Here is a 72,089-nt window from a genome sequence, read left to right on the forward strand (position 1 = left end):
AGGATCTAGCCAATGAAAATGTAGGTCAATCAACAGAAGAATTTAAGAGATTTGGAGTTACACCAAGAGTAAGAGTATGTGAAGCCACTCTAGACACTCTTCTTGTGGAGAAAAAAGGCATGCATGTGCTTGATTGGCCTTTTACTGATGTTGTACCATCCTCCATCCAGATCTGGTTGTTTCATTCCTGTCTTTGGCATGTGGGCCTTGGGAGGGCTCCAGTGCTGGTTGCTGTAGCATTAATTGAAGGTGGAGTGAAGTATGAAGATGTAGCACCATCTCTAAGACAAAAGCAGTGTGGGGTTTTGAACAAAGCATCATCTGAAAATGCAGCTGTGCTTCAAAGACTCCAGTGGGTATAGAAAAACTGCTGCATTGTAAGTGGTGGTACCTGATGCTATTGCTTTGGAAGTGGAACTTGAGATGGGACATAATTGGGTGTAGATATTAGCCAACATGTTGGTGTGCTTTATGGATCTAATGGAACTTCCATAGGAGTACTGGAAAGCAGTAGTGAAACTAGTGAAAGGCCACAGGATGGACAGAATTACAGCATGTATGTTTTAGTGATGATCAACCTACTTATATACTAAGCAAAAAGTATTTGCTGTTTGGCAATTAAAATGTGTTATGCTTTGGATATGAGTTGTCCCCCAAAGCTCATGGGAGACAATGCAGGAATGCAAATGAAGTGGTCAGATTCTAGTGCTGCGACCTAACAGTTGACCTAAAAGACCCTGATGGCTTTGAGAGGGTTATTTGAGAGGACTAAGGTACTGGGTGGTAACTGCCAGCAGGTGATGTGAGTCAGCAGGAAGGAGGTCCATGGGAGCACGCCCTTATGGGTTATATTTTGTCCCCAGGAGCTTGCTCTGTCTCTCTGTATTCCGGCTGCCATGAGACAGAATAGCTTTCCTCTGTCATGGGCTTTGGCCATGAAATTCTGCCTTTGCTCAGGCCAAGAACACACAGAATAGGGGTATAGGGAGAGCTGACCAGAGTTGGCACTGCTTAAACAGCTCTGAATTCAGCTGTGGGCCATCACAGAGCTATGCTCTGGATAGGTTCATGGTTTGCTATGGGAAAATTCCCCCACTCAATCCCATGACCCTCTAGTAGTTAGGATCCAGCTCTCCAATAATGTCCCTGATGACCTTTGCAGCAGGGAAGGAAGATACCCTCTTGTCAAGGAGGTGCGCAGACTTTGCAGTCTCCTGGAGAGTTGGACAGCTGCGGTGGCATCTATTAGTCTGAGAGGTCAGAGTACAGGAGCCTGGCCACAGTGATCTTTTCTGCCCAGTGATGGACCTGATCACCCACTAAGGAGCTGGCCTCCTCCTCTGCAGACCTTAGAGTCACCCTCATCACTTTGGTGCCCAATATCCTGGAGAGCAGAAGCCAGAGCTTGCCTCCCAAGGAAGCTGTGGACCCCGCCCAGGCCTACAGGCCTATACACTACCACTCAGCCAGGCAGTGGCCTTTGTGGCTCCCAAAGCCTAGGAGCCTTCTCGCCTCCACTGGCACAGATGAGCATTTGCTGCTGAGAGCTACAGGCAGGAAAGGATCTAACCAGCACTGGAGATGAGCCTGTGCATGGAAGGAAGAGGCATTAGGATTGGAAACTGATGCTTGGTGGGGAAGGGACACCCATTGGGTACCACCTGAATTCTGTTCCTGTCCCCAACCCCATATCTCTCCATGCCCCATGCACCTGGCATAATGGCCACAGCAAGTAGCTTTTACAACATCTCCTGGACAAACTGCAGGGCTCTCAATGGGCATGGTGGGCTATTTCTGCATTTCCCAGTGTTCATTCTGGGGTCCTGAGCAGAAAGAAAGCTCCTTTTATTTCAGACCCCCAACTCCAGGGGCTGAGTTCATGAGAACTTTGGCAAAAGCCACAATATGGACTTATAAGATGGAACGTGACCCTATTGGAGAGCCCCATCTCATGTATGCTAATGGCCTCCATGACCAGGTGACACCTTTTAATCCCAACACTGTTCTCACCATCTCCCCTGTTCATTGACTTAAGTACTAGAGGGACAAGGAGGACAGCCAATGGGGCCAGCACAGAGGAAGAATCACAACTCCCCTCTCATCATGCACTGCTTGGCTACTGTCCAACCCTCCAGGAGACTGCAAAGTGTGTGCACCTCCTTGGCAAGAGGCTATGTCCCTGCCCAGCTGCAAAGGTTATTGGAGAGTTGGATCCTAACTACTAGAGCATCATGGAATTGAGTGGGGGGATTTTCCCATAGTGGTCTACTCAGTGGGTGCCCCTTCTCCTTCCAGCACCTGCACATGTAGGAGCTTGGTCCCTGCCAACAGACATCTCCCAGACCTGCACCCTCATGCCCTACCTTGCAGCTACATGAAGGAGGCTGAAGTGGTGGAGGGCAGGCCACCCAGAAAGCCTGAAAGATCTACAGTGGAATGTAGCGTGAGCTGTACCACCTCTGTTTGCTGGCCTTATCTGGACTTGGAGGGCTGCAGGTTGCTTCCTATCCAAGCTCAGAATGCCTTACTCCAACCCCACTATCTTCACCTGTCCAATAGATTCAATAATGGCAGATTTCTTTCCAGGATTAATTGGGATAATCCTGGTAAGGCCTCATTAATCTTCCACAGTCTGGTTCCAACTGACCTCACAAGCTTTTCTAACTTTGTTAAAAATTTGCAGGAAGCATGCCTGCAATCCAAGTGTCTTGAGAGACTCAAGCTGGAGAATCACATGCCAGAATAAGCAACTGAGAGGCCATAAGCAATGTAGTGAGACCTTGTCATAAAATAAAAAATAAAAATCACACTGGGGATGTGGCTTAGTGTTGAAGGGCCTGTTGGGTCAATACCTGGTACAAAACAAAAACAAACAGAAAGCATTTGCATAGTGTCTATGGGTAAGATGTTGGGTGAGGAGATTTTATTTGGCTTCAGGGTCATATGGGGTTCCTCTACTTCATAGATGATATTAAATTACTACCTGACAAGACTTTGCACACTCCAGATACAACCAGCTTCAGTAGGCAAAACCAGGTGCTTGGAGATAGTAACCACAAGACTTCATTTCATTCCAAAGCCCAAATTCCAGGTGGTAACCAGCTTTAGAAATGAGTCTGAATTTGATCCTTCTACCTTGGGATAACCTGTGAGGGCTTGACAATGAAGGGCTGGTCTACTTCCATTCCGCCCCAGATTCCCCAGGGCATTGAGGACCTCATGTATGATGACGTGAACTGAGAACAAGGTTCTCCAGTCCAGCCCAAGAGGTGGCCCTCCATATCTGGCTGGCCTGCCTATGGCCTGATGGATGTCATTCCTAGGCAAGAGAGGACAGGAGCCTTTTTGTCCTACTTGCATGTGCTTCAGCCACAGAACTGTTTGTACCGGACTTACGTCGCCCCCAGACATGCAGGGTGGGATTTTAACTTGTGCCATAGAGGGGTAAATTGAGGCACATGGTCAGTGAGTGCCAGAGACAGGGAGACACTGGGCCCAGTGCAGCACCTCCAAGAGGCAGAACCTCTTGGGCTTCAGCAGTCAGCAGTTCTTGGCATGCATTGCCCAGGAAAGCTCAGCACCCTTTGGTGTAAGCACAATATTGGAAGGGGCAGGTGCTGGCAGATGTAAAAAAGGGTAATGTGAGGGGTGTTCTCTGACCTCTGTGAACTCCAGTGTCTGTGTGGGTGTCAGTAGAATCCCCCATTTGTAGACCAAGTAATAAATGCATCTTTGGGGGAGCAGTGTATGGGCACATCGTGTAACCTGCATCGTGTAACCTGTGGCTGTTGTATGAGAGGACTCTGCTCTTCTGCCCACCACCATGTCCCAAATGCAAGCCTGATCCTGGCTCTCTCAGTACCCAGGTATGTCCAGTCTCATACTCTCCTTACTTGATGTCCTCTTCCCTGACACCACTGCCTGGTGGCCCTCATGCTCACCTGGGACCTGGCATGGGATCACAGGAGGCAGAGACTACTGTCATTACTTGAGGTCCCAGGAACCCTGTCCTCTGCTGGCATCTAGTGGGCAACTTGTGTTCCAAGGTCTTGGGTCAGACAAATGCAGGGTCTGTTTTCCTTCCTGCTTCGCTCCCTGCCTCTCTGCTTATTCTCTCCTCCTCCCTTCCACTCCACCCAGGCTGACATCTTCCAGATGTGGCTGGCCTGGAGGCTGGACTATCTGCCTCCCTATCTGTCTGTAACCATGAAAAGCCAATCATCATGGGGATGGCTAGACCTGTTGGTGTTACCAAGACCAATCTGATAGCAAGAGGGCAATAGTTCTTAGGGCAAGGCCTGGGGCTGAGAATATAAGAACCAGACTATTGTGGTTGTTCTGAGAGGATATTACACAGCAGAGTGCTAGGAGTTCCCCTCAAGACATGGTAGTCACAAATAGAGAGCCAGGAGACCCCTTGACTCCAGGACCCTCCAATTATGCCTCTAAGCTGTATATCTCTAGGGACACAGGCTCCTGTTGCAGTGAAAAAAAGAAGGGTGGGTCCACTTGGCTGGCAGTATCCCAGTGGGCACTTGGTACATAGAATTGTTGTAGTGGGGATGGTACAATTGTGTTTGGGAAATCAGGGGCTGGTATGGCTAGAAGGGGCAGTGGGGCCCTCGAATCTAGCTGATACATCGGCAGCCCTGTTGGGTTGGGGGATGGATGGTGCATATTTGAAAAAAATGCTCAATATCTCTAGCAATTAGAGAAATGCAAATCAAAACTAGAAGATTTCATCTCACTCCAGTCAGAATGGCAACTATTAAGAACACAAACAACTGTTGGCAAGGATATGGGGGAAAAGGCCCACTCGTACATTGCTGATGGGACTCCCAAATGTACAGTCTCTATAGGGCATAGAAAATCTAGTATTCTGACCGTTCTACCTGGTTTAGTGCCTGGCAAAAAGAATTCACATTTCTCAGTTTCAGCTGCTTCATTGATAACTAGTCATTTTTTTCTTGTAGAGAAATATTTTACTTAATTCTATTTAAATTTTCCAATTTGTGTGTGAATATCTGTGTGTAGCCAATATGGAAAGCAGTATTAAGATTGCTTGGGGGACTGGGAATGGAACCAACATTTGACCCAGCTATCCTACTGCCTGATCTATACCCAAAGGACTTAAAAGCAGCATACTTCAGGGACATAGCCACATCAATGTTTATAGCAGCACAATTCACAATAGCTAAACTGTGGAACCAACCTAGATGCCCTTCAATAGATGAATGGATAAAGAAAATGTGAGATACACAAACACACACACACACACACACACACACACACAATGGAATATTACTCAGCAATAAAAGAGAATAACATCACGGCATTTGCAGGTAAATGGATGGAGTTGGAGAATATAATGCTAAGTTAGCCAATCCCAAAAAAACAAATGCCAAATGTTTTCTCTGATATAAGGAGGCTGATTCATAGTGGGGTTGGGTGGGGGAGCATGAGAGGATTAGATAAACTCTAGATAGGGCAAAGCAGTGGGAGGGGAAGAGAGGGGGCATGGGGTAAAAATGATGTTGGAATGAGATGGAAATTATTACCTTAAGTACATGTATGAAGACATAAATGGTGTGAATTTACATTGTATACAACCAGAGATATGAAAAATTGTGCTCTATAGTTGTAGTAAGAATTGTAATGCATTCTGCTATAATATATAACAAATTGGAATAAAAAATAAAATCTGAAAGACAATCAAATAAAAAAAATCCTCAGTTGACCCCAAGTTCATTCAGAGCAAGGGCAAGGGCAAGGGCAATTTCATGGTGGCCTCTTTCTACTCCTTGTTTATGTTTCTACCTCTAGTTTTGCTTTTTCTCTAACTTTAACATATGTTATTAAATAGTATTTCCATCAAGTAAGAGAACATCTGGCCTGCCAATGGCATTTTAGGAAAGCCTTTGCCCAACTGACACGTTTTGTCTTTCAAAATTAATTCTTAATGGTACATGTCATCCAACTTTGTGACGTGAAACTAACTCGTGCATCAGTGCTTGATAGAACAAAATTCAGAACAAGAAGTGTGGAAATCCAGTCTGGCTCTAGAATGTTCAGTCACCTTCTTGGTCATGGTAATGGAGGCTGTCCCAAGGGTTGGATCAGAATGAAAACTCCAAACCCACCCTCCATTCCCTGAGCAGGGATGCTCTTTATTTATTGGACAAGAAGGAAACAGCTGAGATGCAGAGATTGCCTGGTCTTACTAACAGCAGTCTAGTAGGTGACTAGCACCACCACGAGAGTAAAATGCAGCCATGTTGTGTCCACGTGTTCCCATTCACAGAACCTACACAGGGTGGCACATATATCACAGGGTGGCACATATATCTGGCTTGTTTAGTTCTTGATCTCAGATGGAGAGAGATTCTCTTTCACAGCAGTCAGCCACTGCAGGACTTGGGTGGTCTCCATATGGAACACCTCTCCACCTTGAATCCTTTGTTACTTTGGGGAAGTTTGAGTTCCCTGATGGGCCAGTCCAGGTGGTGAGTTCATTCCTGTGGCAAAGGAGGTGGGGCCTGCAAATGAGAAGGAGTAGAGAAGATGGCCACGAATAGAGTGCATCACACCCTGTGTACCGCGTCACTGCGCAAGTGAATAACGAGTTAGAACGACAAAAAACTATCTTGTTAGGAATTGACAGCAAAATAGGGGTGCACCAAAACCTAGAGGAAGGATTTCCAGCACCGAGGTCCGGTAATTAAATCTCAAACACGAGCCAACTGTGCGACCGGAGATCCAGGCTGACTGATCCGTGCTGCCCGCCCCACGGCTACAGATGGCAGGGTGCTGCCGAGAAGCGACCAGCAAGCAGAGAGAATTGTTGCTACGGATTCTGTGGAATCCTGCCGGCTGTGCCCTCACTGAGCCCCGGGCTGAGTTAGGGATTTCAGGCAGGGAAGGAAACGGTCCAGTTCTATCCCCCACAACGGAACCTCCACCAAGGAAGCCAGCGGCCACCATCTTGGAGAGCTGACATAACCATCACCAGTCTCCGACAGATTGCAACAATAAAACAGGTGTGTGTTACTCAACCCATCTCCCATACAGCAGGGAATTCACATAAAATCTCTCCTAGGCTTTCCGGGGGAAGAATTATCAGAATGAGCCTGCATAAAGACGCGGGAAAAGCTAGAGACACCTGACCTCCAACTCCCCCTCCCATCAGCAGTGAAAATGAAACCTGTCTTGCCAGTGCTGGGGGAGGGGCAAGTGGAAAAAATCAAAACAATAGAGTGCCAGGGTTCCCAATAGCCACCCTCCACACCCAGCAAACGGCAGGCCCAGAGTACAGTTTGAACTGCCGAGAGGCATCACTCAGGGGAAGACTGGTCTAGCAGGAGAAGCCAGGACTAGCAGGAGAAACCAGGGGACTACAGGCAGGCCCTCGTGACTGGGCGGCTGGAGACTGCACGCCCGCCAGCAACTGACCGCGCGACTGGGTGGCTAGAGATCGCCCGCCCGCCGGCGACAGCCGGCCCACTACACAAGCGACTGGGCGGCTGGAGACCGCCCACCAGCCGGCGACTGGGAGCTGAAACCAACCAGAAACAATCCAGTCCTACCCCCCCCATTCGGACAACCCGGCAAGGAGCCTGGGGCCCGCCATAGCAGAGAGGTGACGTCACTGGAGCTCGACCATCGGAATTCCTTCCCAGCGGAATCCACTTTAGCAGGCATAGTCTACCAACACAAAGGAGAGACAACAGAGATATACAAAACCAAAACAAATCTATAGGAGAGAGCAGAAATACAGCAATCAAATAGAGCTGGAAAGTAACGTGAACAACATGAAAAAACAAGGGAAAAAAGGAGTACAAACAATGCAGGACAACTTAAATCTACAGGAGGACCTAGAAGCATCAGAAACATGGATAGGGAAAGAACTCAAGGCATACCTAACTCAGATGGAAAGGAATATTAGAGAAGACATGAGACAGCAAGTCCAAGCAATGAAAGTATATTTTGAAAATGAATTAAACAAACAAATTCAAATGGCAAAGAATGAGCTTTACCAGGAGATAGAGATTCTAAAAAAAAATCAAACAGTAATCCTAGAAATGCAGGAAAATATAAACCAAATTAAAAACTCAAACGAGAATATTACAAATAGACTAGATCAAGTAGAAGTCAGAAATCAGATAATGAAGACAAAGTTTATCAACTTGAAAAGAATATAGTCAACACAGAAAAGATGCTTAAATCTCACGAGCAATCTATTCAAGAGATATGGGGTGTCATAAAAAAACCAAATTTGAGAGTCATCGGGATAGAAGAAGGCATAGAGATTCAAACCAAAGGAATGGACAACCTATTAAATGAAATAATTCTAGAAAACTTCCCAGAGATGAAAGATGGAATGGATTGCCAAATCCTGGAAGCCTACAGGACCCCAAACATTCAAAACCGTAATAGACTGCCGCAGTCCAGCTGCAGCAAAATAACCGGGGGGTGACGAACAACTTGTGTACGTTGATACAGCAGGAGTAGGAGCCGTTTATTGCAGGACAGGAGCAGTATTTATACATTCCACACAGCTTATCTAATTAGCATAAACTAGATACAGCAGGCAACCAATCAGGAATCTCCACACTTAATGGCTCGGTTTTGTTACTTCTCAAACCACTCCCTCTGGCATTTTGCCAGGCACCATCCAGACTTGTTTACGAACTCTAACATTCCCCTGGCAAAATGCCAGGTGTTATTTTGACTTGTTTACAGACTCTAACAATAGACCAACTCCAAGACATATAATTATGAAGATAGCCAACATACAGAACAAGGAGAGAATATTAAAAGCTACGAGAGAAAGGAGGCAGATTACATTCAGGGGTAAACCAATTAGGTTAAAGGCTGATTTTTCATCACAGACTTTGAAAGCAAGAAGATCCTGGAACAATGTATTTCAAATGCTGAAAAATAATGGATTCCAACCAAGAATACTGTATCCAGCAAAATTAATCTTCAGATTTGACAATGAAATTAAAATCTTTCACAATAAACAAAAGCTAAAAGAATTTGCAGCCAGAAAACCAGCACTGCAAAGCATTTTGAGCAAAATACTACAAGAAGACGAATTGAAAAATAGTGCCCAAAACTAACAGCAGGAGGTATCTCAGTAAAGGGGGAGGAAAATAACCAAAAAGTAAAAACTAGCCAAACTAAAATAAATAAATAAATAAACATGACTGGAAGTACAAATCATATTTCAATTGTAACCTTAAATGTTAATGGCCTAAATTCACCAATCAAGAGACATAGGCTAGTAACCTGGATCAAAAAAAAACAAATCCAACAATATGCTGCCTTCAGGAGACTCATATGATAGGAAGGGACATACACAGGCTGAAGGTAAAAGGTTGGGAAAAATCATACCACTCACATGGCCCTCGGAAGCAAGCAGGAGTGGCCATACTCATATCGAATAAAACCAACTTCAAACCTAAGTAAATCAAAAGGGATAAAGAAGGACACTATATACTGTTAAAAGGAACCATCCACCAACAAGACATAACAATTATCAATTTGTATGCACCAAACAATGGTACTGCAATGTTCATAAAACAAGCCCTCCTCAAGTTCAAGAGTCAAATAGACTACAACACAATAATTATGGGTGACTTCAACACACCGCTCTCGCCATTAGACAGATCCTCTAGACAAAAGCTGAATAAAGAAACTATAGAACTCAATAGCACAATCAATAACCTAGACTTAACCAACATATATAGAATATATCAACCTTCATCAAGAGGATACACGTTCTTCTCAGCAGCACATGGATCCTACTCAAAGATAGACCACATATTATGCCATAGGACAACTCTTAGTAAATATAAAGGTGTGGAGATAATACCATGCACCATATCTGATCATAATGGAATGTAACTGGAAATCAATGATAAAAGAAGGAAGGAAAAATCCTACATCACATGGAAAATGAACAACATGTTACTGAATGATCAATGGATTACAGAAGACATAAACGAGGAGATAAAAAAATTCTTAGAGACAAATGACAATACAGACACAACATACCGAAATCTATGGGACACAATGTTTTAAGAGGGAAATTCATTTCTTGGGGTTCTTTCCTCAAAAAAAGAAAAAACCAACAAATAAATGAACTCACACTACATCTCAAAAACCTAGAAAAGGAAGAGCAAAACAACAGCAAATGTAGTAGAAGACAAGAAATAATTAAAATCAGAGTGGAAATCAACGAAATTGAAACAAAAAAAAAAACATTGAAAAAATTGATAAAACTAAAAGTTGGTTCTTTGAAAAAATAAATAAGATCAACAGGCCCTTAGCCATGCTAACGAAGAGAAGAAGAGAGAGAACTCAAATTGCTAACTTACGGGATGAAAAAGGCAATATCACAACAGACACTACAGAAATACAGAAGATAATTAGAAAGTATTTTGAAACCCTATATTCCAATAAAATAGAAGATAGTGAAGATATCGATAAATTTCTTAAGTCATACGATCTGCCCAGATTGAGTCAGGAAGACACACACAATTTAAACAGACCAATAACAAAGGAAGAAATAGAAGAAGCCATCAAAAGACTACCAACCAAGAAAAGCCCTGGACCGGATGGGTATACAGCAGAGTTTTACAAAACCTTCAAAGAAGAATTAATACCAATACTTTTCAAGCTATTTCAAGAAATAGAAAAAGAAGGAGCTCTTCCAAATTCATTCTATGAGGCCAACATCACCCTGATCCCGAAACCAGACAAAGACACTTCAAAGAAAGAAAACTACAGACCAATATCTCTAATGAACTTGGATGCAAAAATTCTCAATAAAATCCTGGCGAATCGAATACAAAAGCATATCCAAAAAAATGTGCACCATGATCAAGTAGGATTCATCCCTGAGATGCAAGGCTGGTTCAATATACGGAAATCAATAAATGCTATTCACCACATCAATAGACTTAAAGATAAGAACCATATGATCATCTCGATAGATGCAGAAAAAGCATTTGACAAAGTACAGCATCCCTTTATGTTCAAAACACTAGAAAAAAGAGGGATAACAGGAACTTACCTCAACATTGTAAAAGCTATATATGCTAAACCTTAGGCCAGCATCATCCTAAATGGAGAAAAACTGAAGGCATTCCCTCTAAAATCTGGAACAAGACAGGGATGCCCTCTATCACCACTTCTATTCAATTTAGTTCTTGAAATACTAGCCAGAGCAATTAGACAGATGAAAGAAATTAAAGGCATAAAAATAGGAAAAGAAGAACTTAAATTATCGCTATTTGTGGATGACATGATAATATATTTAACAGACCCAAAAGGGTCTACAAAGAAACTGCTAGAGTTAATAAATGAATTCAGCAAAGTGGCAGGATATAAAATCAACATGCATAAATCAAAGGCATTCCTGTATATCAGTGACAAATCTTCTGAAATGGAAATGAGGAAAACCACTCCATTCACAATATCCTCAAAGAATATAAGATACTTGGGAATCAACCTAACAAAAGAGGTGAAAGATTTATACAATGAAAACTACAGAACCCTAAAGAGAGAGATAGAAGAAGATCTTAGAAGATGGAAAAATGTACCCTGTTCATGGATAGGCAGAACTAACATCATCAAAATGGCGATATTACCCAAAGTTCTCTACAGGTTTAATGCGATGCAAATCAAAATCCCAACAACATTTCTTGTAGAAATAGATAAAGCAATCATGAAATTCATATGGAAAAACAAAAGACCCAGAATAGCATAAGCAATTCTAAGCAGGAAGTGTGAATCTGGAGGTATAGCGATACCAGATCTCAAACTGTACTACAGAGCAATAGTAACAAAAACAGCATGGTACTGGTACCAAAACAGGCAGATGGACCAATGGTAGAGAATAAAGGACACAGAGACCAATCCACAAAATTACAACTTTCTTATATTTGATAAAGGGGCTAAAAGAATGCAATGGAGGAAGGATAGCATCTTCAACAAATGGTGCTGGGAAAATTGGAAATCCATATGCAACAAAATGAAACTGAATCCCTTTCTCTCGCCATGCACAAAAGTTAACTCAAAATGGATCAAGGAGCTAGATATCAAATCAGAGACACGGCATCTGATAGAAGAAAAAGTTGGCTACGATCTACATACTGTGGGGTCAGGCTCCAAATTCCTTAATAGGATGCCCATAGCCCAAGAGTTAATAACAAGAATAAACAAATGGGACCTACTTAAACTAAAAAGTTTTTTCTCAGCAAGAGAAACAATAAGAGAGGTAAATAGAGAGCCTACATCCTGGGAACAAATTTTTACCCCTCACACTTCAGATACAGCCCTAATATCAAGAATATACAAAGAATTAAAAAAATTAAACAATAAGATAACAAATAGCCCAATCAACAAATGGGCCAAAGACCTGAACAGACACTTCTCAGAGGAGGACATACAATCAATCAACAAGTACATGAAAAAATGCTCACCATCTCTAGCAGTCAGAGAAATGCAAATCAAAACCACCCTAAGATACCATCTCACTCCAGTAAGATTGGCAGCCATTATGAAGTCAAACAACAATAAGTGTTGGTGAGGATGTGGGGAAAAGGGTACACTTGTACATTGCTGGTGGGACTGCAAATTGGTGAGGCCAATTTGGAAAGCAGTATGGAGATTCCTGGGAAAGCTGGGAATGGATCCACCATTTGACCCAGCTATCACCCTTCTCGGACTATTCCCTGAGGATCTTAAAAGAACGTACTATAGGGATACTGCCACATCAATGATCATAGTGGCACAATTCACAATAGCTAGACTGTGGAACCAACCTAGATGCCCTTCAATAGATGAATGGATAAAAAAAATGTGGCATTTATACACAATGGAGTATTACGCAGCACTAAAAAATGACAAAATCATAGAATTTGCAGGAAAATGGATGGCATTAGAGCAGATTATGCTAAGCGAAGATAACCAATCCTTAAAAAACAAATGAGAAATGTCTTCTTTGATATAAAGAGAACAACTAAGAACAGAACAGGGAGGAAGAGCATGAGGAAAAGATTAACATTAAACAGAGTCGAGTGGGGGGAGAGAAAGGGAGAGAGAAGGGAAATCATATGGAAATGGTAGGAGACCCTCAATGTTACACAAAATTACACATAAGAGGTTTTGAGGGAAAGGGGGGGGGAACAAGGGAGAGAGTTGAACGACAGCAGATGAGGTAGAGAGGGAAGATGGGAGGGGAGGGGAGGGGGGATAGGAAAGGTAGCAGAATACAACAGTCACTAATATGCCATTATGTAAAAATGTGAGTGTGTAACCGATGTGATTCTGCAATTTGTATGTGGGGTAAAAATGGGAGTTCATAACCCACTTGAGTCAAATGTATGAAAGATGATATATCATGAGCTTTGTAATGTTTTGAACAACCAATAAAAAAAAAGAGAAGGAGTAGAAAAATCAGAGTAAGAAAGACACTTCCAGGGAAAAGAACATTGGTTCATACTATTCTCTATTGGGTGCTTCAAGCCATCTTGCCCTCTGTCATAGCTAGCTGCTCAAGTATATTTATTCACAGTTCAAAGCTAGTTGAGGGCAAGTATCAACAAATACTCAATAAGCCTTAGCCTCATTAAAAATGGTTAGCTGAGTCAAGATCCTTCAAGGAAATGATGAGAGGAACAGAAACCAAGGTCAGCATCTTATTAAACTCTTGTTTCTTTCAGACCTTTTAAAAAATTGAATTTGATATTTTTCAGTAATTTGGGGGGAATTGAACTTCACTGAACTTCCTTTCAATGAAGGGACAGGGTTAGTGCTGAAGATGAAATCAGAAATGGAAGGCACAGGGTTAGTGTTTAAGAGGAAATCAGATATTTTGAAATATCTGACGCCTAATGGAGCTATGATTTGAATAACATTCACAATAATAAAGTCAAATTTATCCTCAGAAAAGTCATAGGATTTGGAAAGAAAGTGTTGATATAGTTTTTTGCTAAGCACAAATAGGACTCAAATATTGCATTTTGAATATTATTACCATTTGTTAGTTCCTTTTAAAATGTACTTTTCATACTAATTTTAAATAATCTGTGAAAATATCTCTTCTTTGCATTTTTTGCTCTATATTTATTCCATGATTAATTTCAACAAGTTATTTCATTGTCAGGGTCCTACAAGACAGTTGGCACACATGGTTACCAAATGGATGGTAGCATATTTTGAATGCCTAATTAGTGAAGTTTCCTATAACAAACTCTTCATAAAGCAGTTTGTAAGCCTCTTTTCAGCAAGTCCATGTTGTAAAGTTTGTTGAGTATACAGGTTAATCATTATGAATTTGGAATCAGATTTGACATCACCTCTGCTCTTTCTTACCACTGAGTGTCTTTGGAAGAAAAGTAAAAAAGCTTCCCTCCGTAACGCTCATTTTATGAACCTGTAAATCAGGACTCATAATATCTAGTTCAGAGAATTGTGAAATTTGCATAAAATGATGTGATGTTTCGCACAGAGTGTATGACACTATAAAGGCTCAATGTAATAGAGAAACTCTAAGCAAAATAGTTATTTTTTTGCTACAATGGGTACACATTGCTCTTGAGAGAACAAAGAACTGGACATTACCATTGGAAGAATAATCAATCCTACTTAAGTACTCTGATTGAAAATGAAAACTGTTGGAGAGTAAATGTAAAAGAACAGCGTCCTTATTCCCTTGGTGCTGCAGTGCTCTGCTTTCAACCTGTGATGGGCTGAGTTCTCTGCTGCTTGGTACTGACCCTGAATACGATCCTCTCCAAGGACAACTGCTATATTTGATAACAAACACCCCACCTGAGGATCAGAAGGCTAAACCCAATGTGACTACTCATGTCCCACATGTTAGAAAGGTCTTCCTCCAATTGAAATTAAATGGAATGTTTTTGAGAAATAGAAAGCTGCTCTACTCCAGGTTCTTCAATATAGAGAATGTGAAGCAAAGCAAAGCATAGTGTACAGAGTCATGGAAACAGGCACCTCAGGGTTCTCCTTAGGGCATACATCACAGAACAGTTTCATGGTCAAAGTCATGGTGCTATCCAACTCTTGACAACTTACATAACTTCATTGCTGCCCTGTTTCTGGACTGGTCACATTTCCTCCTGTAAAGCCCAATTCTACTTTCTTCATTCTTACATTAGTTCGAATCCACAGTTATTTATTCTTTATACTAATTTTAGATATTTTTTATTCTGCAGGATTTTTAAACTTTAGAAATGTCATAATACTGTTAAGAGAATCCCTATATGGCCTTTCTAATTGATAGAACAAATCTTGTTGACCAACCTTGTTGAGCAAACAGCTTTTAAAGATTTTAACACGTCATTAATGAGGGAGAGAGATCTATATTATAATAGTTGAAATATTCATATACACATGTGAAATATTGAAGTCAGTGTATTTGCAAATGAATGCAAAATTTTTCTTCCTAGTGGGGGAGGGAAGATGACTGAAACTGCCTGGACAAACTTTATTTCCTGCCTCTCCATGAGAGTTATTTGGAATTTCTAGGAGGAGTCACAGACTTTTCACATTTTGCCACATGTACTTTACCTTGCCTCTTTCCCTAATTCAACATTTCTGAACAGTTTGAGAAGAGTCTTTGTGTCTCACACCCCTGGACACTTAATGCCTTTACTCTGCTGTGAATTGTCCAGGACAGCACATTCTCTCCCATAACCCTGAAAAATTCCTACATTCAGGAAACTAACATTGACACAATACTTTCCTCCAGTCTATAGCTCAATATGTTAGTTGTCCTGTTGTCATCCTCCATGCTTGATCCTCCAGGCTCCCACAGTTCATACACTTATCACATCTCTTTAGTCTCCTTTATAGTTTTAGAAAATCTTCAAGTTTACCTACTTCTGAAATTTAGAGACAAAGACTGTGGCATTTCTGGTGTGCATGTGTGTGTGTGTGTGTGTGCATATACACACATATGCTGCTTCATTGGTGATTATGTCTTCAGCTATTATGTCAAAAGCCAACATTTGCAAACCATCTTTTACCTCAAAAGTAACATTGGAAAGAAATAGCAAGCAGAAATCAAACACCAAATATGTGGCACCAGGCCTACAATATAGAAATGGCTGTCGACGTGTCTAAAATACTTACCAAATTGAGTCAGTCTAAGAACTTGGGAGGCAGGAGGTGACTAGAACACGACAGCCTTCGAAGGAGGGGTCGTATCCATGGGCTCTTCACTGGCAGCCTGGGAGTTTGGTGGTGCAGAGGCCCTCTGTGCCAGGATGGAGGCCAGTGAGTGGTCCTTCACGGGCAGCATGGAAACCACGGGGGCATTGGGAAGAGAGGCTCTTTGCTGTCCAGGAGGGTTCCCAGATGCAGGCTGAGGGGTGGGTGGTGGGACAATGGAATGGGACAGATTGGGGTTGGGTTGAGAGAACTGAAGGGTTGGGGGGCCAGGGAAGACTGGTCCCTTTGCTGGCTGCCTGTGCTGCCTATGGCCATGGACACTGTGGTGTGGGCCAGAGCTGTCACTGGGCACAAAAGATGGGAAAATGACTGCCATGGAAAAGGGGGTAGTGTCCATGGCCATGTCCTCAGGCAGCACAGTGGGATGCTGGGAAAGGTGAGCCGATGACATGGCTATGAGGGTTGGAGGGACAGAGTGCTGGCCCTGGGTATTGGGGTTGTGGGTGGAAGGGACAGAAGTGGGTCTTGGGAAAGAATGAGGAGGAGGAGGAAGAGGAGCAGCAGGAGGAGCAGCCAAAGGAGAGGGAACATTAGGAGGAGGAAGAGGAGGAGGAGCAGGAAAAGGAGTTGGAGGAGGAGGAATAGGAGGAGGAGGAAGAGGAAATGGAGAATGGGGAGGAGGAAAAGGAGGAGGAAGAGGAGGAGGAGGAAGAGGAAAAGGAGGAGGAGAATAAGAGGATTAGGAGGAGGAAGAGGAGGAGGAGGAAGAGGAGATGGAGGAGGAAGAGGAAATGGAGAAGGGCGAGGAGGAGGAAAAGGAGAGGGAAGAGGAGGAGGAGGAAGTGGAAATGGAGAAGGGGTAGGATGAAACGGAGGAGGAGGCAGTGGAATGGAGAAGGGGTAGGAGGAAAAGGAGGAGGAGGAAAAGAAGGAGGGGGAGAAGGAGGAGGAGGGGGAGGGGGAGGAGGAGGGGGAGGGGGAGGAAGGGGAGGATGAAAAGAAGGAAGGGGAGGAGGAGGGGGAGGAGGAGGAAGAGGAGGAGGAGGAGGGGGAGGAGGAGGAGGAGGAAAATTTGAAAAAAGAGGAGAAGGAAGAGGATGAGGAAAAGAAGGAAGGGGAGGAGGTGGTGGAGGAGGAGGAGGATCAATACATATGGGGGTTGGGGATTCTGTTCTGGAAGAGGTAGGATTGGAGGGGAAAGTGACCTGGGTATGAGGTGTGGGGAGGTGAGAACTGGGAGGTATCACAGGTCTTGACAGCTGTGCGGTTGGGTGAAACACATTAGGGGTAACTCCGACATGGGGACTGGGGCTGAAGGGAGAAGGAGGTCCAGTGGGAAGAGGCAGAGGAATGGAGGTTGGGATTTCCCCCTCATCTTTATTAGCTGAGGGGGAAGGTGGAGGGATGGATAGGTTCAGGGACCCAGCAGGCTGGAACTCCAACTGCCTGCTGGCAAGGATGGTTGCTATGGGGGAGGGGTCAGTGGGTGGGGGGAGGGGGCCTGCATTCCAGGTAGGGCCTGCAGGTGGGGAGGATGAATGGACAGTGGTGGTGCAGTCCTCCAGAGCCTCTCTTCTGCCCTGTGAGACCTCTGCCTCAGGCTTCACGTTGTTTCTTTGGGCACTCTGAACCCTCCTCAGGGTGCCTTTTGTACATAAAAGTGGCCACTTAGCAGGTGGGGGCAGCCCATCCTGATGCCAGGAAATCAGTGGTGGCAGGACCACTGGCATGAGCTGCTTTCTTTTATTCGGCCTCCTGAAGCAGCAGTTAGTGAGGGCCAACTCTGGGATATAACACAGGTCGGCTTTAGGCCCTGCTCTCCCTGGATGGATGCATGGGAGGCTGGAGAGATGGGCAGATCCAGTTCACCTACAGGCTCCTGGGCCCACTTGTGGAGCATTGAGCGGCCCTCAGCTTTAAGCAGGAAGAGCACTCCCTGAGCAGGGCGGTGGGAGCTGCAGGTGGCAGGGCTCCCACATGACAAGTTCTTGGGAGACACCTGGGCCCTCTCGAGAATGCTGTTTCCCTCTGGGGGCCACTAACGGGGCTCCAGGGCACTGAGGTCTCCCCGAGTCTCCAGGGCACCCCTCTGCAGACCCTCCTGCCTCTGTTTCTGTCACTGACCGCCCTCCTTCTCCTTGGCCTTCTCCTCCTTCTCCTCTTCCTCTTTCTTCCCCTCCTCCTCTTCTTCCTCTTCTTGCTCCTCCACCTCTTCCTTCTCCTCCTCCTCCTGTTGCTCCTCCTCCTTCACCTCTGCTTCCTCCTCTTCCTCCTTCTCCTCCTCCTCCTCCTTCTCCTCCTCCTCCTCCTCCTTCTCCTACTCCTCCTCCTCCTTCTCCTCCTCCTCCTCCTCCTGGTGGATCTTGCCTTCTTCACACTGTTCCTGGGCCCTGAGCTCAGCTTCCTTAGAATCACCAACAGGGCAACGAGCAGGTGTCATGGGCCCCTCAGCTTGGTGGATGAGCTGAGGAACTGAAGGCAGGAGGAGTGGCCTGCGCCCAGGAGGGGGGATCCTTACTGAAGTCGAGGGTCCAAACATCCTCGATAGCACTGGTTTTTTGTGGAAGGACCCCCAGGACACGGGCAGCAGGATCCCGGACAGAGGAGAGGGCCTGTCTCCCTGCCAGCAGCAGGAGGCCCCCGAGGTTGGGGATCCTGGAGGAAACGCCTGCTGGCAGGGCTGAGGGGAGAGGCAGGTGCAGTGGGGTGGTCCCTGTGAGGAGAGGGAGCCTTGCGGGCCAGGCAGAGAGGAGTCCGATGGCCCAAGAGGGCCCTGCAGCGTGGCCTGCTACCGCACTTGGTCAAAAGACTGCCCATGGAGGGCACCTGGGGCTCCTCACTAGGCAGAAGTCCACACTAGTCCAATGCTAGTCAGCACAGAGCAGCTTGGCTGAGAAACCAGCTCCTCCTTCGACCAAAGGCTGAACTCGAGTTTAGCCCTTATGACGTGTGGCTGGAAGGAGTGATGGAGAAAGGACTTGGGCCAAGACATTGGTCAAAGGAAGGCTCCAGGGTGAAGAGACCCCCACCCCCACTTGGTCTGAGCTCAGGCTCCTCCCGACTCTGCGCTGCTTCTCCCACACCCACCTCACAGTTATTCTCACCCTCCAGAGGGTCATTCTGAGGCTGCTTTCCTTTGTGTTACTTAGGCAGTCCTTCTACTTGGCTCCAAAAATATCTCCATGGTTCTACTGGACACGACTGCACCCATCCGTCCACATTCAAACCACCATCAGTTGCCCCAGATAGCTCTAGTCAATTTTTCCTCCATAGTTCCCACCCTATTATCAATTTAGAAAACCATTACAGTGGTCCCTGGAACTGTCCCACAGAATCCTTGAGCTAGTAATGGTGCCTGACTGTGATGTTACTTCAGGTAAATTATGTACATTTTCTTTGGGAAGAGTTTCTTTTCATCCTGACCAAAGCATATACACATCCTTCTCTCTACACCATATTGAAGGTGTGCAGTGTTCTTCCTATTGCCTAGCGTTGCATTTTCCAGAGATCTCAGTCCATGTTTGGCTGACTGCATTGCTTTGGGGCTAAGGTGATGCAGAACATTTCATGTCTCAGAGGTGTCAGTCCATGGGCAGCCAGCTCCATTGCCCTGGGCCTGATATGAAGCAGAACATTAGGGCACAAGGACGTTTTGAAGAGCAGCTGCTCACCTCATGGCAGCCACAAAGCAGAGAGTAAGAAGGAGCAAATGGCAAAATATTATCTTCAAGGGCATGCTACTAGTGGCCTCCATCTTCCAGCCATGCCTCACCTTTCCACAGTTACAACCCAGTACAGTGGTCCTTTCTAATTATTAATCCACCCAAAGGATTTATTCATTGATTAGGTCACCATGCTCATAATCACATTATTCACCTCTGAACATTCCTCCATTAACTCAAATGAGCTTTTCAGGCACACCTAATCTCCAAACCATCACATACCACGCCTGATCCAAAAAAAAGGTTATGTCCATCTCACTGTGAATAATACACTTAGTGCACCTTAAAGAGTCCTCCTAATCTTAACAGTTTGGGCAACAGGTTGCAGTCAGCCAGGGTCAGCTTGCTGCTATGCAGAAATGGCACCTAGGAGATGCCCTGATCTTCAGAACTGGTCTTCTGGAAGGAGAGATGCCAAGTCATTGTCTAAAACTTTCAGAACTTTTAGGAACCCCTTCTCGAGAGATGATCACTGAAGTGCTGAGTTTTAATTCTGAAGGAAACTTGGCAAATATGACTAGCCCACCTGTGTTAAACTCAGAGTTCCAAGCTGCCAGTTTGGGGTACTTGGAAGGGCAGGGCACAGCCTCCAGAAATTGCTCTGTCTCTTAGATATGCATGTGCACTCCTGTGCTATATAGCCCGAAGGGGAGCGGCCCTTCTAGGCACAGCTATTGCACTTGGTTGGTTGGTGTTAGCAGTGGTGATGTTGAAGGTGAGACTCCCTTTAGCCAGAGCATTATTGTCTGGAAAAGGGAGAGGCTTGGCCCCATCGATGCCAGTTTTAACAATTCAACATGGTTATTCTACAGGTGTGGTTGTGTTAGGGACCAAATATTCACAATTGCTGAAGGAGATAGAAGGGGCTGTGGCGAGGGCAGGTGGGAATTCTGTCCTCCAAAGCCAGAGCTGTCTGCCCCTTAAGGACCTCACAAGCCCAATTAGACCATCTCCCTGAAGATGACTTCTCCACCTGATCAGAGCACCCCACACTCAGCTTCTTCAGATCTGTCAAAACTCAGACATTTTCTGGAAAAAGAAGTCATATTTAGAAACTTGTTATCTTTCCCACATACATAATACATTTAAAATTGTGGCATGTACAGGAAAGTAAATTGTCTCATCAATGTATCGTACAGAACAACACAGACAAAAAGCACTAAAGTACTTGCACTATTTATTTTTGTGTAATTTTAAAGCAAGGCTGGGTTGTGGCTCAGCGGTGGAGCACTTGCCTAGCACATGTGAGGCCCTGGGTTCGATCCTCAGCACCACATAAAAATAAATGAAATAAAGGTATTTTGTCCAACTACAACTAAAAAAATAATAATTTTTTAAAAAGAGTACATTTAGTGAATGCTCAAAACACAAAAATTGATAAACTGAGTACATATATTGAAACATCTCACTATATGTAATAAATATGTAGAATTATTTTGTGTTGATTTTTAAATGTTTCCAAAAATGAAAATAAAGGGATAAAATTTTAAAAGTACTTTCAGTACTCTCAAAAAAACACTGTAAAGGAAATGGGGGAAAATGAGTTCTGTAGCTGGGGATGCAGCTCAGTAGTACAGTGCTTGCCTAGCATGCAAAAGCCCCTGGATTTAACACCCAGTACTACAAGGGGGTTGGGATGGCAGGGGGGGCTCATTGTCTCAAATTCTTTCCTCCTCAAATACAATGTTTATGACTTATTCTAGTTAGTGAATTGATATTCTCTTTAATATCCCATATTAAGCCAAACTTATGGTTGTGTCCAATTTTAATTTCAGACTCAAACATCACTTGATTAAATTTTTTAGAAGCTCTTTTACTGTCTTGCAGAATAGAACTGGGATTTCCAAATGAATGTCTCAGGTATAAACACAAGACCACAGTAAAGAGAACAGCCCAAACTTTTTAGCCTAGTGCAATTTGGCCATTGTTATATCAACATGACCTTAAGAGTACAGGCCTTGAAGTAATTTGATTTAGTGTTTAGCTTGAGAGCTACCTTAATCCTGTCTTTTAGCTTCTTGACATTTAATATGCCTCTTCACACAAAAAGAAAGGGTCACTCTTCCTGGATAGCTCATTGCAAATTGGGCAGTATAAACACAGACTTTAACTTTCCCTTCCCCACTATTCCTGTTCTTATCTCAGTTTTATTTTGCCTTTATCACTATTACACATAAATATGTTCTCCATGTCTTGTATTTATGTAATAGATTACTCCCTCAGTCAAACACCCACAGCCATTGCTAAAGATAGAAACCATTAAGAAATATGACCATTGCCTTTAAGAGGTTACTTCCTAATTTGAGTAGTGGTTTGGAGTTTGACTCTCTAAGCCCTGATTAAGGTTTTTGAAGGTGAATACATAGTCACTTTTGCATGGCTGTAATGGAATACCTGAGGCAGTCTAACTTCTTAAAAAAAAATAAAAAAGAGTTTTATTTAGTTCATAGTTTTTGAAGTTCAAAGGCATGGCTTTTGTCAGGGCCCTCTTGGCTCTGCCACATCCTGTGATTTGATGTGAGATGGTGAAGAAAAAATCACATCATCAGGGCTGGGGATGTGGCTCAAGTGGTAGTGCGCTTGCCTGGCATGCGTGCGGCCGGGGTTTGATCCTCAGCATCACATACAAACAAAGATGTTGTGTCCGCCAAAAACTAAAAAAAAATATTTAAAAAAAAAAAATCACATCATCAGACAGAAACCAGGGTTTTTCTGTCCTCAGAGTGTCCTTCTGAGGTCACCCTCCCAATCACCTTAGTCCTCCCACTTGGCCTCACCTCTTACAGGATCCACTCCTTCTCAATACTGCCCCCCTGAGGATCCCAACACATGGACCTAGGAGGACAATCACATCCAAACCTCAGAAGGGACTGCTGTGGTGGGTCTCAAACATTCACACCACCCCAAATCAGCACGAAAGTCTGTTCTCCTTCTTTAAGTCAGTTTGAGATTAGGAGTGTGACTTAGTTCTGAGGGTTAAGATGAAAGGAAAAGTCTGCTGGGGAAATCTCTGGTAAAGATAGTCACAGGAGATGGACTAAAAGTTAAATATGGCAGACTGGGAAAATCTCCACATCCAACCAAAACTCCTTTAACATGCTAGGAAAAAAGGAATTTTTTTTCTCTCTTTAAAAATTTTTAATTTGTTCTTTTTAGCTATACATGGCAGTAGAATCTATTGTGATATATTTATACAAACACGGAATATATCGTATTTTAATCCCAGTCTTGTGGATGTACATGATGTCCCGTTTCACTGTGATGTATTCACACATGTACACAAGAAAGTTATGTCAGATTCATTCCACTGTCTTTCCAATTCCTATCCCCTTTCCCTGCCTTTCATTCTCATTTGTCTAATCCACTGAACTTTTACCGACCAGCTCCACCTACCCATTGTGTTAGCATCCACATATTAGAGAGAACATTCAACCTCTGTTTTTTTTGGGATTGGCTTATTTCACTTAGTATGATAGTCTCCAGATCCACTCATTTACCAGCATATGTCATAAAGTCATTCTTCTTTGTGGCTGAGTAATATTCCATTGTATATACATACCACATTTTCTTTATCCATTCATCTGTTGATGGGTACCTAGGTTGGTTCCATAGCTTAGCTATTGTGAATTGAGCTTCTGTGAACATTGATGTGGCTGTGTCACTGTAGTATACTGATTTTATCCTGTGGATATATAGTAAGGAGTGGGATAAACTGGGTCAAAAGGTGTTTCCATTCCTAGTTTTTTAAGGAATCTTCAATTGGTCCAGTGTAGTTTCACCAATTTGCATTCCCATCAGCAGTGTATGAGTGTACCCTTTCCCCCATTTCCTTACCAACAATTATTGTCACTTTATTCTTTTTTAAAGCAATTTTTCTTCTCATAGTCTTTTTTTAAAAAAAATACCTTTATTTTATTTATTTATTGTTTTATGTGTTGCTGAGGACCGAAACCAGGGCATCAAACATGCTAGGCAAACACTCTACCACTGAGCCACAACCGCAGCCCCTATATTCTTGATAATTTCCATTGTGACTGGAGTGAAGTGAAATCTCAGTGCAGTTTTAATTTGCATTAGGAAAAGAAATTTGAAGAAACAGAAATTCACAAGGGCATTGATAATAGAAGAGAAGAACACAATTTTGGAGGCTTGGAGAGATAGTTGATAACTGACTTTATGAACCCTCAAGAAACTGAAACCTAAGCTGGCAGTGGAGAAAGCCCTAAAAGAAGTCAATTGACATTGCACAATATTTTTTTTTCCTTTGCACAATATTTCTTCTTTTATCTGTGATCTTCCTTATGTGATCACTATTCTTTCTGAGGGTTTTTTTTTTTTGGGTTTTTTTTTTTTAGAAATTATCATAGCAAGGGTCTCTTAGTTAACTCCTGAGTTGTTTTGTCGTTAAAATGTCTTTGTTTCATCCTTTTTTGGGTTTGTTTTTTTTTTGGTTTTTTTTTTTTTTTTTTTTGGTACTGGGGATTGAAAAGTGCAGGAATTGAAAATACTTGAGTATTAATAAAACGCCTCCCATGTAAGGATAAAAGCAGGAAATTTTCTGGGTGTCTGCATAACAACAATTGCTAGACTCAGATCTCCTTTCTCCCTCCAAGAATAAGTCTAGAAGTTAATTATCTCAAAATAATTTTTTGAGCCAAACTCTGGATAGCTAAGGATGGAGACAGGAGGTGAGGGGACCATATTGAATATAGGTTAATGTGAAATTATTCACATTGAATGCTGAGATACTTCCTCAAGTTATGGTAAAGTGAACGTGCCTTGGGCACAAAATTTAAGAAAGCACTAAAAAACCCCTCAGTAATCAAGATAAATAATGTTTGTTTTCATCAGTCCATGTTTATATCCTTTTTTCTTTGCACAATATTTCTTCTTTAATCTGTGATCTTATGTGATCACTATTCTTTCTGAGGTATATTTTTTATATAAGTTATCATAGTAAGAGTCACTTAGTTAACTCCTGGGCTCTGTTTTGTCTTTAAAATTTCTTTATTTCATATATTTGTTGTTGTTGTTATTATTGTTTTTTGGTACTGGGGATTGAACCCAGGGGCACTTAACTACTGAGCTATAACCCCACCCCTTTTTACTTTTGCTTTTGAGATGGTCTCACTAAGTTGCTTAGGGCCTCAATAAGTTGCTGAGGCTAGCTTTGAACTTGTGATCCTCCTGCCTCAGTCTCCCAAATCTCTGGGATTACAGGTATGTATACCACCCTGCCTGGATTATAAAATTTATAACTTATAAAAACTGCCAAAGACACAATTTTGGACTTGGTGTTAATATTGGCTCCTTTGGCTGAGGGTCTTTTCTGGGATGGGCTCTCCAGGGAGCTGCTCACTGCATGGAGGTCTATTGCTCCACTATGGCACTGCTACCTCCACCCAGCAACAAACACTGCAATACCCTGCTTTGTGGCCACCACCATCAATGAAAGGCCTCCCCTAGGAACCACTGCAGGATGACATCACTGTCTTCAAGGGTAAACATATTTCTCAGTTCCAGGGTGCCCTTGGCCATGCATTTATGAGTATATGAATGGCAGTGGACATTTCTGCAAGAAAAATCATATGACTTAAGAAATTTATTGATGTCTTCATTATCTTCTATTTTATTGGAGTATAAGGTTTCAAAATAATTTCTCATTATCTTCTGTATTTCTGTGGTGTCTGTTGTGATACTGCCTTTTTCATCCCATATGCTAGTAATTTGAGTTCTCTTCTTCTCTTCTTTAGCATGGCTAAGGGTCTGTCGATCTTATTTATTTTTTCAAAGAATCAACTTTTAGTTTTGTCAATTTTTTTCAATTGTTTCTTTTGTTTCAATTTCATTGATTTCCGCTCTGATTTTAATTATTTCTTGCCTTCTACTACATTTGCTGTTGTTTTGCTCTTTTTTAGGGTTTTGAGATGAAGTGTGAGATCATTTATTTGTTGGTTTGTTTTTTTTTTGTTTTTTTTGTTTTTTTGAGGAATGCATTCCAAGCAATGAATTTTCCTCTTAGAACTGCTTTCATTGTGTCCCATAGATTCCTATATGTTGTGTCTGTATTTTCATTTATCTCTAAGAATTTTTTGATTTCCTCCTTTATGTCTTCTGTAACCCACTGATCATTCAGTAACATGTTGTTCATTCTCCAAGTGATGCAGGATTTTTCCTTCCTTCTTTTATGGTTGATTTCCAGTTTCATTCCATTATGATCACATAAGATGCATGCTATTATCTCCACACCTTTATAATTTCTAAGAGTTGCCCTATGGCATAATATATGGTCCATTTTTGAGAAGGATCCATGTGCTGCTGAGAAAAAAGTATATCCGCTTGATGATGGTTGATATATTCTATATATGTCTGTTAAGTCTAGGGTATTAATTGTGTTATTGAGTTCTATAGTTTCTTTATTCAACTTTTGTTTGGAAGATCTGTCCAATGGTGAGAGAGGTGTGTTAAAGTCACCCATAATTATTGTGTTTTGGTCTATTTGACTCTTGAACTTGAGGAAAGGTTTTATGAATGTAGCAGCACCATTGTTTGGTGCATAAATATTGATACTTGTTATGTCTTGTTGGTTAATGGTTCCCTTTAACAGTATATAGTGTCCTTCTTTATCCCTTTTGATTAACTTAGGCTTGAAGTCAATTTTATTCAATATGAGGATAGCCACCCCTGCTTGCTTCTGAGGACCAAGTGAGTGGTATGATTTTTCCTAACCTTTCACCTTCAGCCTGTCAGATGAGTCTCCTGAAGGCAGCATATTGTTGGATCTGTTTTTTGAATCCAGGTTACCAGCCTATGTTGCTTTATTGGTGAGTTTAAACCATTAACATTTAGGGTTATTATTGATATATGGTTTGTACTTCCGGTCATGTTTTCTTGTTTGTTTGTTTTTAATTTGGTTTGTTTTTCCCTCTTTTATTAGTTCCCCACACACACACTTTACTGAGGTACTTCCCACTGTTGGTTTTGGTTGTTGTTTTTCATTTTCTCTTCATGTATTGTTTTGCCCAAAATGCTTTGCAGTGCTGGTTTTCTGGCTGTGAATTCTTTTAACTTTTGTTTATCGTGAAAGATTTTTATTTCGTTGTGAAATCTGAAGCTTAATTTTGCTAGATACAATATTCTTGGTTGGCACCCATTATCTTTCAGCGTTTGAAATACATTGTTCCAGGATCTTCTCGATTTCAGCATCTGTGATGAGAAATCACCTGTTAACCTAATTGGTTTACCCCTGAATGTAATCTGCCTCCTTTCTCTTTTTCTTCCTCTATCCCAATGACTCTTTAGTTTGTTTTTTTTTTTTTTCATGATGTCCCATATCTCTTGGATGTTTTGCTCATGGTTTCTTACCAGACTTTCTGAGTTGACTAGTCTCTTTTCGAGATGATATATTTTGTCTTCATTGTCTGATGTTCTGACTTCTACTTGATCTACTCTACTAATAATACTCTCATTTGAGTTTTTAATTTGGTTTATAGTTTTCTTCATTTCTAGGATTATTTTTTGATTTTTTTTATAACCTCTATCTCCCGGTAGAGTTGTTGATTTGCTTCTTGAATTTGTTTATGTAATTCATTGTTGAAGTCTTCTTTTATTGTTTGCATTTGCTTTCTAATGACCTCTTTAAGATTCCATTCCATCTGAGTCAGGTATGCCTTGAGATCTTTATCTGACCCTTTTTCTGATGCCACTAGGTTCTCCAGTAGATTTAGGCTGTCCTGCATTGTTTGTAATCCTTTTTTTCCTCGTTTTTTCATGATGCTTGCATTACTTTCTGGCTCTGTTTGACTGCTGTGTTACTATTTACTCCTATAAATTTGTTTTGGTTTTGTATATCTCCAGGATCTCTCCTTTGTGATGGGAGACTATGTCTAGAGATGTTGGGTTTTATTGTACTTTAAAGCAAATTCATTCATTTCATAAAAGGCATACAGATTCTGAAGGCGTACAGCGATCTGCGGTTTGGTCTTAGGACTTTATGTTTGGGTTGGGTAATGTGATGGTATGGGGGTTGGTATATCTTAGCAACCTTGGAAGATTGCTCTACTGAAGGGGGATTTTAACAGGAGAATGGACTGGAGTATTTGGGGGTAGCTAGGGACTTGGGAGCACTGTAGACTGCCTCGGAACATTCACCTATATGTGTTAAGTAAATTACATGTAGTGAAAGTCGTAATGCTTGGGATGAAATGTAGGGGAAGGGGAAAGAAGAAGTCCTTAAAGAGAAAGAGGGAGAGAAAAATAGGTAGAATAAAAGAAAAGGGAAAAATAAAAATTGAATAGAGAAAAAAAAAAAAGATAAATGCAGTCTTAGAGTTCTATTATCTTCTCTTCCAGTAGGTGGAGCTGTGCCCTCTGAGTCGAGTTTCTGCCCTCAATACGCAGGAAACAATCCCTGTGAGGCGGCTCCTCCTCCCCAGCTGGGCGGCTCTCCAATCCTGGTCATCCAGGGCCATTTCTGGTCTCCAGCCCCTCCCCCGCTTCTCCTGCCAGCCAGGCCCCACTCACCAGTGCCATTCTCCACAGATCTAGTTACACTTGCAGCCCCCTGGGTGCCCTATTCTCCTAAATGACTGGGCACTCTCTCTGTTTGCCATTCACCCAGACCCCTATGTTGTGGAGTGGGTGAGCTTGGGGCTGTTAGCTTATTTTGCCTGGTCCCCTCCTGTAGCCACGCCCCTGGGACCTGGCGAAAAAGGCCTTGGCTGTTGCCACTGGTGGTAGGGAGAGTTGGAGGTCAGGTGTCCCTCCTGACGCCCTTGGCTCCTATAATCATGCCCATGGGGAGCTGGGGAGAGATTTATGAGATTTCCCCGCTGTACATATCTGGTGGGGTGAGTCACACACCTGTTGTAGCTGATTTCCCTGGGAAGGGATCCTGTCTGCCGAACTCTGGTGACATCAGTTCTCTGCTATGGTGGACTCCCTTGCCACGGTGACCGATGGGAATGGTGGGTCTGGTCTGTCTCTCCTAGGTCCTGGCCTCAGTTCTCGGTCCAATGTCTCATGGAGGTTTGGTTAGCAACTTCTTCAAAGGGTCCAACCCTTTGTTTCTCTACGCCACTGGCGGGTCTCCGGTAGTGCTGAGACGCCTCCGTTTGCCAACTGGCCAGCACCTCCGCGCTCCGGGTGGCCCAGATTCACCCGCACCTGAGCAAGCTGCTGCCTCTGAGAGGCCCAAGGTCTCACTTCAGCCAAATTTTGCTAGGAGATTCTTAGCAGGCAGCATCCAGTTGTTCTGAGGTCTCTCTCTGTCCGCGTGGTTGAGGAGGTGATGGGAGTGCTGCCTCCCCACCCACCACCATGTTCAAAATCCCCGGTGACGACCAATTTCTGCAGCTCAAACCTGCCACTGGGCACTGTCTGATTTTGGGCTCTAGTGGGTCGCCCCTTTTGCCAATAAATCAGCTCCCTCCCCCTCTCTTATACATTTGCAACATGGGTAATGCGTCCTCTCTGCCAGTCAACTCTCCCTTACAATGCCTTTTAAACAACCTCAAAACCCTCTCCTTGACACCAGACATCAACATACAAGTGTTCCCTCAAATTCACATAACCATCCAGGAGCAAGAGAAGGAACTCCAACACCAACTGGATGCAGTTGCCCATCCTAAAGCTGACTCTTTCTCATGGATGGCCCTAATACATCAGGGACTTCAGCTTCTCAATTTATCCAAAGTTAAGAGCATTTCAGGCTGTTTTCCTCTGAGCAGGTTTGGATTGTACTCTGTTAACTGTGATTCCCATTGAGGAAGTACTCCTTTTTTGTAACTCATCAGGGAATTTCCCTTGCTGCTACACTGCCTCTGGTTCAGTACCCTGTGACCAGATGGTTCGAATTTCTTCCCCAACCTTTGCTCCGCCAGGGTTCTTTTTCTGGTGCAATGGTACCCTAACAAAAATCTAAGCCTCAACATGCCCTTTGCTTTTTGTGTTCCTTCCACTTTGCTCCCTCAATTAACTCTGTACAGTGAGGCTGAATTAACATGGCTTGTTACTACCTCCCTTTCCAGGACAAAAAGGGCCATCTTTCTATCCTTTAAAGCTCCACATCTCACACCTGAGGTTTCCTTTCCCCCTTCCCAGGGAGGACCTTCTTCAAGCCAAGAAACCCTCACAACAACATGCCTCACTCTAGTTCCACCCTCCTCTTTGCCACCCTCCTGGCATCCACTTCTCTCACACCTACTTTGTCTGCTTTGTCAGACATCCCAGATTGTCCTCTAACTCAGATTTTCTTGTTTTGTGCCTTTCTATCATGTATCATAAATTCCTACAGAATCAAATAAGCAAAATATCTAATCAGAACTTTAACCAGCTGCTCCTCAGGTATTTCCAGCTATCTGCTACCTTGGAGGACACCTGTCCCTTACGTGAAGGCCTCACCAATGGCTGACGGAACTTCACCATCATGGATATGGAGCTACAAAATGGAAACCCGACTGCAAGAACTTCACTAGCCTGTTTCCCAGGGTTTCTAGGCCCATTTGCTTTCGTGTGCCTCCTCCTGACTTCTGGTCTTTTCTCAGCCAGTTCCTCTCACTGGACCTCCCCCCAGAAGATAATGTGGTGTATCCTCTCCCCTCTTCTTCTCCTTGCCTTCGGGTATCTTTGGTGTTCTTAGGTTCACCATGTGGCACACCTGGTTCGTGGAGTTCATGGAGGCCCTCTGACAGGACAGCTGGCTGACTCCCCCCATTTGCAGGGACAAGGATTGGATCAAGACTATCCATGACCTATGGCTTCGAGGAACTTTCATTGATTTTGGCCCCAAGGAAATTCACATCTTTAGTGCCCTGGTCTTTACAGCTATGCTTCTCTAGTCCCCACACCCTGACCATTCCTTCCTTCCTTCACTCTTCATCCCTGTCCAGCAGGAAGTAGCCAGAGAGTTTTTTCACCCTACTCCCAACACAAAAACAAAAAGGGAGGAATGTTGGGTGTGTGGGAGACTCCCCATTCTGAGAGAACATCATGGCATCCCTTACCCCTCCCCCTCCTCTCCAAAGGGCACCAAGCTGAAGAAGATAGCCAAATTCAAAGGTTTTCTCAACCAATCCCCGCAGGACACACAGGACCCAGTGTCTGCTTGCTGGTCCTGAGTCACCCTGCCAACCAGCACCAGCCATGTCCCCTATGCAACCCTTCTAAAGCCAAAACTTGTAAGCACATGCTCTCTCTCTGCCCTCCTCTTCTTCTCTTCTCTCCGCTTTCTGCTGTCTTCCTCTCTTTTTCTCTGCCCTCTTCTCTGTGCTCTCTGCCTCTCCTTCAGGCAGTCCCCCAATCAAATCTCTTGGTTGAATCTCTGTCTCAGGTGAGTTACTCACCTTTCACCCTGGAGAGTAGAGCAACAGCAGCTGCAGATATTTGCTGAAACACTTGAAAAGAGGCTATTTTAAATCAGATCTATGTGACTGGGATCCATGTCTCTTCAAAGAATAAAAAATTCCTAATGGATATTTTGATTGGACTAAAGCCTTAATGAATACCTTCTAAACATGGAGTACCTTACCCAGGATTGGGCAGAGGACTGGATTCCTTAAACCTATAGACTTAAACAAACCTCTAGACAATAGCCACTCTTCAGTATCAATCTCTTGGAACCCCTCCCTCTGCTTTCTTTCTATTACTATAATAAATCTGTTACTTTGCTCTCATCTGGTCCATTCAACCCCATGCTTCATGCTACAATTTCATAGGCCAGGTGTTATCTCTTTTTGACTCTTTAAGGGAACATTCATAAGGTTATCAGTCAGCCAATAATAATTAAATAAATAAACCCCAAAATTATGACCAGGCAAAAATGTCTGTTATACCTCCATTTGTGACTAGTAAATCTTTATTCCATTAGGCCAACATTAGAACTGTTCTGGATTTTGAGAGAGATATCCCACCACCCCTATTCTTTTTTCACTCTTTAGAGATCTTGCTTAAAGTCTTATTATTATTTGGTCTTATGTGTACATGTGTGGTTTTGAGTCACTTGCCCTTGATTTAAAATCTTGGTTTATTTTACCTCATGATAGCAGTATCCCCCCACCCCGCGCCATTTTCTTTGCTTTTTCTCCATAACTGAAATGGAACTAAAAAATAAAGGAGAGAGCTTATTAAGGTATTTCAAAGACAAACTGTTGCAGGGCTGGGGAATTCCAGAAAATTGAGGCAGTGCAAAGGACCTCTTTCAACCTCTGATTCTTGGAATCAAGTCAGAAAGATTTCAAATATGTTGCTCAGAGTAATATCAATGAGTTTACTCAAGGAGTAGGGTAAGGGTAAGGGGACACTCTTAGGTGAGAGTGTGGGTCCTCTCAGAGAGGAGAGAGGATAGTGTGCCTCTCCTGAATCCCAGTTTTATTGGGTATCTCACAGAAATTTCCAGAGAGTCCCACCCAAGTCCACTTTTTGACTTTTGACTGACAGCAGAATGACATCAGACTCAATTTCCCACTGCCATGACAACTCTAGGTCCCTTTGGCCCATGTTGACTAGTTCTAATTAAGTTCTTAACCATAAATTCTTATAGATTTTATGGTTAGGAGGAATAATCCTTATCTGTGTGTATCTGGAGGAGGTAAGGGTCTCTGTGTGCATGTCTTAAGGATTTGTATTTTGTCTTTGGTGAGCAGAGCTTACTCTGTTTCCCTTTTGCCATGTCCTGAGCTGCTTTCCTCCACCATACTCTTTCACCAAGATGTTCTAACTCACCTTGGGCCAAAGCAGAGGAGTCAGCCAACTGTGGACTTGTCACAGGAAAGCATGGAACTGAAACTTCAAACCTCAGTCTTGTGTTCCAGTGAAAGAAAATGTAAGGTCAGACACCAAAAGTCATGCAAGAGAACTTTATTTTACATGATAGTAGAGTGAAAGTGAGGTGAAAATAAAGTAAAAGCAAAGTGAGGCTTAAGCAGAGAACACTCCCAATTGTTTCTACAGGCTCTACCAATGTTTTTCTACAGTTTATCCATTACAAATTATTTACTTATCCGCCTTGGCAGTGACTTAAAGAAGACTTTAAGTATAAGGTCAGGCAGCGGTGACCAAAAGGAGGCAGATTTTAAAAGGCCACTGAACGAGGCTTTATTGAGATTTCACTCCCAGGCAGAACCCTCAGACTGACAGAGCAAGTAAGAAGAGGGTCTAAGGAGAAGCACAGGGGGGCCTCAACTTGACTGGAATTTTTACTGGGCTTAGAGCAGGAAGGGAGGACTTGAGACAGGAAAAGAGGTTTTTAGAGTCCCTTGTCCTACTGGGGTTGCGGGGGAGCTGGCTAAGATCCAGGATTGGCCAGGAGACCCCACTGATTGACAGGCGATTCCATCAGTGCCTGATTCGTGGCTCTTTTGCACGTGATGGTTGCTTGGTACTTTGTTCTAGCCACCTCCACTTAACAGTAAGAGTAGCATAAAGTAAACCTATCTTGCCATGCATTTCACTGCTCTTTGCTAACTACAACCTAACAGACTAAGACCTCTGAAACCATTAGCCTCAGACTAAAATCTTTTCTTCTCTACATTGTTCTTGTCAGATCTTTTGGTAACTAAAACAGTACCCCAAATTCAAGAGTCTTACAAAAAAAATTTTTAACCAAGTTTTAAAAATATTTCTCTCTTGAGCCAAAAGGAATTTATGGCAAAAGGGTACATGATGAACTTTAAAAGTACATTTTAAAGACAGAGCAAAAACAAAAACAAAACAAACTGAAGTGCTCTGTCCCTTTTTTAAATGCAGAAAACAGGGAGAGGAAAGATGCACACTTTGTGGTATCATACTGACCAGAATTTATTTAGAAAATGTAATTAGCTTTTAAAATTTTTTGTTGTGTGACAGTTACAGTAAGTAAATGCAAAGAAAAAAATGCAAGTCGGGCTGTAGCAAAATCAAAAACAAAATTGAAAAAGAGAATTGAGCAGAGGCCAACTGTCACAAACCTGGTATGTCAGCATGAATTGACATGACAATGGGCACTGTATGACAGAAGCAAAAGGCTGATTTCTCTAAGATGCAAACATTGTGATACCAATGATCCAATGTTCACTCTCAGACTAAGAAATCCAAACACCTTTGTTTTGGGGGGCAGTTAAGGATGATGTTTGTGCAAAAGATGCCTCCCATCACCCTCAAAAATGTGAGAGGCCTGCACTCACATCTACTAAACTATAACACCAGGCAGATGACCCTGGGACAGTTGTGTTCCTAGCACTAACCACACAACAAAGCCCTTTATGAACTGAAGCCTGTTGTTAAGACAAACTCTCCTGTGAACTTGGCATGATTGGACACAAAGGGTCATGTTTAATATCCTGCCTGCTTTAATATCCTATCCTTGAGTTCCCAGCATTTGGCAGGTTACCTAACACAAACCAATAACTGAGCCTCCTGGATGGCAAAGGTCAGAGTATGTTAACACCCACCCTGCTCACATTACTGGTTGGTATTGGACTCTCTGGATTTCTCCTATCACCCACATCCGTTTTCCTCCAAAATGGCTCCAGGGGCTCTGAATGTTTTTCCATTTCCACTATCATACCTTCATCTAATCCACATCACCAGCCACTTTAAAGATTAATTAACAGAACACAACTAATGATTACTTTTTTAGCCACTTAAATTCATTTCCTTTCAAATTTGAAACAAATTTCTTAGCTAGTTTGAGCCTCACACATTCTGAGCTTCACCTCCCTTCCCATAACCACTTTTTCTTTTGTGTAGGGAATCCAGGTTTGTGGATTTTTTCAAACCTTTCAAGCCACTGAGTATGTTTTCCCTACAAATGGATTGTTCTTCAACCCAACCTCTTTCCAGTCTGAAGTCTTCTCCTATGGCCTCACAATAGAAGTGATTAACTATCCTGTGAATTCCTATAGCACAAACATTCAGTATCCTATGGGTTTTAATTATCCCTGATTAAGCTGCAAACTCCTTTCGATGGAAAGAATGTTATTGTGCCTGTACATTATCTGATGGAGAACAGGTGATCAATACATAGTTTCCAATTAAATGAGTAACAAATTATAAATGGAACTGATATTCAGCCAGTACAAATCAGTATGGTCCCAATAGTTGTAAAATATTGAAATATTGACTTCCCTACCACTGCCCCTTGCTATCCAAATGCCTTCCACTACCAGTGTTTTTTTCCATGGGAATTACTTGGACTCCCTCAACTAAATACAATCCTCCAACTAGAGAGTTAATGTCTTTCAAAGTAAGTAACACTGATAACCCTTATCTAGCCATGTGGCCAGGATCTACAGATAAAAGTACACATTTTGATTCTGACCTGTGCAATATCATTGTTAACTAGTATGATAATTGGGCTAATATGTTTTCTGTTGCTATAACAAAATACATGAGGCTGAGTACTTTGTAAATACATTTATTTGGCTCACATTCTGGTGACTGGAAGGTCTTATCAGCATGATGCCAACAAGCTGGCAATCAGAACATGGTTGAGAAGTGAAAGGGAACCATCATCATGAAGAAGGGGAAAAACAATGAACTTACTTACCTCCCACCAGGCCCCACCCCTTAAAAAGTTTCCACCACCTCAACACTGCCATGTTTGGCCAAGTCTCCAGCACATGAACCTTTGAAAGACAAACCAGATCCAAAACATAATCCCCACCTGATTATAAATAACATGTAACTATACAGTTGGAAAGTGATGCTTTTTTTCATTGTAGAATCTCATACAAGAGTCAATAGATCCAAGAATAGGAAAGGAAAATGATAGTCTGTCAATCTCTGAAGATATAGAATAAATATCCATTAGGACTCAGTCTTCATGTAAACCAGAAGATATGCTGTTTCCTGCCTAGAAAGATGAGAAAATTCATCAGCATAGCAAAATGAACCACTGATAGTGAAACAATATTATTATTTCATGATAGGACAAGCATTAGCAAACTTCCAGGCTGTTGAATCAAACCTTCAGCTATCCATTATCTACTCAGCCTCGTCTACTCAGCCTCATGTATTTTGTTACAGCAACAAAAAACAACTCTTCAGAGAGAAACAAAATAGTGACTTGGTGGGAAATAACCACTAAATATGCTACTAGTTAATATCTAAATCATATGTTGACAAATTATGGGACCATGAGCCAAGACCAACCCTGTTTTTTGCAAATAAATGTAAGTGAAGCATAGCCAATTAAATTAATTCATTCATGTACTGTCTGTGTCCTCTTTTATGCTAAAATGACAGAGTTAGGTACTTGAAACAGAGACTATGGCCCATAAAACCTAAAATATTTTCTCTCTGGTCCTTTACAGAGTTAAGTCTGACAATCCCTAATCTAAGTCATGGATCAATCAATAACTACAACAAAGACTGGACATGTAAGAAAGATAGCTTAGAAGAAATAGAAGAGAAATATGAAAAAGAAGAAGCCTGAGAAAGGCTTCAAACACAAATTACACCTAATTTGTTACTTTCAAATAATAGAACCTATCTCTGCAACTGAAAATCATCTTTAATATCACCTTTGGCATACACTGTCACTCCTATTCCAGAAACTCAGCCAGAAAAACTTACAAAGTCTCTCTGTTTTAACTTGATAAAGTTAAAGCTTCCTTCCCTGACATAGTTACCAATTTAAAAAGTATTATTTGATACTTATTAAATGCAAGCCACTATACCAGACAAAGAAATATGAAAAAAATGATCTTTCTCTCCCCAAAGAGTACAAAGGTCTAATGTGAAAGAAAGGATGTATCAAAACAATTTAAAAACAGCATGATTCCTGCTATGATGGAGTTATGCTCAAGATGCAATAAAAGCACACAAGAAGCCCCTACAAATCTGATCAGGTCAACCAATAAGACTTTGATGAGCAGAGAAAGTCATGAGTATTGAAATGTGAGGGGGAGTTTGCACAAAAGGTAAATCAGGAGAGGGCAATGCAGAAACTCCTTATGTGTAGTTAGAAGGGGAAGATGGCAGACATGGTCACTTACACTTGAGGATTACTGGAGTCTAAATTGTTAGAACACTATGGTGTAGAGGGATGGGTGCTGACAAATGAGGCTGAATGGTTAGTCCCTGGAAAGCCATCAGAATATAAGCAATGGCTAAGTCCATGAGAGTTCCATACAGCTCCAAGAATCAGCTTAAATTCATCAGGTTTCCATCACCCAAATACTTCTCTTACCAGCGATAATTACGATTTCCATAGGTACACTGGATGTCTTCCCAGGACACCTAGAAGTACATAAACAGAAGTCAGCACCTGGCTGACCATTTACTAAATATCCACAGAATATAGGATGCTGCAATTTGCCCTCTTTCACTCCTCTAGACAAACCCACCCTAGTATCTCCCAAGAGCTGGAGCATCTAATTATAGTATGTCACGCATAATAGTATTTTTAATAGCCTCATTCCTCCTCTTGAACTTGGTCATGCTTTCCCCAGAGTTACATACATATGTATGTATATATCTTACATATCTATAACTCTTCTTGCTTTACAGAAGTTTCCCACAGAGCAAGGAGCTACAGAGCAAGGAGTCCACAGCACCAGAAACCTGGACATTGAGGTAATGGCCTCTTACAGAGATTTACAAAGCTATAAACCAGATAGGGATTTCATGCAGAATAGGGTTTTGAAGTCATAACCCACCCTCACACACAAAGAACAATACCATACTGTGTCTTGGCCTTGAGGATCCAGGAAGATCCTCAGAACTTATTACAGGTGGATAGTTCAGGGTAAGAGGCAATTTTTGGTGTTGTTTCTCACCCAAGAAACATGGGAGTCGTTGAAGCAAAACCATCTTCCATCCACAGAATTCCGGATATAGGCACAGTAATGACCCAAGTCAGCAATCCCCACATGGGCAATCACAGCAAAGAGTTCAAACTGCCCTTCAGACTGGAAGAAGACAAAGCATAAAATGATTCACCCCCTCTTTTTCTAAACTCAGACTTGAAAAAGGAAATATTAAGTCATCACACATTTATTCACTTCCTGCTCTTTGTCAGGCACTGGTACTTCAAAGATACTAGGAAAAAGTCCTTGACCTCAAAAATCTCATTGCTAATGGAAGAACAAGTATATAAACCGAACTATAATGGCATGTTTTATTTTTAAAAAAGTATATTTACAGGTAATTTTGGAAGAATCCATTTTTGCCCCAAAAAAAGAAGAAGGAATGAACAGCTAAGGAAGGGCTAAGGGGCTAGGGAAAGCTTACCAGTGAAGGACTGTTTTAACTGCCCTTAAAGGATGGATAAGATCAGCAGGCAAGTTATAAGAAGGCAGTATTTTTAATGCAAACCCAGAAACTGCAAAGATTCAGCAGCTTAACAGAGCAAAGAATATTAAGAAAATGGTAATCTTCACAGACCAAGTTGGGAATTAGAACTTTAGCCTCTCATCCCAGGTACTTAAATCTCAAATTCAAGGCCACCCTGGAAAACTTAGTGAGACCCTATCTCAAAATTTAAAAAAGAAAAGAATTAGAACTTTATCCCATGAATGAGGGAGAACATTCAAACAATTTTAAGGAAAAAACAACATCATCAGATTTATTTTTGAGAAAAACCACTGAAACAATGTACTTTGAAAAAATAAATGGAAAGTTCATGTGTGATAGGAAGTCAATGAGATAAATTAAAATACAAAAATACAGTGAGGAAGAAATGGTATAACCTGAATGATTACTGTCAGTGTTAGTCATTAAAGTGATAATAATCATTATTATTAGCTAACTTTTGGCATTTAGTATGCAGTTGGTTTTTACATAAATTATTTCATTTAATAAACAACACTCTGAGGTGGGTACTAGTAATGCTCTATCTAACAGAGGTACAATCTGAGCTCTGGAATAAAAGATAATTTAACCAAGGCCAAAACAATTGAAAGAGGTAGATTGAAACCCAGTTCATACTCTGAAGAACATAAGAGTAAAGGTAGAAATGAAGGGACAGATTTGTACAAAATTAGGCAGAAATAATTAAAGGTGCTTTGTAACTGATTGAATTAGGTAGGGGCATGGGGGGCATCACATGGATGAATCCCAGATTTCTGGCTTGGTAATTCGGTAGATGTTGATACTATAAAGTCAACATGAAACAGCGCTGTTTGAAATTAAGGACAATGAATTTGGAGACTGTGAGAATATTAAATTGGAAGGTAAAAACTCTGGTGTGGATACCAAGAAAAAAACTCAACAGAAGATATGGACTCAGAAACCTTCAGTTTGAGACAATTATTGAATCCATTAGAATTTATGAGATGATCTTCAAAATATTGAGAGAAGAAGGAATAGAACTAAACCTACGTTTCAGCTAAACTGACATGCAGAAAATGATCTAGCAATGGAAGAAGAAACCCTATGCGAGAAACTTAGGGTAAGTTGATGTTTTTAAGTATCAATAACATGGAATATCACAGAAATATTTAGGGGAAAAGCCCAAAAGCATTCATTAGACATTGCAGTAAATCATTCTACTCCCTCAAAATCTTAGAAAATCAAAAAAGAGATAATTCTCTTTGAAAAAGGAATACTGATAAGAGAGAGTTTTGATTGATTATAAGCAAGATCTCCATGTTAGTCAACATGTCAACAATTCTTCTCTCTAAAAGAAGTCAAACTCAACAGAAGCAGAGAGCAGAATAGTAGTTACCAGGGCTGGAGTAGAGGAGAATGGTAAGAGGTTGGCCAAGAAATACTAAGTTTCCATTATGAGGCAGAAGTTCTGGAAATCTCTTGTGCAGTACAGTAACTATAATAACTATAATTAACAGTAATATATTAGAAACTACAATTTTACTTTAAAAATAGATTTTAAGCTGGGTCTGGTAGCACACACCTATAATCCCAGCTACTTGAGAGGCTAAGACAGGAAGATCACATGTTCAAGGCCAGCCTGAGCAACTTATCAAGACCCTGACTGAAAAATAACATAAAAAGGCCTGGGGATGCAGCTCAGAAGTAGAATGCTTCTGGGTTAAATCCCCAGTACCACACAAAAATTTAAAAAATAGATTATAAATGTTTTTACCACAAAAAATATATACATATGGTAATGAAGGTGCTCATTAGTTTAACCCAATCATTCATTCCACAATGTATACGTATATCAAAGCATCATGTTGTACACCATAAACATACACAATTTTTATGTAATTTTAGATCAATTAACCAATTTCAAATATTTCTAAAATTTTATCAACAATGAGTGTAGTTGATACACTTGTTCTATGTAATATGAATTTATTTTATTAAAATTAAAATAGCATGTAAAAAGTAAAAATCAATTACTAATTTAGATTTTTTAAAAATAAATAAAATTGCATTTTCTGTAAAGTACTTTTTTAAAAAGGAACACTTCATTCTAGTTTCTCCACATTCATATAAACACCCCTAACCTAAGACTTTGGAAATGGAATGGAAGAAGGGGATAGGGTGTGAGGCAGAGCAAGCGAAGTTAATTCACTCAAAATGGAGGGCCCCACTTACTCTATACTTCTTTTTACTTAAGGGCTCTATATTGAACTTTTTTTGAAATGCAGAACAATACCTGGATTTGATGATCAGTTTACAAGAAATAGTAGAGTTTAGAGGAATATGTTAAATGACACCAACCAGCCAATTATGGAATATAAAAAATTCAACAAAATAAATTACAAGAAAAAAAAACGGCAGGCAAAACCTAAAATAAATTTAACAGGAAGGAAGGGAAGGAGGAGGGAAAGGGAAGCCAAATGCAAACATGGACCTCGTTTGGATCTAGATTCAAACAAACCACACAAATTAAAGAAGAAATCTGAACACTGGCTAGATATTTGAAAATATTAAGGAATTATAAGTTAGAGTTAGCTATATTTAGAAAAAGAGTGTTTATTCTTTAGAGAGACATAATGAAATATTCATAAAATTCAACACATGATGTCTGGGATTTGCTTTAAAATATTGTTTAAAAAATAAGTGTGTCTTGAATCTAGTTAAGGGTGGGATAAAAGAAGAGGATGAAGGTGGAGATAGATCAAGATTGACCATTAGTTTCGGAAACTGTTAAGCTCTTTGATGGATACATGTGAATTCATTGTGCTTTGGTATGTATCTGAAATTTTTAATAACAAAGTCTCTTTTAAGCAGAAGAAATTTTAAATATAATTCATCAGGCAAAACTAGGTAGGGAGAAATAAGAAAAACTGGAAAGAGAGAAAGGAAGAATCCTATGAGGTCCTGATAAACTGAATATTGTTGTAACATATTATCAGTCCTTAATTTATTTTTCATTACTGGGAATTGAACCCAAGGGCCCTTTTGAGACAATATCTCACTAAGTCGCCCAGTCTGGCCTCAAACTTGGGATGCTCCTGCCTCAACCTTCTGAGTAGCTGAATTATGGGTATGGGCCACAGCACCTGACTTAAGGTTTTACTTAACTTTTTAAATAGCATGGTTCTGAGCATAAATAGACAAACAGAAAATGTAAAAGAAACAATGTTCTAAAACCTGACCCATATATATGGAAATGCAAAATTTGTTGAATGTAGTATTTCAAACCTATGAACAAAGGATATTTATGTCATTTTTTTCCTCAGCATCTCCCAATAAATTAATATAATGTCCATAAATGAATATAATGTCATATCATGACAACTAAATGAAACTTTACTCTGATTAAATCTGGCCCAATCAACTTACTACTTTCTTATTACCTTCAAAGTAGGCCTTGGCTATTTTAATAATAAAGTTGCACTTATGCATTTATACCTATTCCATGTGTTATTTTTTTCAAAATAACATTATTTTTGCCAAATAATGCAAATTTTATAAGAGAATATGACAAATAAAAACTAGAAATCAAGCACCATTCAAGCATACACAAATGTCTACAGAGCCATAAATGAAATCAAGTTTTTTTTAAAGTATGAAATCTGACCATTTGTGATGCAGGGGTCAGGATAGAACTGTGTGGCTCATCAATGCACGCTTTTTAAAATTAAAAGCAAAGAACTGAATTATGAGTTCCTTCCCTCAATCCTTCAAGGCCTTTAAGTACAGACCCAATGTTTAGAAATAAGAAAGTTTTTTGAATCTTAAGAGAAAATTAAAGTCATAATCAACAGCAAAGTCTGGTAGTAAGAGTGAGGTGATAAAATCTGCCATTGTTCCATAAGACCACATTTAAATATTGTTTAAAAATAAGTGTGTCTTGAATCTGTGTATGCTTCCATGAATCACACCAAGCTATGACTGGGTTTTCCTCCCTTTGAACATCCCAACATGGCAGCAGAGGACAAGATTTCTCAGATAGGGGATGGGGATGTGGCTCAAGCGGTAACGCGCTCGCCTGGCATGCATGGGGCACTGGGTTCGATCCTCAGCACCACATAAAATAAAGATGTGTGTCCACCGAAAACTGAAAAATAAATATTTTTAAAAATCAATCTATCTCTCTCTCTCTCTCTCTCTCTCTCTCTCTCTCTCTCTCTCTCTCCTCTCTCTCTTTAAAAAAAAAAGATTTCTCAGATAAAAGAATGACACAGAGGAAGCAGACCTCACTAACTGATCTGCTCCCATTCACCTTGCCAGTGTTTGCCCAGCATGATGCTGTTTGACTCTACCATCACAGTCTGGAACCTGACATCACTCTACCACACAGACTGCATCATTGATGTGGACTATAGAACTTCTGAGCAGGCGACTTCTAGCAGCTGAGGGGTCCAGGAAGGCAGAATCTTAAGGCTGTGGTACCTGATAAGATTGATATATAATGGGAAAGAACATCTCACCTGTTCCTTGGCATCACCGAGGACTTGCTCATTTGAAAGAACCTGATTGAAATCTAAGCTCTGGGGGAAATACAGTGAGTGGCAGATCTTTTCTGTCCGTGAATTCTTGATGGAGAATCGCATGAGGTGGATGGTCAAGGTCTGGGGCAAATGGGTCAGCTTCAAGTCCTGAAAAAGCAAAATCACTGTGGAGTGAAGTCCTAAAGCACTTGAAATGGAAAGACAGAAAAATATCAGGGCTAGTAGAACGTTCTTCTCCAAAAGAGGAATTCAGCATGATCTAACATAGAGTTAAGGGCTCCATTTCACTGAATCTGTTGGGTTCCTCCAAGAGTCATGTGACATTTGACTACCACACCATTGCACATCTTCCACAGAAGGCACCAGCAGCCCCAGGGTTCTACAGAGGCTCCTGAAACCAGAGTAACTATGGAGTCTGCTCTAGAAAGCTAGTCTATCTCATAGGGGAAAACCTAACCACTTCTTTCGAATCTTCTCTATTCTTTAAAAGGCTCTGTTTCTCTCAGTGAGAGAGAAGCCACATCCACAGCTATGAAAATCAGAAGCCCTAAAACACCAGATACTAGCCTAATCCAAATTCCCTCCTCAACCAGCATGAGGTACCCTTAGGGGTCTGGAAAGATGATATCAGGAAGTCCACTAGGGGCAAACCCAGACTAGTGAAGTAGCTGAATTTAAGAAGTACCTGTTTGCTATGTGTCCTCTTCCCACAGTTCTCACAGAAGCACTTGCTGGATAACACCCTGGGCTGGAAGAAACAGCGTAGGGCATCCTCCTGTCTCATCCAGAACAAGAAAAATGCAATGTTGGTATTTACCATCTAGAGAACAATCCCCTACACCCCTATGGTAGGGATGCAAGGTTTATGTCCAGTTTTCTCCAAGCTCCCCTAAATGTCTGGCCCAGTGCAGTACATTAAGTAGAATCTCAAAAAGAATAAAGATTCCACTATTTGGAGAAATAAAATGGGAGGAGCACATTTAAGGAAACATTTTGAGTAAAGTGAAAGTAGGTGAGAAGTTTTTTATTAATTAATTTTAATTAATTAATTGATTGATTTTGCCAGTCAAAGGAGAACTTGAGCAAAGCCACAGAAACGAAATACAAAGCCAAAGGTGGATAAAAGAAGCAACGAGGGATTGGCAACATTGGAGTGTTCAAATCCACCAAGAAAAGTTTCTCACCAGTGTTTGCAGGGGCTTTGAGTCCATATCAAAAAGACAAAGAGGGAGAGTAAGCATGCTACTGTTTCTGCTACTCTCCTTGGCACAGTCTAGACAAATCAAGGACTCCTTCATCCGGATCATGTACAAGGCCTGCAACCTATCTACCTGCAAGAGGAAGGAGGAAAGAGGTAAATCAGGGAAAAAGCCCTAAACCATCTCAGGCCTATTATCAGAAGTTGGATCAAGAAGACGAAAGCTCCAGAAATGGTAGCCACTAAAGTTCATTGTCTTACATATAAAGGTGCAAAAGAGTAATTATATTATGGAACTGTAATAAGCATTGTATATGAATTAATTCTTTTTTCCATCTTACATAAACATTTTTGAATGAGTTATATGAGTAGCATCCTAAACCTCTGAGTTCTCTTGTTCCAGGATCTTACCAAGTCCATGTCAGTGATTTGGTCCTTAATTAGGTTCCAGACTGTAAGGTAAAGCTGAGCAGCATCATGCTGGACAAACACTGGCCAAAAAGAAGTAACATCACAATTAGCCAGATCCCTGGAGACTACTCATGCCCTTGTGCCCTAGCTACCAAGATGCTCATTCACCACTTCATCTTTTTCTAGCCTTCTCCCACACCCAAAACAGCTAAGTTTGCACTACATTTTAGGTGCTCAAAAAATGAAAAGTAATTTATATATTGATTTTTGACAGATCCTCTAAAAACTTAAGCCATAGTCCAACCATTACATGACCCAAATTTCACTGTCCATCTCTACTGTCACCAGGGGACCCACCTAGATAGATCCAGTAATCCTCTCCTGTGTCTACACAAAGCCAATGCTCTCACTGTACTCCTAAGGTCTCTCATTTCTCTGTCCCTTGATGTGTTTTCTTATTCAGTGCCCTAAAATCTGAGCACTATCCCCAATTCCTGTATGTGACCTAGGTTTTCCCATAGGTTCCTAGGAGGACAAGGAGGGAAAGGTCCATCCTACAGTCAGATGATAATAGATAAGAGGAAGCAGGAATTAAGCAGTGAAGTCTATATCTGTTTTATAAGTGAAGGTAAGGCAGATATAATCAAATTTAATAGTATTGTTAAAAAGAAAACTAGAAAGTTAAAGATAATGAAAAACACTGAGGGCTATTTTTAAAAAGGACAGATAAGTGCAAAAAATGCAAAGATATTGCAAGAAAAGGTAGTTATTGTAAATTAGCTAAAATCTTACACCCAAACAACATTTTCTTTCCTTCATAATACTTATCACAACTTGTACTTAACATTTTTTAGTTTGTATTGGTTTTGGTTTGGTTTTGTGTCTGTCTTGACTCTAAACTGTGAGTTCCATGAGTTTCTTTCAGCCTTATTTCCTTATGCATAGAAACCTGGCACTATAGTATCTGGCACTCAATCAGTGAACTTACATATAACTTACATATAAGTTAATAGATTGATTAATCTACATTCCAATGCAGTGAATTCCAAACTCAAAAGAGAAACATTCTATTAGTAGGGTTAAATTGGTGCTTTCCAGGGAATAGTGTACAGAAGAATTATGTCCTACCACAGAGCTGACACTGATTGTAAAGGAAATTGGATCATGTTACCATTTAAAGACAATTTGCCATTATCTGGCCATCCCAGAACCAAGAGTCCCCATTCATCTAAGAAATAGTCATTTGCCTGTCCCACAACATACTTAACATCGGCTAGGACAAGGCAGATGCCATAAAAATTGCCATGAAAAAAACATACTAAAGAAAATTTCTGTCACCAAGAAACCTCTATTCTAATGGAGAACAGGTATCCAAATAATCATAATTCAAAGAAAAATTCCCTAAAACTTCTTTCCTTTCTGTAGCCATGAAAGGCTAAAAGAAGGAAAAAATACATCTGAAATGATAAAGTGAGGGCCTCCATAAATCTGTTCCACTGTAAAAGCAATGAAAATTCTGGCAAAAAAGAGAAAGCAAACTCAGGGCTGGGGTTGTAGTCCAGTGGTAGAACGCTTGCCTAGCATGTGTAGGGGTTAGATTTAGGGTAAGGGTCAAATTTAGAGCTAGGGGTATTATTAGGGTCAGGGTCATATTTAGAGTTTTGTTTAGGTCAGGTTTTAGGGTTAGGGCTCAAAGTAGCATTAGGATTTGTGTTAGGGTAATGATAGGGTTAGGTTTAGGGTTCAGGTTAGGTTTAGCATAATGGATAGGGTTATGGTTAGGCATAGGGTTAGTTTTAGGCCTAGGTTTAGCATTAGAATTAGGGCTATGTTTATGGTAATTGATAAGGTTAGAGCTAAGTTTAGGGCTAGGGTTATAGATAGGATGAGGGCTGGTGTTATGGTTATGTTAGGGTTAGGGTTATGGTGTGTGTTAAGGTTAGGGCTAGGATTAGAGCTAGGGCAAATTTCAGGTCTATGGTTACATTAGGAATAGTCTTAGGGTTAGGTTTATGGCTAGGTCTAGTATAAGGGTTTGGTTTAGGGGTAGGGTCAGGGTTAGAGCTAGGTATATTATTGCGGGTATCATGAGAGTTAGGGTTTGGCTTAGGTTAAGTTTAGGATTAGGGCTCAAATTAGCATTAGAGTTAGGGTTAGGGTAATGATAGGGTTAGGTTTAGGGTTCAGGTTAGGTATAGGTTAATGAATAAGGTTAGGGTTAGCAATAAGGTTAGGGTTAGGCCTAGGGTTAGTATTAGGGTTATGGTTAGGGTTAGGGTAATGGATAGGGTTAGAGCTGGTGATAAGGCTACAGTTATGTTTAGGATTCTGACTAGGCTTAGGGTAAGGTTTAGGGCTAAGTTTTGGGTTAGGATTAGGTTTAAAATTAGGGTTAAGTCTCAAATAACGCTAGGTTTAGATAAAAGTTTAGGGTTATTATTATGGCTCAGTTTGGTTTTAGGTCTAAGCCTATGGTTAGAGCTAGTTTTAGGATTATCTTTAGGGTTAGGGCTAGTGTTAGGGTTAGGTTAATTTTAGAATTAGGGTTAGATTTAGAGTTAGGTTTAGATCTACGTTTAGGGCAAAATGTAAGGTTAGGGCTAGGGTTAATGTAGGCTCTGGCTAGGAATAAGATTATGGTAAGTGATAGAGAGAATTAGGGCTAGGGCTAGGGCAAGAGTTGTAGTTAGTCTTAAAGCTAGGATTAAGGTTAGCTTTAGGATTAGGGCCAGGTTACATATTGGGATTAGTCCTAGGGTTAAGGTTAGGGCCAGGTTTAATGTTAGTGTTAAGGTCTGGTTAGGTTTAGGGTAAGCAATGGGGTTAAAACTAGGTTTAGGGCTAGGGAAAGTGTTAAAATTAGGGTTAGGGTTATGATTAAGGCTAAGTTTTATTCTAGGATAAGGTAGTGTTTTTGTTTGGGTTAGGACTAGGATTAGGGCTAGGGCTATTGTCAGGTTTAGGGTTACATTAGAGATAGGTTTCAGTTTATGTTCATGGTTAGGTCTAGTGTAAGGATTAGATTTAGGGTAAGGGTCAAGTTTAAAACTATGTGTATTATTAGGGTCAGTATTTGGCTTAAGGTTTGGTTTAGGTTAATGTTTAGGTTGAGGGCTCAAATTAGCATTAGGATTAGATTAGGGTTAGGGTAATGAATAGGATTAGGATTAGTGTTCAGGTTAGTCTTAAGGCAATGGATATGTTTAGGGATTGCGATAGGGTTAGAGTTAAGCCTAGGATTAGCATTAGGGTTAGGGTTGTGGTTAGTATAGTGGATAGAATTAAAGCTAGGTTTTGGGCTAGGCTTATGGTTATGATTAGGGTTAGGGTTAGGGTAGTTGATATAATTAGATCTATGGTTAGGGCTATGGTTAATGTTAGGATTAGAGCTTGTGTTAGATTTGGGTTTGGGATATGGCTAGGGTTATGTTAAGGGTAAATGTTAGGCTTTGAGCTAGGGTTAGATCTAAAGCGAGGCTTAGGGTTAGAGTTAGGGCTAGGGTTGGGTTTAGGGATACACTTAGGGCTATGTTCAAGCCTAAAATTACAACTAGGTTTTGTGCTAGTTTAGGCCTAAGGTTTGAGCCATGGGTAATGTAAGAGCTAGGGTTTAGATTAGGGCTAGTTTTAGGGTTAGGGTTATGGGTAGGTCTAATGTTAGGATTAGGTTTGGTTTAGAGTGAGCTTTGGAGCCAGGATTATGTTAGGGTCAGGGCCAGTGTTCAGGTTAGAGTTAGTGTTGGATATAGTGCCAGAAGTAGGACTAGGGTTAGGTCTAGGGGTAGGGTTAGTGTTTGGGTTAGGTTAAGGGTTATTGTTAGGGCTAGGGCTAGGTTGTTTTTCAGGTCTAGGGCTAGAGATATGGGTAGATTTAGGATTAGGTTTACGTCTAGGGCTAGTGTTAGGTTTAGGTTTAAGTATATGATTACCTGTAGGGCTAATGTTAGGGTTTGGTTTCGGGTTAGGGTCAGGTTTATACCTGCTGTTAGTATTAGGTTCAGAATAAGTGTCAGGGATAGGGTTTGGGTTTGGGTTAGGTTTAGAGCTGTTATGAAGGTTAGGGTTAGGCCTAGTAATAGGGTTAGGGGTTGGGTTAGGCTAGAATTAGGGTTAGGACAAGGGTTAGCATTAGGTTTAGGGTTTAGCTTAAGGTAATGGATAGGGTAATACTTCAGGGTTAGATTTAGGGTTAGGTTATGGATTAGGGGTAGGTTTAGGGTTATGGTTAAAACAAGGGTTAGCGCTTGGCTTAGGGCTAGGTTTTGTGTTAGGTTGGAGCTAGTGTTAGGCCTAAAACTGATGTATAAATCAGGGTTATGATTAGGGCTACTTTTTGGGTAAGTGTTACGGCTAGATCAAGTGTTAGGATTAGGGTTACCATTTTCGTGATGTTTAGAGCTAGGGTTAGTGTTAGGGTTAGGGTCAGTGTTTGGGTTATAGTTAGGGTTAGTGTTAAACCCAGAATTATCACTAGAGTTAGGTCTAGGGGTAGGATTAGTGTTTGTATTAGGTTAAGGTTTATCATTAGGGCTAGGGCTAAGTTATTGTTTAGGTCTAGAGATAGAGAGATGGCTTGAGACAGGATAAGGTTTAGGTCTAGGGCTAGTGTTAGGCTTAGGTTTAGGTATAGGTTTATTGCTAGTGGTAGTGTTAGGGTTTGGTTTATGGTTAGGTTCAGGTTTAGACACACAGTTACTGTTATGGTCAGAAAAAGTGTCAAGGTTATGTTTAGGGTTTGAGTTATGCTTAGAGCTAGAATGAGGGCTAGGGTTAGGACTAGTAATAGGGTGACGGTTTGGCTTAGGCTAAAGCCTAACCTAACCCAAACCCTAACCTTACTTTGACCCTAAATATAACCCTAGATATAAACCTGAATCTTAATCTAAACCTAATTCTTACGCTGGATGAAGCCATAAACCTAACACTAAATCGAGCCCTAACTATAACCCTAGACCTCACATTAGCTCCAGCCATAATACTATTTCTAACCCTAACACAAACCCTAAACCTCATCCTAGACATAAACCTAGCCTTAATCATAACCCTAACCCTAACTCTATCCCTAACCCTAATACTAACCCTTGCCATAGCCCTAAACCCAGCCAAAAGCACATCCTTTGCCCTAATCATAAGCCTAACTCTAAACCTCAACCTTTTCATCACAGTTGCCCTATCCTTAGCCCTAGCTTTAACACTAGATCGAAATCTAACTTAAAATGTAACCCTAACTCCATGTCTAAGCCTAAAAATTGCCCAAACCCTGATGCTATTCCTAAAACTAGCTCTAACCCTATCCCTAACCCTAACCCTAGCCATAATTTAGCCCTATCCCTAAACCTAACTCTAACCCTAGCCCTAAGAATAACTCTAACTCTCACACTGGCCCTATCACTCATTCTAATCCTAGCCCTTCCCATAAACCTAAACCTATCCCAAATTCTAGTCCTAACCCTTGCCCTATACTTAGCCCTAGCACTAACCTTAGATAAAAACCTAACTCTAAATTTAACCCTAAATCAAAGCCTAAGCCTAAATCTAAGACTAGACCTAACCCTAACACTAATCCTAAAAAATTCACTAACCCTAATCATAGCCTTAAAACCAAACCGAGCCAAAACTCTAACCATAACCCTTAACCTAAACCAACCCCTAACCCTACACCTAGCCCTAACCCCAGCCCTAATTTGAGTTTGAAGCCAAAACCTAAAACTAACCCTGACCCTTACTCTGACCACAACACTAACCCGAGGTCTAAACATCACCCTAAACCTAAACCTAAACCTAACAGCAAACCTAGCCCTAAAACACTACATTAGCCGTAAACCTAACCCTAGCTCTAACTTAACCCAAAACCTAGCCCTAATCATATCCATAACCCTAGCCCTGAACTGATTTCTAACTCTATCCATTGCCATAACCATAACACTAACCCTAATGTTAATTCAAGCCCTAACTTTAAACCTTAACCTATCCCAAACCCAAACCCAGAACTTGTACCTAATAATACTCCTAGCTCTAAACCTAATGCTAATCCTAAACTTAACCCTTACACTATACGTACCCATATCCTTATCCTAAAAATATCTTTAACCATAATTCTGGACCTGATATTAGCCATAGCACTAATCCTAGCACTAACCGTAAAAAAAAAAAAAAAAAAAAAAAAAAAAAAAAAAAAAAAAAAAAAATCCCTAGCCCTCATCCTAGCCCTAAACCTAGGCTTAATCATAACCCTAAACCTAACCACAGCCCTAAACCTAATTATGACCCACACCCTACCTATAAACCTAGCTATAAATTCATCCATTACCACAAACTTTACCCGAATGCAAAACCTAAACTCTAAATGCTAACTCTAAACTCTAACCCTAAACCTAACCCTAACCCTAACTCTAGGCTTAAATTAAACACTAAACCTAGCCCTAATCCTACCCCTAATTTAGCCCTATCTCTAACCCTAAACCTAACCCTAACCCTAGCCCTAAGACTAACTCTTGCCCTAGCCATATCCCTAGGTCTAACCCTATCCCTTACCATAACCCTAAACCTAGCCATAACCCTTGCACTATCCTTAGTTCTAGCCCTCACCCTAGGTCGAACACTAATTCCAAATTTAACCCTAACACTAAACTAAGCCTAACACTAACACTAGCCCTAACCCTAACCATAGGACTAAAACAAAACTGAGCGTTATCACTAACTCTAAACCTTAACTTAAACCAAACCCTAACACTACTACTAGACCTAACCATAGCCCTAGTTCGAGTCCTAACACAAACCTTAATACCAAACCTGATACTGGCTCATATCCTAATACTTACCGTAACTCTAAACACCGCCCTCACCTTAAACTGAACCCTAACAGTAATTCTAGCCCTAACTCGAGTTCTAACTCTAACCCTAAAACTAAGCCTGATCCTGACTCCTATTCTAACATGAACCCTAGCTAAAAATATCACCCTAAAATTAAACCTAACCCTAACACTAAACCTAGCCTATACCCTAACACTAAAACCAACCCTAATGGTAACCCTAGTTCTTACATTAGCCATTGCCCTAACCCTAGCCCTAACTGTAACGCAAAACCTAGGCCTAATCTGAGTCCTAAACCTAGCTTTAACCCTCACTCTAACCATAAACAAGCTCTAAACCAATCACTTACTTAAGCAAAACCTTAAACCTAAGAGTAACCCTAGACCTATCCTTAATCCTTAGGCTAACCAAAACACTAACCTTCTTAATAGCCCTTACCCTTGCCCTCATTCTAGATCTAACCCTATCTAAAACCCTAACACTAATCCTGATCCTACTACTGAACTTACTGTTAAACTTAGGTCTAATCCTAACCATAACCCTAAACCATAACCTACTGTAATCTTATCCCTAGACCTAATCCTGAACCTAACACTGAGCCTAGCCCTAATCATAGCTCAAAACCAAAGTCTTATACTAAACATAACCTTAACCTAACCCTAGTTCTAACCCTCAACCTAACCCTAAATCAAGACCTAATTCTAACCATAACCATTGACCTAAACTTAAGTCTAACTGTATCATTAACCTAAACATAACTCTTATCCAAATGTTATCCCTAGATCTAACCCTAAACGTATCACTATACCCAAACTTATCAATTAACCTAAACCTACCCTGAACCCTAGACCTAATACAATCATTCTCCTAACCCTAACTCTAATGATAATTCGAGCCCTAACCCTAAACTCAAACCTAAACCTAACCCTCACGCTGACACTGACCCTAATAATTCCCCTAGCTGTAAACCTAACCCTTACACTAGACCTAGCCATAAAACTAAGCCCAAATCTATCCCTAAGCATAAACCTAGACCTGATATTAGTTCTAGCCATCATACTAGCCCTAACCATAACACAAACCCTAGCTCCTATCCTATCCCTAAACATAGCCTTAATTATAACCTTAACCATAAACCTAGGCCTAACTCTAACACTACCTCTAGCCAAAATCTTAGATCTAATTTAGCCCCATCCCTAACTTTAACACTAACCCTAGCCCAAAGACTAACTCTAACCATCACCTTAGTCCTCAACCTAGTTCTAACCCTATACTTTATTGGATCCCTAATCCTAGCCCAAACCATAGGTCTAACTAGCCCTATTCATAGCCCTAGAATCAACCCTAGATCTAACCCTAAATCTAAATTTAACAATAAACCTTAGCCTAAACCTAAAACTCACACTAGCCCTAACCCTAAGGCTAATCCTAAAACTAGTTCTAACCCTAGCCCTAAAACAAAACCAAGCCATAGACCTAACCCTAACCCTTAATAAAAACTAAGCCCTAACCCTACATTTAGCCATAACTCTATCCATAATTCGAGTTCTAAGCCAAACCCTAAAACTAACCCTGACCCTGACTCTGACCTTATCACTAACCCTAGTTCTAAACATCAACCTAACCCTATACCTAAACATAACAATAGACCTAACCCTAACCCTAAGCCTAAAATTAGCCCTAATCACAACCCAGGTATTTACATTAGCCTTTACCCTAAACCCTAAACTTATACAATGCCCTAAACCTAACCTGAACTCTAAACCTAATCATATCCATTAACCTATCTTAACCCTAATGATCTTAACCCTAAAACTATCTCTAACCATAACCCTAGACTTAACATTAGCCATAGCCCTAATAAAGTCCTAATCCTAAAACAAACTCTAGCCATAATCCTAGCTCTAATCTTAGCTTTAATCCTAAATCTAACACTAACCATAGACCCAAACCTAATTTTAACCCTCGCTCTAGTTCTAAGCTAGCTAACCATATCCATAACCAAAACCCTAACCATGAACCTAGGCTCAGCCTAAATACTAACCCTACCTCTAATTCTAGCTCTAATTAAGCCCTAATTCTAACCCTAAATCTAATCCTTACCTAACTCTAAATCTCGCCCTAGCCCTAGCCCTAGTTCTAACCCTATCCTTTATAATAACTCAAATCCTAGCCTTAACCCTAGCCCTATCTTTCGCTGTAGCCCTAAACCTAGATCTAACCCTAACTCTAAATCTAACCCTAACCCTAAGCCTAAAGCACACACTAACATTAGCTGTAACCCTAATGCTAATTTGAAAACTAGCCCCAACCCAAGACCTAGCTCTCAAGCAAAACTGAGCCATTACACTGACACTTACCCTTTACCTAAAGCAAATGCTAACCCTACAGCTAGCCCCAACCCTAGCCCTAATTCGAGTCCTAACCCTAACCCTAGAACTAATACTAACCCTGACTCTGAACTTAACACTAACCCTACCTCTACTAACCCTAAACCTAATCCTCACACTAGACATCGCCCTAACCCTAACACTAAAACTAGCCCTAATTGTAATGCCAGTTTTTAAATTAGCCATAGTCCTAAACCTAACACAAAACCTAGTTCTAATCCAAGACCTAACCCTAATCCTAACCATGGCTCTAACTCTAACCCTATCCCTTGTCCTAATCCTATTTCTAACTCTATTTCTTACACTTAGTCAAACACTCACCCTATTGCTACAATAGTCCTAACCCTAATTCTAGCTCTAAACTTAACCCAAACCCTAACTCTAACCCTGACCCTTATTCTGACCCTAACACTAAACCTAGGTTCAAACCTGACTCTAACTCTTATCCGAAAAATAGCACTAGCCCTACAATTAACCCTAAAACTAAACCTAAAAATAACACTAGACCTAGACCTAAACCTAATCCTAAATATAGCCATATCCCTAGCCTTAGCCCTAACAATAACCCTTAACATAAACCAAACACTAACTCTACCCCTAGACCTAACCCTAGTCCTCATTCTGGACCTAACCCTAAACCTAATCCTAACCTGAAACCTGACATTTACCGTAACAAAAACCCTAGCTCTAAACCTTATTCTATGCCAAAAACTAACTCTAACAGTAGATGAACTCTAAATATAGCCATAACCATTACTCTAGCTCTTACATTACCCATATACCTAACAGTAGCCCTTAACCTCACACAAAACACAGCCTGAATTACAGCCATAAACCTAACCCTAAGCATAACTCTAAACCTAAACTTAGCCTTAACCCTAACCCTAACCCTGGTTCTAGCCCTAACCCTAGCTCAAACACTAAATCTTACCATAAAATAACCCTAGCCCAAACCCTAAACCTCACCCCAATTCTAGCCCTAATCCTAACTCTAATCATAGCCCAAACCCTAGCTCTAATTCTATCCATTATACTAACAATAATCCTAAAACTAATGCTACCCTAGCACTTAACCTAACCTTAAATCTACCTTAGCTCAGACTGTAAACCTAACCCATACCCTAGACATAAAACTAGCTCAATCCCTTACCCTTACACTTAATCTAACCATAACACTAACCCAAGGTCAAACCCTAAACCTAAACCCAGCCCTAATCCTAACCTTAACCCAAGCCCTAACCCTAGCTTGAACCCTATCCATTACTCTAACCCTAAACTTAACCCTAATGATAACACTAGACCAAAAGCTAAACCTACCCTAAACCTAAACATAAACCTAAACCTAGAACTAACAGTGAACCTAACCTAACCCTAACTCTAAACCTAAGTTAGCTAAAATGCTAACCCTAATCCTAAACCTAACGCTAACCTAAAACCAAAACTATCTATAAGCTGACATCTAAACGTATTAACCTAGCCCTAACCAGTACACCAACAATGACCATAATCCTAGACCAAACCATAAATTAATCTTAGCCATAGCAAATTTCCTAGCTCAAACCCTAAACTGTACCCTAAACCTAATTCTAAGTGTAACCCTCGCCCTAACCCTGACCCTAACACTAACTCGAGCCCTAATCCTAACCATTATCCAAGCCCTAACCCTAGGTCTAAACCTATAAATTACCCTAACGATAACTATTACCCTAATACTAACCCTAGGACTAACCCTAAACCTATCACAAACCCTAACCATATCCATTAACTTAAACCGAACCTAACCCTAAACCTAACACTATCCATTACCCTAACCCTAATTCTAACCTTAATGCTAATTTGAGCCTTAACACTAAAACTTAACCCAAATCCAAAGTCTGACCCTGACCCTAATAATACCCCAGACCGTAATCTGACCCTTTCCCTAAATGTAACACTTTAATTTGACCTTGCCATAAACCTAATCCTAAAAATATCACTAACTATAAACCTAGACCTGACATTAGTCCTAGCCCTAATTGTTGCCCTAAACCAAACACAAAACCTAACCCTAATCCTAGCCTTAAATCTAGCCTTAATCCTAAACCTAACCATAACCCTAGCACTAACCCTAAAGCTAATTATAAAACTAGCCCTAACCCTAATCATAGCACTAAAACAAAACCGAGCAACAGGCCTAACACTAACCTTAACTTAAACAAACCCTAGCACTACACCTAGATCTAACCCTAGCCCTAATTCAAGTCCTAATCATAATCTTAAAATTAACCCTTTACCTGACTTGTATCCTAACATTCATCTAGTTCAAAACACCACCATAAATCTAAATGTACCATAATACTATCCCTAGACTTAACCCTAAACCTAGTCATTACCCTAGCTCAAAACCTAAACTTTATGCTAAGCATCACTCTAAACCTAACCCTAAACCTAGTTCTAACACTAACTCTAAACCTAACTCAAGGCATATTCCTAACCATAACTCTAGTTCTAACCCTATCAGTTACCCTAACCATAACCCTTACTCTAATGCTAACCCTAAGCCTAACCCTAGCCCTATCTCTAATGGTAACTGTATCAATTACCCTAAACCAAACCTGAACCTTAAAACAAACCCTAACTATACCCTAACCCTAACACTAATGCTAATTTGAGCCGTAAACCTAAAATTCTTACCTAAGCCAAATCCTAATTCTAATAATTCCCTGAGCTCTAAACCTGACCCTTACCCTAAACCTAAACCTTACACTACATGTAGCCATAAGCCTAACCCTAAAAATATCTTTAACCATAACCCTAGCCTGATATTAGCCCTAGCACTAATCCTAGCCCTGAATCTAAAATGAACACTATCCCTCATCCTAGTCCTAAACCTAGCCTTAATCAAAACCATAACTCCAACCCTAGCCCTAACCCTAACTCTAACCCTCACCTTATGTCTAAACCGAGATATAACACCATTGTTTATCCTAAACTTAAATCTAACCCTAACACTATCGCTAGGCCTTAGCTAAACAGTAACCCTAGCCCTAATCCTAGCCCTAATTTAACCCTACCCCAAAACGTAAATCTAATTTTAGCCCTATCATTAATTCTAACTCTCCCACTAGCCCTAACCCTAAGGCTAATCCTAAAACTAGCCCTAACCCTACCCTAGCCCTAAAATGAAACTGAATGATAGCCCTAACCCTAAACCTTAACCTAAACCACACCATTATCTTAACCCTAGCCCTATTTGGAGTTTTAATCCAAACACTAAAACTAACCCTGACCCTAACTCTGACCATAACACTAACCCTAGTTCTAAACATAACCCTAATCCTAAACCTAAACATAAGACTAGACATAGCCCTATCTCTAACCCCTAATTTAACCCTAAACATAACCCTGGTACGTACATTAGCCATAACCCTAACTCTAGCACTAACTTAACACAAAACCTAGCCCTAATCCTAGCCGTAACACAAGTTGAACCCTAATCCTAACCCTAACCTATCCCTAATCATAAACATAACCGTAGCCCTAACCCTAGATCTAACCCTATCCATTGCCATAAACAGGACCCTAACTCTAATGCTAAACCTAGTCTTAAACCTAACCGTATCCCTAATCCTAACCCATTCCATTACCCTAACCAAAACCTGGACTCTAAACATCACCCTTTCATTAACCTAACACTAACCCTAATGCTAATTTGAGCCCTAACTTTAAAACTTAACCTATCCCAAACCCTAACCAAGACCCTGACTGTAAAAACAGTTCCAGCTCTAAATCTGACACTAACACTAAAACTAACCCTTACACTACATGTAGCCATAAACCTAACACTAAAATTATCTTTAACCATAACCCAAGACCTGATATTAGCCCTAGCCCTAATCCTAGCCCTAAACCTAAAACAAACCCTAGCACTCATCCTACCCTTTAACCTAGCCATAATCATAACCCTAACCTTAACCATAGCCCTAATCTAATTCTAACCCTCACCCTCCAAATAATTCTAGTTATAACACTATCCCTTCCCTAAACTTAATCCTAACCTTAACCCTAACAATAGACCTAAGCTGAACACTAACCCTAGTCCTAATCCTAGCCCTAATTTTACCCTATCCCTAATTCTAACACTAACCATAGCCCTAAGACTAACTCTACTTCTCACGCTAGCCCTATCTCTAGTTCTAACCATATCTCTTAACATAACCCTAACCTTAGCCCTAAACGTACCCATAAACCTAGACATAACACTTGCCTAATCCTTATTTCTAGACCTAACCCTAGATCTCACTCTAACTCTAACAACACTAACCCTAAGCCTAAGACTAACATTAATACTAGCACTAACCCTAACACTAATCATGAAACTAGCCCTAACCCTAACCCTAGCAGTAAAACAAAACCGAGTAATAGCCCTAACACTAAACCTTAACTTAAATATAAACCTTAACTTAAATATCTTTAATACTACACCTAGACATAACCCTAGCCCTAATTTGAGACCTAACCTTAACCTGAATACTTACCCTGACTCTGACTCATATCCTAACACCCACCCAGGTCTAAACACCGCCCAAGCCTTAAACCAAACCCTTACAGTAACCCTAGCGTTATTTGGAATCCTAACCCTAACTCTAAAACTAACTCTGACCCTGACTATTAACCTAACACTAACACTCGCTCTAAATATCACCCTAACCTTAAACTTAATCCTAACACTAGAGATTTAACCCCTAACCATAACCCCAAAATTCACCCTAATTGTAACCCTAGTTCTTCCATTAGCCATCGCCTAGCCCTAAACCTAACAAAAAATTAGCCATAATCCGAGCCCTAAACCTAGCTTTAACCTAAACTTTGCCCTATTCCAAGCCCTAAACCTAGCTCTAACCCTCTCCCTTAACTTAAACCAAACCCTAACCCTAATGCTAACCCTAATCCTTAACCTAACACAAACCCTAACCCTATTACTAGTCCTAACACTAGAACTCATTCTAGCTCTAACAATAACCCAAATCCTAAACCTAACCCTGACCCTTATTCTGACCCTAAAAATAATCGTAGGTCTAAACCTGAACCTAACCCTAAACTGAACACTAACAGTAGCCCTTCCGGTAACCTTTTACCTAAACCTAACCCTAACACTAGCCCTAGACCTAAACCTAATCATAAATCTAGCCATAACTCGAACCAAAGACCTAATGAAAAACCTAGACATAGCCCTAACAATAACCTTAGCCTACGCCAAACACTAAATCTTCCCCTAGAACTAATTCTGGCTTTAATTCTAACCATAACACTAACCTGAACACTGACCCTGACACTAATAGTTACCCTAGCTCTAAACACCCCCTCAACACTAAACCTAACCCTAAAAGTATACCTAGCCCTAACATTAACCTTAAAACTAGCCTGAAGCATAACAAGTTCTTACATTAGCTGTAGCCCTAACCTATTGCAAAACCTACCCTAATCCAAGGTCTACCCTAGCTTTAACCCTAAGGCTAATCCTAATCCTAACCATAGCCCTAACCCTAAGCCTAAGCCTAAGCCTAGACCTAATCCTTAGCATAACCCTAGCCCTAACCATAGCTCTAACATATCCATTACTCTAATGATAACCCTACCCCTTATGCTAATTCAAGGCCAAGCCCTAATCCTATACCTAACCTTAACCCTATAAATTTCCCTACACTTTACCTGAACCCTAAACCTAAAACTATCATTACACTATCCTTAACAATAATGCTAATTCGAGCCCTAAACCTAAACCTTAACCTAACAAAAACCCTAAATCTGACCCTAAGCCTAATAATACCCTAGCACTAAACTTGACATTAACCATACACCTAACCCTTAAAATAGACATAGCTACAAACCTAACCCTAAATTATCCCTAACTGTAACTCTAGACCTGACTTTTGCCCTAGCTCTAATCTTACTTCTACCCCTAACAGAAACATTAGCCCATATACTAGACATAAATTTCACCTTAATCATAAACCTAACACTTACCCTAATTATAACCCTCACACTAGCCATAAAACTAGTGGTAATACCAACACTTACCCTCAACCTAACCCTAACCCTAAACCTAACATTAAACCCAGCCCTAACCCTAGGCCTAACCCTAACACTAACCCTTGCCCTAAGACTAACTCTAACTCTCACCTTAGCCCTATAGCAAGTTCTAAACCAATCCCTTACCATCACCCTAGACCTAGCCCTAAACTTATCCTTAACCCTAGCCCTATTCTTCACCCTAGCTCAAACCCTAGATCTAAACCTAACTCTAAATCTAACCGTAAACCTAAGCCTAAACCTCACACTAACACTAGCCCTAACCTTAAAACTAATCCTAAAACTAACCCCTAGCCCTAAAACAAAACGAAGTCATATCCCTAATCCTAACCCTTAACCTAAACCAAACCCTAACCTTACACCTAGTCCTACACCTATCTCTAATTCCAGGCTTAAATCTAACCTGAAAAGTAATATAGACACTGACTCTGACCCTAGCACTAAATCTAGCTCGAAATATTGTCATAACCATAAACCTAACACTAACACTAGACCTAGTCCTAACCCTAACCCTATAACTAGTGCTAATCATAACCCTACTTCATACATTACCCATAGCCTTAACCCTAGCCCTAACCTAACTCAAAACCTAGTGATGATTTGAAATAGGGTTAGTGTTAGGGTCAGAGTCAAGGTCAGTGTTAGTTTTAGGGATAGGGATAACACTAGAAATAAGGCTAGAGTTATGGGTAGGTGTAGGGTTATGTTTTGTGTTAGGATTAGGGAAAAATTAGGATAAGTCTAATGTCAGGCCTGAGGTTACAGTTAGATTAGTGTTAGGGTTAGGGCTAGGGCTCAGTTTTGTTTTAGAGCTACAGCTAGGTTTAGAACTAGTTTTAGGATTAGCCATAGTGTTAGGACTAGTGATAGGGTGAGGTTCAGGCTTTGGGTTAGGGTTATATTTAGAGTTATGTATAGATCTAGGGTTAGGACTTGGGCTAGGTTTAGGGGTTAGGTTAGGGCCAGTGTTAGGGTTATGGTAACAGATAGAGTTACTACTTGAAATAGATCTAGGGCAAGAGTTAGAGTTATTCTAAGGGGTGGGGTTAGAGTTAGGGTTACGATTAGCACAAAATTAGGGATAGGATTAGAGCTAGGGTTAGGGTTAGGTTTAGCATTAGTGTTAGTGTTGGATTAGGGTTAGGGTTAGGGGAAGAGATGTGGTTATACCTAGGTTGAGAACTAGAGCAAGGGTTGAAATTAGGGATTGGGCTAGGGTTAGGGTTCAGGTTAGTATTAAGGCTAGGTTTAGGGCTCGGATGAGGTCTTGGGTTTGTGTTAGGTTTAGGGCGAGAATTAGGTCTATGTCTAATATCAGTTCGGGTTATGCTTAGGGATAGTGTTAAGGTTAGGTGTATGGCTAGGTCTATTGTAAGGGTTAGGTTTCGGGAAAGGTCCGGTTTACAGCTAGGTGTATTGTTAGGGTAAGTTTCTTGTTTAGGGTTTGGTTTAGGTTATGGTTTAGGTTTAGGGCTTGATTTAGCATTAGGGTTAGTGATTGGGTTAGAGTAATTAATAAGGTTAGGTTTAGTGTTCAGGTTAGTTTGAGGAAATGGATAGGTTTAGTGTTAGAGATAGGTTTAGAGTTAGGCCTAGGGTTAGCATTTGGATTAGGCTTATGTTTAGGGTAATGGATAGGTTTAGGGTTAGGGTTATGGTTAGGATTAGGGTTAGTGTTAGGGTTAGGGTTAAGCCTAGGTTTAGTGTTAGTGCTAGGTTTAGTGTAAGCATTAGGGTTTGAGCTATGTTTAGGTCTAGGGCAATGGTTAGGCTTAGTGTGACATCTAGGTTAGGGTTAGGGTTAAGTTTAGAGCTAGGTTTAGCATTAGGGTTAGGGTTATGTTTAGGGTAATGGATAGAGCTAGAACTAGGGTTTGGCCTTGGTTATGGTTAGGATTGGGACTGGGTTAGGTCTAGATTTATATTTGGGCAAGGGTTAGTGTTTGAGCTACGGTTAGGGTTAAGGCAAGTGTTAGGATTAGGGTTAGGTCTATTGTTAGGGTTAGGTTTACACTTAGAGCTAGGTTTGTGTGAGGTTTGTGGCTAACATTGGGGCTTATGTAATGTAAGACCTAGAGTTAGGGTTATTGCTAGGTGTATTGTTAGGGTTATGGCTAGACTTTGGGTTAGCATAAAATTTATTGCTAGGATTTGTTTTACAGAAAGAGACAGTGTTTGGGTTAGGGTTATGGCCAGAATTAGGACTAGGTTTATGTCTAGAGGTAGAGTTAGTGTCTGGGTTAGGTTAAGGGTTATTGTGAGGGCTAAGGTAGGTTTTCATTTAGGTCTAGAGCTAGAGTTATGGCTAGATTTAGGATTAGGTTTTTGTCTAGGTCGAGTGTTAGGGTTAGGTTTAGGTATAGGGTTACCCATAGGGCTAGTGTTAGGGTTCAGTTTAGGGTTATGGTCAGGTTTAATCCTAGGGTTAGAGTTAGGGTCAGATTAAGGGTCAGGGTGAGGGTTAGGATTTGGGTTAAGGTTAGAGTTAGAATGAGGGCTAGGGTTATGACTAGCAATAGTGTTATGGTTTTGGGTAGGCTAAGGATTAGGGTTAGGACTGGGGTAGCATTAGGGTGAAGGTTTTGCTTGGGTAAGGATTAGGTTTAGACCTAGGGTTAGGTATAGGTCTAGATTTTGTTTAGGGTTAGGTTTAAAGGTAGGTTTAGGTCTCAGATTAGAGCTAGCTTTAATGTGAGCACAGGGGTATGGCTAACGTAAGAAGTGGTGTTATGATTAGGGCTAGTTTTATGGTTATTCGTAGGGCTAGGTATAGTGTTCGGGTTAAGTTTAATGTTGGTGTGATGTTTAGAGCTAGGGTTATTTTTAGGGTCTGATTCAGGGTCAGAGTAAGTTCTAGATTTAGGGTTAGGACTCAAATTAGGGCTGGGGTTAGGGCTAGTTTTCCCATTAGTATTAGGGTTAGGGCTAGTGTTAGGGTGAGGTTTAACTAAAGATTAGGGTATGATTGAAGTTAGGTTTAGGTCTAGTTATAGGGCTAGGGCAAAAGTAGGAATGGGGTTGGGTTAGGTTTAGGTCTAGGGTTTGTGTTATAGTAAGGGATAGGTTTAGTACTAGAGTTAATGCTAGGGTGAGAGTTAGGGTTAGGTTTACAGTTAGGGTTAGGTTTAGGACTAAATTTGTGCTAGGATTAGGGCTAGGGTTAGTGTTAGGTCTAGGCCTACGTTTAGGTTTAGGGTTAGGTTTAGGATTAGTGTAAGTTATGATGTTATAGCTGGGTTTAGGGTGAGGTACAAAATAGGGTTAGGGCTAGGGTAAGGGTTAGGGTTAGTATGAAGGCTAGGTTTAGGGCTAGGATTAGGGCTATGTTTAGGGCTAGGATTAGGGTTCAGTTTTGTGTTAGGGATAGAGTTAGAATTAGTGCTAGGGCTAATATCAGGTCTAGGTTTATGGTTAGGGTTAGTTTTAGGGTTAGGTTTATGGCTACTTCTAGTGTAAGGTTTAGGTTGAGGGTTAGGGTCAGGTATAGAGACAGGGTTATTATTAGGGTCACTGTCATGATTAAGGTTTGAGTTAGGTTAATGTTTAGCATCAGGGCTTTCATTAGCATTAGGATTAGTATTAAGATTAGGGTAATGTTTATGGTTAGGTTTAGGTTTAAGGTTAGGTTTAGGGTAATGGAAAAAGTTAGGGTTAGAGATAGGATTAGGGTTATCCTAAAATTAGAATTAGCGTTGGGGTTAGGTTTAGGGTAGTGGATAGGTTTTAGAGCTAGTGTTAGGGCTAGGATTATGGTTAGGATTAATGCTAGGGTTAGGTGTAGGGTTAGGGCAAGATTTAGTGTTAGGGTTAGGTTTAGGGTAATGGTTAGGGCTCTGGTTAGGGTTAAGATTAAAACAGGTGTAGGGCTCAGAATAGCACTAGGTTTTGAGTTAGGTTAGGTCTAGGATTAGGGCTACAACTAACGAAAGAACTAGGGTTGTGTTAGGGTTACTTTTAGGGTTAGGGTTAGGTGTAGTTTTAGGAATAGGTATAATTTTAGGGTGATCTGAGAGCTTTAGTTAGTGTTAGGGTCAGAATCAGGGTCAAGGTTAGGTTTTGGTTTAGATTAAGTGTTAGTGTCAAGGCTATAGCCCGATTTTTTAAGGCTAGGACTAGGTTAGAGCTAGTATTAGGATTAGAGTTAATGTTAGGGCTAGATTTAGTTTGAGGTTTAGGTTTAGGGTTGGGGTTAGTTTTAGAGTTATGGTTAGATCTAAGGTAAGTGGTAGGGCTAGGTATAGGGCTAAAGGTAGAGCAAGTGTTGGGTTATTGTAAGGGATAGGTTTAGAACTAGAAATAGGGCTAGGCAATAGGTAGAGTTAGTATTAGTGCTAGTGTTAGGATTAGGGTTAGGGCTAAATTAGGTCTAGGATCAGGTCTAGGATTAGTGTAGGGTTAAATCTAGGGTTAGAGATACGGTTAGAATTAGGGGAAGTGTTGGGGTTCTATCTAGGTTCAGATATAGGGCGAGGAATAAAATCAGGGATAGGGCTAGAGTTAGGGTTCGGATTAGGATCAAGAGTAGGTTTAGGGCTAAAATGAAGTCTAGCATTTGTGTTAGGGTTATGGCAAGATTAGGGCTAGGAATAATATCAGGTCTAGGGTTACAGTTAGGGATAGGTTTAGGGTAAGGTTTATGGCTAAGTCTGTATTCAGAATTAGGTTTAGGGTAAGGTTCAAGTTTAGACCTAGGGGTATTATAATGGTCAGGTGAGGTTTTGGGTTTGGATAAGATTTAGGTTTAGGGTTAGCGTTCATATTGATATTAGGTTTATAGTTAGGGTTAGTGTAAGGGATAGGGTTAGGTTTTGTCTTCAGGTTAGCTTTAGGGTTCATGTTAGGTTTAGGTTAAAGGGTAGGGTTAGGGTTAGGCCTATGGTTAGCATTAGGTTTATGGTTATTATTTGGGTAATTCATCAATTTAGAGCTATGGTTAGGGCTAGGTTATGTTTAGGATTAGGGCTATATTTAGGGTTAGGGTTATGGTTAAGGGTGAGGTTAGGGTTAAGGTTAAGATTAGGATATAGGTTAGGTTTTAAGCTAGGGGTAATGCTAAGGCTAGAGTTAGGTTTAGGTTTAGGTCAAGGGTTAGGGCTAGTATTAGGGTTAGGGCTAGGGTTATGGTTAGTATTAGGCTTATTTTTTTTTCTTAACTTTAGGTTATGGGTAAGGCTCATGGATTTAGTAAGTGTTAGGGCTAGGTTGAGGTTTCAGGTTAGAATCAGAGCTAGGGATAAAGGTAGATTTAAAGTTATTAAAGCTAGGGTTAGCATTAGGTTTAGGTTAGGGTAATGGATAAAGATAGAGCTAGGGTTTGGGCTATGGTTATGGTTAGGATTAGGGCTAGGATTAGGGTTAAGGTTTGGACTAGTGTTTGTTTACCATAAGGATTAGAGTTTGAGCTAGAGTTAGGACAAGGGCTAAGTTTTGGGTTAGGTTCAGTGTTAGGTCTAGGGATAAGATTACGGTAGGTTTAGGGTGAGGGTTAGGGTTAGCACTATGTTTATCATTAGGTTTAGGATAAGGGTTAGGAAAATGGATTTGGTTAGAGGTAAGTTTAGGTTTAGGCTTAGGGTTAGATTTAGTTTTAGGGTTAAGGTTAAGGCATGGTTAAAATTAAGTTTCTACTACAGGATAGGGTTTGTGTTAGAGTTAGGGCTATGGCAAGTGTTAGGTTTAGTGTTAGGTCTAGGGTTAGTTTTCTGATTAGGGTTAGGGTTATGGTTAGGGTTATGCCTAGGGTTATCAATAGGGATAAGGTTAGGATTAGGGTAATGTTTATGTTCAGAGCTAGGTTTAGGGATAGAGTTAAGTTTAGGGTTAGGGATAGGGTTAGTGTTAGAGTTAGGGATAAGTCTAAGTTTATATTTATGGCAAGAGTTAGGCATTGAGTAAATTTAGGACTAAGGCTACAGTTAGGGTTAAGATTAGGGCTAGGGTTAGGGTGAGTGTTACACCTAGGGCTAGGTTTAGGCCTAGGATTCACTCTAGGTTTTGTGTTAGGTTAAGTTGTAGGGTTAGGGTGCTGGGTAATGTAAGATCTAGGATTATGATTAGGGCTAGTTGGAAGGTTAGGGTTATGGCTAGGTCTAGTGTTAGGTTTAGATTTTCAGTTAGGGTCAGGTTTCGAGTTAGCTTAGTGTTAAGTGCAGGGTCCGTGTTCAGGTTAATGTTAGGGTTAAGGTTAAAGCCAGAATTAGGACTAGGTTTATGTGTAAGGGTAAGGTTAGATTTTGCATTAGGTTAAGGGTTATTGTTAGGGCTAGAGATAGGTTTTTGTTTAGGTCTAGGGCTAGAGTTAAGGCTCCATTTAGGATTAGGTTTAGGTCTAGGGCTTGTGGTAGAGTCAGGTTTAATATAAGTTTACTGGTATGGCTAGTGTTAAGGTTTGGTCTAGGGTTAGAATCAGATTTATACCTAGAGTTAGTGTTATGGTCAGAATAAGGGTCAGGGTTAGGGTTAGGGTTTGGGATAGGTTAGAGCTCAAATGAGGGCTAGGTTTAGGACTATTAATAGGGTTAGTGTTTTGATTAGCCTAAGTATTAGGGATAGGTCTAGGGTTACCATTAGGGTTAGTGTTTTGCTTAGGTTTAGGGATAGAGTTAGGGGTAGGGTTAGGATTAGGGTCAGTGTTAAACTAGGTTTAGGGCTCAGATTATGGCTAGTTTTTGTGTTAGCATTAGGGCAAGGGTTAGGGTAATGAATAATGTAAGAATCAGGATTAAAATTTAGTTCGATTTAGGGTTGTGTTTAAGATTTGTGTTTATGGTTAGGTTTAAGGTTAGGATGAATTTAGAGCTAGGGTTATTTTTTGGTAGGGGTAAGGGACAGGGTTAGTTTTAGGATTAGGACTCAAATTAGGGCTAGGTTTACTCTTAGGGTTTGGTTTAAGATAAGAGTGGTGTTTTAGAGCTAGGGTGAGTGTTAGGTTATAAGTCAGGGTCAGGTTTAGATTTAAGATTAGGGTTAGGACTCGAATTATGGCTAGGATTTGTTATTGGTGTAACTTAGGGTTTGTTTTAAGTTAAGGTTTAGAGTTATGTCTATTGCTCGGTTTTGTTGAGTTCCAGAGTTAGGGTTAGCACTAGATTTATGATAAGTATTAGGGTTAAGTGTACTGTTAGTGATAGGCTTAGGCTTATGGTTACATTTATATTTAAAGTTAGGCTTAGATCTAGGGTTAGGCTAGGACTAAGGATAGGGCAAGGGTTAGGGCTAAGGTTAGGGCTAGGTTTAGAGTTAAGGTAAGGTATAGGGTTAGAACTAGGAATAGGGCTATTGTGAGAGTTAGAGTTTGTTTTAGGGCTAGGATTAGGGATAGGGTTTGGATAAGGGTTAAGTTAAGGCCAGGATTGGGGCTAGAGTTAGTGTTCAGTTTAGGCCTAGTGATAGGGTTATGGTTAAGTTTATGTTTAGGATAAGGGATGGCATTATAGCTAGGTTTAGATGTAGGGTTAGGGCTAGAGTAGGGATAGGGATAGGCGTAGAGTTAGGGTTATGATTAAGGCTAGGTTTAGGGCTAGGATGAGGGCTGGTGTTTTTTGTTTGTTTGTTTTGTTTTGTTTTTAGGGCTAGGATTAGGTCTATGGCTAATATCAGGTCTAGGATTATGGTTAAAGATAATTTTAGGGTTAAATTTAGGTCTACACCTAGTGTAAGGGTTAGGTTTAGGGTAAAGTTCAGGTTTAGAGCTAGGGAAAATTTTCTGGTTAGGGTAAATTTCAAGGTTATGTTTAAGTTAAGATTTAGGTTTAGTACTCAAATTAGCATTAGGGTTAGAGTTAGGGTAATGATAGGGTTTACTTTAGGGTTCAGGTTAGGTTTATGGTGATTGATAGGGTTAGCATTAGCAATAGGGTTAGGGTTAGGCTTAGAGTTAGCATCATGGTAAGGGTTATGGTTATGGTAATGGGCTTAGGTTAGAACTAGGGTTAAGGTTAGGAAAGGTCTTGAGTTATTGTTAGTGTTAGGTTTAGAACTAGGGTTAGGTTTAGGTTTATGGTTAGTGTAAGCGTTCAGTTTTGAGCTGGAATTATGCTTAGGGAGAGGGTTAGTTTTAGGGTAAGGTTTAGGGATAGGATTAAGGTAGGGTTAGGGATAGGGTTATCATTAAGTTTAGGTTTAGGGTTAGGGTAATGGATAGGGTTAGATATAGGGTCAAGTTTATGGTTAGATTTTGGTTTAGGGTTAGGATTAGTGCTATGTTTATGTTCAGGTTTATGGTTAGGTTTAGGGTTTGAGTTAGGGTTAGGGCTATGCTGAGTTTTACATTTAGGATTGTGTCTAGTGTCAGTTTTCCAGTTAATTTACCCTAACACTAGACCTAGTCCTAAACCTAATCCTATAACTAGTTCAAATCGTAACCCTAGTCCATACATTGGCTGTAACTTTAAACCTAGCTCTAACTCTAATCAAAAACCAGCTCCAAACAGAAACCTAACCTTAGCTTTAACCCTTACACTAACTCTAACACTAGCCATAACCCTAACCCTAAACATAGCCCTAAACCTAGCTTTATCCCTATACCCTTCCATAAGTTAAACCTACCTAATGTTAGTCTTAATGTTAGTCTTAACCTTAATCCTTACTTTAACCCAAACCCTAAACCTATTAGTAGTCCTAAACTTAGCCCTAGTTCTAGCTATAACCATAACCCAAACCTGACAATTATTCTGAACCTAATGGTAACCGTAATTCTAAACCTGACCCTAACCTTAAACCGAACCCTAACACTAGCACTAGCAATCAACCTATACCTAAACCTAACCCTAACACTAGCCCTAACCCTAACACTAAACCTAGCACTAATCCTATCCCATACCCTGAGCCAAACCCTAAACTTAATGCTAACCCTAATCTTAACCCTAATCCTTAGCCTAACACAAATCCTAACTTTACTACTAGTCTTAATCCTAGCCATCATTCTAGTTGTAACCATAACCCAAACACTAACCCTAATCCTGACCCTAACCATAAACCAAACTCTAACTTTAGCTCTACCTGTAAACCTATACCCAAACCTAATGCTAACACTAGCCCTAGACATAAACCTAATCATAAATCTAGCCATATCTCTCACCCACGACCGAAACAAAAACCTAGCCCTAGCCCTAATGATAACCCTTAACCTAACCCAAACACGAACCCTACATCTATACCTAATCAATCCTAATTGAAGCTCTATCCCTAACCCTAATCCTAATCCAAATTCAGACCCTGACACTGACACCAACTTTGCTTTAAAACTGATCCTAACCAAAATATAAACCTAACACTAAACCTAGCCATAACCCTAATGATAACCCTAGTCCTTATGTACCCATAGCCCTGACGCTAGCTCTAATCCTAACACAAAATCTAGCCCTAATCCTATGCCTAAACCTAGCCCAAAACGTAACCCTAAGCCTAATCGTATCCCTCACGCTAATCCTAACCATCAACTTAGACCTAAACCAAGCTAAAACCCCAAGCCTACTCTAAACATAACCCTAGCCCTATCCATAAACCTAATGCTAACCCTAGCCCTAATCATAATGTTAATACTAGCCCTAATACTATCTCTATAATTATCCATTACAATAAACCTAACCCTAAAACTAATGATAACCCTAGCTCTAACTCTAACTGTAAATGTAATCCTAGACCTAACCGTAAACCTAACCCTCATCATAACCCTAACCCTAGATCAAATCTTAGACTATACTCTAACTAACCCTATCCCAAACCCTAACACTAACCCTAAAACTAAAACTACCACTAACCCTAACTTGACATCTAATCCTATCCACTAACCTAACTCTAAATGTAACCTTAGCCCTAACCCTAACTCTTACCCTAACATTAACGGTAAATCTAACCCTAGGCATAACACTAAACCTAACTCTCACCCTAGCACTAAGCCTAGTTCAAAACCTATCCTATATCCTAAACCTAACCCAAACACTAACCCTAGGCCTAGCCCTAAACCTAACCCTAACTCTAGCCCTAATCCTAACCAAAACACTAGCCCTAACCCTAACTCTAATGCTATCCATTACCCTAACACAAATGCTAACCCTAGGCCTAAACCTAACCCTATAACTAACCCTAACCATACCCATTATCCTAATCTTAACCTGAGTCCTAAACTTAAACCTATCCATTACCCTAAACCTAACTCTAACCCAAATCCTAATTTGAGCCCTAACCCTACAACATAACCTAAGCCATAACTGAAACCTGAAGCTGATCTTAAAAAACACCTAATTCTAAACTTGATCCTTACCCTAAACCTAACCCTTATAAAAGACCTAGCCATGAAACTAACCCTATAATGACCCCTAGCCATAACTATAAACCTGACATTATCCCTATCCCTAATATTTTCCCTAAACCTAACAAAAGCCCTAGCCATCATCCTAACACCAAATCTAACCTTAATCCTAACCCAATCCTAACCCTATCCCTAAACCTAATTCTAATCATCTCCCTAGCCCTAAAACTAGCTATAACCCCATCTCTTCCCCTAAACCTAACCCTAAACATAGCCCTAAAATTAGGCCTAACCCTAACACTAATCCTAGACCTATTCCTAGGCCTAGTTTATCCCTAACCCTAATCCTAACCCTTGCCTTAAGACTAAATCTAATTCTTGCCTAGCCCTATTTCTAGTTCTAACCCTATCCCTTACCATAACGTTAGCCTTAGCCCTAAAACATAACCGAGCTCTAGCACTAACCCTAATCTTAACTTAAACCAAATCCTAACCCTACATCTAGTCCTAAGCCCACCCCTAATTCAAGTCCTATCCCTAACCTAAAATTAACCCTGAACCTGACTATGAACCTAACACTAATTGTAGCTTAAAACATCACCCTAAACTGAAACCTAATCCTAAAACTAGACTTAATCCTAATTGTAACCCTAAAATGCCCCGATCATAACCCTAGTTCTTACATTAGACATATCACTAACATTAGCCCTAACAAACCCAAAACCTAGCCCTAACCTGAGCCCAAACCCTAGCATTAACCCTATCTCTAACCCTAAATGTAGCTCTAACCCTTACCCTAAACCTAATCCTAACTTAATTCCTTACACTAACCCTAAACCTAACCCTAACCAAAACCCTAGCCCTAACCCTAGCTCTAACCCTATCCAATACCCTAACCTGAACCCTAATCCTAGTGCTAACCCTCAGCATAACCCTAACACATTCCCTAACACTAATCTATCCATTATCCTAAAAATAACCCTAACCCTAACCTAACCTAATACTATACCTAGATATAACAATAACCCTAAAACTAGCCCCAATTGTAACCATAGTTCTTACATTAGCCATAGACCTAAAGGTAACACCAAACCTAGCCCTAATCCGAGCACTAACACTACCTTTAACTCTAACCCTAGCCCTAACCCTAACACTACCCCTGTGCCTTACCCTAAGCCAAACTCTAACCCTAAAGCTACCTAGTTTTAACCTAATCTTTAGCCTAACCCAAAATGTAACTCTACTACTAGTCCTAACACTAGCTATCAATCTAGCTCTATCCCTATCCAAAACCCTAAATCTAACCCTGACCCTTATTCTGACCCTAATACCACAGGTCTAAACCTGACCCTAACCCTAACCGACCCCTAATATTTGTGCTACCTGTAACCCTATACCTATACCTAACCCTAACACTAGACATAGATCTACACCTAATCCTTCATCTAGCAATAACTCTAGCCCTAGCCCTAAACAAAAACCTAGCCCTAGCCCTGACAACAACCTTTAACATAACCAAAAAACAGTAACTCTACACCTAGACCTAACCCTAGTCCTAATGCTGGACTAATCATAAACCTAACTCTAACCAAAACTTTGACCCTTACCCTAACACAAACCCTAGCTCGAAACCTTTTTCTAACAGAAACCTAACCCTAATCTAGACCTAGCCATATCACTAACGCTAAAACTAGCCATAATCATAAGCCAAAGCCTACCTCTAACTCTATACATTAACCCTCACCCTAATGCTAACCATAGCCCTAACGCTAACCCTGACTCTAACCCTAAACCTCGTCCTAGTGCAAATCTTAGCTCAATCCCGAACCCTTAAATATAACCTAACGCTAACACCAGTCCTTGGCCTAAACCTAACCCTAACCTTAACCCTAGGCCTAACCCTAACCTTAACCCTAGCCATACCCCTAGCTCTAACCCTACCCATTACTTTAACCCTAACCCTAACCCTAATGATAACCCAAGCACTAACCCTAAATCTACCCTAACCCTAACCCTAGACATAGCCATAAACCTAAAGCTTGTCATAGACATATCCCTAGCTAAAACCCTAGCGATTACACTAAACCTAACCCTACACCTATCCCTAACAGTACCGTAAGCCAAAAACTAATACTAACCTTAACCCTAACCAGACATCAAACCCTAAACCTAATGATACCCTAGCCCTAATCCTAACACTAACCTTGACCTAACCGTAACTATAACCTAGAACTAACATTA

At 40.8% G+C, this 72,089-nt stretch overlaps 1 protein-coding gene across 1 annotated transcript; it reads right to left on the reverse strand.

The window, feature by feature from the left end:
- Positions 1–35,300: 35,300 nt before the first annotated feature.
- Positions 35,301–44,949, reverse strand: LOC124105362 (ubl carboxyl-terminal hydrolase 18). The gene is made up of 7 exons (XM_046462500.2): positions 44,322–44,949; positions 43,897–44,043; positions 43,398–43,487; positions 42,692–42,859; positions 37,682–37,813; positions 37,093–37,142; positions 35,301–35,754 (listed from the first exon to the last, which is right to left on the reverse strand). Exons 1-7 carry the CDS (start codon positions 44,328–44,330, stop codon positions 35,709–35,711), a joined length of 642 nt encoding a protein of 213 aa, XP_046318456.2. The 5' UTR covers positions 44,331–44,949; the 3' UTR covers positions 35,301–35,708.
- Positions 44,950–72,089: the final 27,140 nt, after the last annotated feature.

The sequence above is a fragment of the Marmota monax genome, unplaced genomic scaffold, assembly GCF_021218885.2.
Source record: "Marmota monax isolate L192 unplaced genomic scaffold, Marmota_monax_Labrador192_F-V1.1 WCK01_AAM20220418_F8-fsc00450, whole genome shotgun sequence".
Lineage (NCBI taxonomy): Eukaryota > Metazoa > Chordata > Mammalia > Rodentia > Sciuridae > Marmota > Marmota monax.

Coding starts and splice junctions, on each gene's coding strand:
- LOC124105362 (XM_046462500.2), bottom strand. Junction 37,814..42,691: donor TCGGTGATGCCAAGGAACAG/GTGAGATGTTCT, acceptor GTCTTCTTCCAG/TCTGAAGGGCAGTTTGAACT. Junction 37,143..37,681: donor ACGACTCCCATGTTTCTTGG/GTGAGAAACAAC, acceptor ATGTACTTCTAG/GTGTCCTGGGAAGACATCCA.